The following is a 72,089-nucleotide window of genomic DNA, read 5'->3' on the forward strand; positions in this document are numbered from 1 at the left end:
TGTGGCAGCAAGGGAGATCCGTTCTAATCCCATGGTGTGATCTGGAGATGACCATCAATGCCTGATTTAGTGGCCAGGCAAAGGCACTGGGCAGATGGTGAGTTCATTTAACGCAGAGAGTAGTTTGCTGGAGATCTAGATGTGCAGCTGTGCTCTGCACCTGGGAGTAGCAGAGGGTTAGGACAATGTTTGGGTTTTTTAATTTACTTTTTATTATTATTGAACTTAAATGTAAGGTATTTATTTAATCCTCACCAGAGAATCACACCTTTCTCAATGTGGCTCATGTCAGGCTACACATTTTGATGATTTTTTAAAATCTTTTAACAGGGATTTTCAGAGCACAGGGAGAAGACAGCTCATTTTGCTTTCTTTGCATGTATTTTAACACATATTTCTCAACAGAACAGCAAACTCATTGTTCCCTGCTGTAAGTACTCACAGACCTTGTAACTGCACATCAGTTTCTGTGTAAGTTTGGGCTGAAACATATCCATCTGAGGTACAGAAGACTTTTTTTGCCAACCAGCAGTAAGAGAACTGTAACACGTGTAGCTGAGCAGCTCCACTTCCTCAAGCAGGAACAATGGACCCACCATCCATTGTCCTGGGCATTTTTTGTTGCAAAACAACATGGACTGCAAGTCAAATGAAACCTTTCTGGTAAGCAGAGCTAATAGTCAATTTTCAGACTAAGGGTACCCTTAGCCAAAATATATGCCTTACTTGAATCTCCTCCAGCAGCACAGTGACTGCTTAACGTGCTTTGCTGTGCTGCTGAGGAACCGATCAAAAGCCCATTGAATTTAGCGTCAGTGACTTCACTGGTTTCAGTGCCTTCAGACTAAGCCCTTGCTTGATACTGACTCATGTACCGGGCTGCTCACTGAGCTTCGCGCTGCATCAATACCACTGAACCCCTCAGTGTCTGACTATCCTAATTGCTTTATGGGAATTGCCTCTGGAAAGATTCATAATTAGCCTGAGAAGGGAAGCAGGGTACATGCTAGGGCAGCCTTCTCCAGCTGAGATAGTCTTGCAACTGCGACTGTTTGCCATCTTGTGGTGAACGATTTCTTAGCTCTCATTTAGTTTTCCCCTGCCACGCTGCACTGGTATTAAAGTATCAAGCAAGTTTTCCTCATATCATCCTCCTTCTCCTTCTTTTATGAAATCCCCATCTGTTCTCAGACCTTTGTTCTAGGGCTCTTTTTTGCCTCAGTGATTTAATAATGTCCTTTAACTCTTCCTCAAGTCCAAGCTTAATGAGATAGGCCTTCTGTTCATTCACCAGTGTTCACTAACAGGCCTTTCACCCAAGTGCATGGTCAGCAGTATGAAGTGCGGTGATGCATCTGTTACTGCCTCAGCGTAGGTTTATTTATACTGCTCCCAAAATAATTTTCCTCCCCAAATGTTATTTTCTTCTTGCACAAATCAGGGTGCTGTGCAAGGGTACTAAGGGTACCTGCCCTGATTTAGATGACTGAAAATGTAAAGGAAAAAAATCAAGGCCGCTCTCCTGAGTGAAGGAATCCTTGTAACATTTTGCTGGACTGCTTTCCTTTAATTGCTCCTCTGAACCTTTGCTTACTACATTGCTAGACCAGCCTTGGTCTTCTAGCAGTAGCGTAACAGAAATGTTTGCAGTCACAAGCTGACATTTTTATTATTACAGGCTTTTTAACAAGCTCCTGCCTAACTGTCAAGCCCAGACCCAAAGGTACATTGGAATGGTATTGCGTGCAGCTGGAGAGAATATGGATGCACATATGTAAGTGTGTGTGTACAGGAGTTTCCTTCATCTCTGAGCTGATGGAGTCAAGCAACCACTGTGGTATTTCTGAAATAACTTAGAGACTAACCTTTCTTCTGCATGGGCGGGAATAATCAGTAGATAAAAATATCAGCACAACCCAGCCCTCATATATTACAATCAGAAGAAAAGGAAGTCAATCTTCCACTTGTGTTTCCAAAGTTTGGACTGCAATTTAAGGCAGTGGTTATGTCCATACTGCTAAATAAAGCAGTCCTGAGGCCAAATAACATACACTGGCTGTGTACATGTGTCCGCACTTCATGGCACGTGGCCTTGGGTCTCCTAGGGCCACAGAGAACCACATGGGACCCATAAGACAAAATTATTGCTTAATTTCCTTTTTTTCCAGTTCAAAATGTCTGAAATACAAGGAAGTCTGTGTTGCAGCCCATCAGAAGAATTGAGTATAAAGATCTTTCTTATAGTAGAAAATAAGGGGTATGTTTTGCTTGCCTAGGTGGTGGCACGAGGGCATGTACAGGGGTCTGAACGCACAGAGCCTCCTGGGATTGGATTGGTGGTCTGCAGAGGGTGGAAGGATCCAAAGCTGACAGCGTCATGGCCACACTGTTGAAATGGCACTTGGCACAGCCTGTACCAGCAAACTGTGCCTGGCCATTATCGTGGAGACTGGAAGTCAGCACAAGCCAAAACTGCCAGGGCATGTATTAGCAGTGAAACAATCTGGACAATCCACATGTCCAGCATTCAAGCACTCCTTGCTAAGAAAAAAAAAAAGTGCCAAAGAATACTATTAAATAAACATATTAAGAATCCCCAGCATGTTTCCCACACCTGTATACACAGATGGCCTAAGCACACAATCACAGACACTGTCTCACTCTCCTTGGGCCACTGTTCACTACCCAGTGGCTAATGAAAGACAGAATATACTTTTCTGCAGCTTGGTTTGCCTTCACCTGAAAATATCCATCCAGCACTCCAGGTAAATAGACCTTGAGGGACCACAACTGGCTGGACTCATCCAGAGGAGCCACCACAGTTTTAAAGTCTCCAGAGTCTTTTCCACTCAGCAGAAAAAGTAGTTATAGAATGAATTCCTGTCCTACCACAGTTCCCCTGTGTATGGTTTTTGTGCTGCCCTTTTCTGCCCTGTTTTCACCTGTTCCTTATAGAATTTGTATTATGCCTCCCCTTCTCCCTGTTCTAGTTCTTCACTCTTTGGCAAATACAGTCTAAGACCAGTTATTTCATCTGATCCTTCAGCTGCAGACTGTTCAACAGGGTTTGCAGTTAAGCGGTGAAAAAACTTGCCCAGCGTTAATTACTAATCAAATGCAAAAATAAACAGCTAGAGTGGAGTTCATTCAACACAGTTGAAGCAAAGTTCCACAAGTAGGAGTAGAATAAAGCTGTGTGAAAAAGCAATAAAGCTGGAGGACTGATATGAAGAGAGATAAAAATCTATAATCAGAGAAGGAATTCAAAGCACTGTTTTAGAGACTACAATGCTAAACAATTAATTCCATTTCAAAGGGTGGAACATGAAGCAAGGTATCACCAATGGAGGCTGCAATTTTTATGTAATTCAAGAAGATCAGTGTTCTATTCAATGATGAAATGTATAAAGAAAGAAAGATATACACCTCCTAAACTAAGAAATTTAGCCATACACTAGGAGAATCTGTTACTTTATATTAAAGGACTAAACCTATGCAAAATGCCTGGTCACTCATAGGCACCCAGTCAACTTCTCCTGTGAATTTACACTAAGTTTAAATAAAGTACTTTGAGAAACATTTAATCCTATCTTTTCAAAAGGTGTTATCTCCTCAAAGAGGAGAGAGGTGAAATCTTTAGCTAACTGAAATTTGTGTCACTTCATTGCAATCTGTGGTGCTGTGCTGATCTATAACATCTCAAAATTTGGCATGAATGATTCTCCTTAGATCATTAGTTGTTTTTTCTTAAATAAATTCAATATACATATTAAAAACAAATGAACAAGAAACCCAACAACAAAAAAATCAGCTGTCAGCATCCTGGTACTGCAACTGACAACAGTGATTTATTTTGTTCACTAAGATTGATTACTGTCCCTGATGTATAAGCTTCCAAGGGCAGAGACCATCTCTTTTTTGCATAGTGGAAAGCCATCCACTGCAACAAAGTCCCAGTCTGCTCTCACTGTACTGATATCCCTTGCAGATCTGCATACAGAAAAGCGACCAGAAAGGAGAGGGAAAGTGTCGTGGTTTAACCTCAGTCGGCAACCGAGTACCACACAGCTGTTAGGTTTTCTAGGTAACAAGTCTAGGTAACAGAGGTCCAAAAAGACCAACTGACAGAAACTGCAGTAAAAAAAACCATTCTGCCTTCATTCCTTTAGCTCTCAGGTTAATTAAAAAGCATAATAGTGGCTCATTTGGTTTTTTGTGCTGCTTTTTTTTTCTTTCTAAGGGACACAATGAATTCTCCAACATTTGAAGTCTTAAAAATTACTTCGGATGTATTTCTTGAGAAAAGCAATCATTCAAACATAGGTTATCATTTTTTCTTAATTTAAACTGTATAAACTATGTTAAACATGCCAGACAGATCTCTTTCTGGCCCTCAAATGCGTGAATTTCTAAGTTCAGCAATATGGCCTGAAAAGCATTGTCAGTATCCATCTGGCTACCTGATGTGCACTGAAGAACAGCCCTAAATCTGCCTAATGAAAGGGAAAATCTCTGCCTAGCACCATTAGGATGAAAGGCTGCTGGTTCTGAAGGTGTTAACGTGTTATTCATACCTTCCTTTGCTCCAGTAACATTAAACAGTTAATCATGGTCCAAGGTTTGTGTGATGGGTCATAGGTCTGCTTTTACCATAGCAACCATGTTACAGAAATCCTTTCTGATATTATTGAGCATAGATGAAAAGCAAGCAAAACAGAAACATTAAAATACTTGGAATTCAACAGTGATTTTTTTTCCCAGTTTGGAAAAGCTCCTTTTTCTTTCATTTGCATCCAGTAAAGTCCTTCAGAGAGAATAATGCTTAAAAAGTGTCTGCATGGTACCAGAAGGTTTTTTTGTTAAAAATAAAATAGCATATTCTCATTTATAAGGAAACCTTTTTATGCTGCTTTGTAAGTAGGGGAGGCCTTCATAAGGCACAAAAAGCCTGAAGTCCATTTTAAGGCCCAATTAAATGACTTCAGTTTTTTAATAGTCTTTTAATGTACCTATGTCTTAGGTGCAAACGGTTTATTAATTATTGGATTTTGGCTCAGAAATAATGTTCAATAAGGTAATTCCTGTTCTTGAAACAAACACAAGAAAATACACATAAGAGAACATGCGATGGGTCCTATCTCACTGGGATGATCAGCACATGCCGTTGGCATGCACAGGCACAAACCGGTGACAGATGAGGCCCCCTCTTTCACTCTCCCTTGTGCTTTTTAAACTTGAGATGATACTTTCTGAGCATGAGTGCACAACCCCTTTAGGTCCTCCTTCTCCCAGGGCAAAGCCTCAGACCTCCCTGGGGTCTCACAGCATGCTGCTCATGGAGCTCAGCTGACTCCACACTTGCCTCTTCTCGCAATCCACAATGCAGAAACCAACAGAGACAGAAAGGAGGAGCTCACAGATGCAGACTGTTTACAATCTCAAAAGTGGTTATTGATCAGCTTATCCAGGGGGGAATCAGCTTGCTGCTTCCATGGGTACACTTATAGCTTCAGCATTCAGCAGAAGATCCCTCCACAGGATGAGGTGGAGGCACGTGAATGAAGACCGAGGGCTGTAAGACCCTGAGACCTGTGCTTCTTTTCCTAAAAAGTTATAGAAGATTTATAATACCCTGTCATCCTCCTATTAACCTAACTCCTAAAAAGACCCAGAAATAAGCATTTCTTTCTGTTCCATTCAGTGCTGAGTCTCTATTTATGATAATCTCTGACCTGAGAAGGTTCTGGGAACAACATTTTGGACTAAATGAAGTCAGTTCATTCAGCCCCTATGACTTCAGTTTCACAGTCCAAACTTAAAAGCTGAAAGCCACTTTTATAATTCTGTAGTCTGACTTATGCAAGCCATAAAATTTAATCAAGTGGTTCTTCTACAGAGCTTAAAACTTTTTTTTAATTACATATATTCTAGAAAGCTTTTCATGTAAAGACTTCAAGAGATACTGATTACATCATAGAGCTGTATAAATTCTTCCAGTGGTTAATTAACCTCTCTGAAAAAAAAACAAAAACCATGAAAAAAAAATCTGTATTTGTAGTTTGAATTTGATTAATTTTATCTTTTATGTGTTAAATATTCATACACCTCCCTACATTAGATTAGATTAAAATAATGCTCTACTGTCATGTACAGGTCACCCTATAAATTTGTCTTAACCTCCTTAATACCACAAAAGGGAGTAAAACCAAGGCCTCACTTCTGTTTATGATTCCACTACCTATAGATATCTTAGATTTGCTTTGTTACTCACCAGCTAATCACACAGCTAGTTGTCTGCTATGATCTACTTTTCTAAATCAGTATCTTATCAAAACTGTGCTTGATTTTTTTTATAAGCAAAGCTAGATCTTGTTATTGTTTATAAGATTCCTATTTTTCACCCTAACCACAAGCCAACAGGTAGAAGTATAGAAGGTAAAAAGCATCTTTTTTTTTTTTCCATTTTGTTTTTCTGGACAAAAATACTAACAACAATGGTAGCACAGAGCCTTTTTTAAACTACTGGGATATGCTAAGATTTTAAGGATAATTTTTCCAATTCTTCCCTACCCAAAAGAAAACAGACCGGGGAGAGAGTAATACAGATTGCTAGCAGAACCCTTCACTAAATACAGTCTGTTCTTAGCTCTTGATGAATTGCAAAACTTGTCATTAGCATAAACTAAGCCCAGGAGCTTATGGGCCAGCAGATGAGAATATCAATCAATTTAAAAATAAATATACAAGTGGCCATGTAAAGCTGAGAAATACCTCGCCAAGAGACCTTTGTCTTCTTTAACTGTCCAACTGCAGCTTGATAGATGCAAAGCTTAAAGTAGGAAACCTGCTCCTGATAAAACCAGATAGGGAAACTAAAGGGCAATGGGATCTGTTGTTACTAAATGAAGCTCAATACACCTACGCCACTTAGAGACTGCATGCTTCTCAGGAAAATCAGGTAGCAATGGTGCTCCTGGAAATCTTAAGTTGTAGTTACTTAAATGGCTTAAGCCAGTCACTGATGCTGAAAAGTAGTCCTGTAGTTCCTGTCCCTGCCCAGCCCTTGCCCTGACGTGAGCACTCCTTTCGCCATGCAGCCAGCCACATCACGGAGCTGATGCAGCTGAAAACAGGTTTTGGTGAAACTATTTTCCTATAGAATCTGCGAGCTGACTTGGCTGCTCCCTCAGCTGCACCAGTCCAGGGTGTTGGCACAAGGGTTATAAGTGCAGTATAAGCAGGCCATGAAGTCAAATCCATAGGGAAGGGAGATAATCTTATTTTGAACAGAGGAAAGAGGACTCTGGAGTCTTACGTGGATAATCCAAGAAAAATTATCTTCCACACAAGAAGAAACATGAGTTTCAAGGAAGAGGCGTCTTGTATGGACCCTTACATTCCCTCTATTCTTTCAGATTGTTTACAGTGAAGAAAAGAAGATTATGTGAAGGTAAGTAAACTGAATGTTCACAGAGCAAGAAAATACTGCCTTAGCCAGTAGTCCAAGAGATACAGAGAAAGTAAGCAAATTAGCTTTAAGGCTAATGCTATTTTTCCTTGCTCTAAGTCGAGTCCTTGCTGGATATAAGATGAGTCTTTCTGTGATGTATACAGGGTCTTTTTCAATTTCAGAAAGATTGAGTAGGAAGCTGCATTTTTGTACAGAGTAGAGAGAAGGTGTATTCTGAGAGAAGATACTGAATATATATGAGCAACTGTTGTAGAAACCCCTGATAAATTGACTGGGGACTTTTTCACCACTTATGCTTTCTGTGGCCATCACCCTAAATAGATGCATTGTTTATTCCTGAATCAATTGCATTTCAGCTCCATTTCATTCTAATCAGATAGTCAATAACCCCTGGATAGTATTTAGCATTTGGCAGCTGGGAAACCACTAGCTCTCTATTTTTTTCTTCTTAATTGCTGTTTGGAAACTTGTGTGTTCAGATTTCCTTAGTACAGCTCTGCAGACTTTTTTTTTTCTTCTTCTTTTCTTCTAATACAGCATGCAATTGCCACATCAATTGCAGTAGAAAGGGTTCATACAACAGTCTTATTTTTTAATCTTCCTAGAATTTGTGTAAATTGCAAAATCTGCTAGTCTGGCATCCTTTAATGTTTACTGTAACAAGAACAGATTAGGACAAAGTACCACAGGGATCTAGGTCCTGCAAGCTATCTTGCATGATGACAGACAGATATTTAAGAAGGATGGCTATAAATTTATTTTGAGTGCTGCTGCTAGGCACATGCATTGACAAATGGCAAAAGCTGAAACTAGGGATGTTGAAGGAATGATCCAGTAAAATACACAGTCTATGGGAAAAGCCAAAATTATTTATCTCCAGTTTTCAGCTTTTATGGTCCACTTTTGGTTTTAATTCACAGCAAGGCCCTTCTTTAAAGAATGAGGGATTAATTCTATAACCTTTGCTCACATGAGCAGTACTTACCCAAATGAGCGACCACGATGATGCTTGAGAGTCAGCACCTCTTATGCTGCCCCAGCAGCAGAGAAGTCTTAGAGAGCTGGTATCACTGAACAGATGGAGGTTGCATATTCATGCAGGGAAATCCCTGCAGAGCATACAGCCAATTCCCTGCTTTTGAGAGAAGAGGTAAGGCAAAAACACCACAGACAGCTGCTTACATCCCAGATTTGTAAGGCCAAAGGCTATGCATCCTCATAATACCACATAAGTAAACAACATTTTCAGATCCTTATTAAGCCTTCCCATACAACGAAAGTGTCCTGATTTGTATTAGAGGACCAGGCTTGTCATCTCAGTGCAACAAGTGGATTTCAGCAGTTATATCTCAGTAACACAAGGGAGGGGAGAATAAGCCCATGAGGACAGTTATTTTCCACGCAAGAGCTGAATCATATTCAACAGCCTGCCCGCTGGAGTAGGGCTGGAACTGGGCAGCCAAAGGCAAGTTGGAGCAGCAAAGAGGTCAATGCTGAGAGGACGTTTCTGGTCTGGACCAGAGGTGGGAGTCTGTCTTAGTCTCAGCCTGAGCCAGAAATTAGGGTTAGGGTTGAGCAGAAGACAGAACCTAGCAAAATGGGGGATAACTACCCCAGGGGGATGGGCAGCTGTGCACCTCAGCTGCCCAAGGTCTGCTCTCTCCATCTTACGCAATCACCTCTGCCCCTTTTGCAACCGAGCCTAAGACAGCCGCTTTCATGTCCCTTCAGCATAATGTCAGTCGCATGTGCTGCACAGCCTCTGAAATGTGTCCATCGTTCCCCTCAGACCACACAGGAAGGCTAAATAACTAAATTTTGTTGACATGGAGAGAAGACTGGAAACTGCTGAAAACAGAGCAGAAATCAGTCCAAGACCTGGGCTTTCACCATCATTTGAAACACAACAAGTTTTTGTTTTGCCTAGTTACAGCCTGGAACTCCAAGCAGAAGAAAAACTGTCACAGATCCCAGTCCAGCAGGGCAAATGTTCGGATACGGAAGGCTAAATGCGTCCAGACCCAGAACTCAGGGGTGTTTGCTTGCAGGGTTTGCATTATTATCATGAGGACAAGGGCATCAGCTGTCGCTTCACAGTCAAGGCTGAGTGCAGGTTTGCCTGTAAACTGAGGTTCAGCATTTGTACGCTGTACCCTGCCCCAAAGTGCAGCACTTACACTTGGAATTTAAAATCAATAGAGGCAGAGCCCAGCTGTCAAATTAATATCTTGCCTCAGCTTGTGTTGGAACATAAAACTCGGCTATCCTGTGACGACTCAATAAGTTTCAAAAGGCACTTGTAAAAAAAAATAATGAAGCCATCTCATCAGAGCATACCCCAAAACAGAGCTATATTGGAAGAGATCACTGGGGGGAAACAAGACCAAGGACTCTGCAAACAGCCATGGGCTCGTCTCCCTGCCCTCCACACTGTAGCTGTCCCCGCAGGGTGTCATTTCCCCACCAGGTGGTGTTCCCCTCAGCAGCCAGGCATGGTAGGCTGGGGTGTACAGACTCCCTCTGCAGCAATGACACAAGAGTTGCATACAAGCCATTTCATATATTGCTATCACTGATCACCCAGCAGTGTGTGAGAGCCCTTTACCCCACCATTTCCATCTCCATTTGACATCACAGCCTCAGAGCCCATGGGAAGACCAGCACTAATGCTATCTCATTACACCTTCCTTAAAGTGCCACCGGTTCTGCGATGAAGTGCTTGTAATGACATCCTCATTTTGAAGTTTTACAGACATCAGCTATAAACGCTATCAACTTCTCTCTGATCATAAAACATCCATCTTCATACAAGATAGCCAGTAAAACTTGGAATCTGATGTTGCAAAAAGAGTGCCTGTGAAAAATAACCAACAGACAGACAGACAGAGATGTTTTGCTACCCTAACCGTTTCCTGGTGGTACCAACACCTTAGTCGCATGCCCTAAGCTTGATTTTTATTTCAGGAATTTACCTGTTCAAGCACTTTTTTTTTTCCTTCCTCTGTGCAATATATATCCTTAATGTGTACATCGATGGAGATATTCACATGCTTATATTTAGCCAGTGTAAACAGCATGAAATAATCTATATTAGAAGAGTAGATGTGTACTGGTACCTATTCCCCAGATGCACTTAACTTCATCTATTTTAATTTTAAATTAAGCTGTATTTTCTTCAAAAGTAAAATTCTGGAGCTGGTTCAAAAAATTACTTTGGATGTAATAAAAAAGCATCATCACATTAGGTGTTACAGTTTAATCTTCATGCTGTCTAAAGCCCACCTGCCCACAGAGACTATATAGGAGTCTCTGAGTTGTTGTTTTACTTTCTGGCAGATTTCACTAAATGGAGAACCTCCTCCAGGGCACACATTTAGAAATCGACTAAACACTTCCAATTTGAATTCTCATTTTTCAGCTGGGTGAATAGTAGTCTAAGTATGAACTTGCAGCTTGCAAAGAAGAATGCAGCTGTCTGCAAAATGTCACATGGAAGGAAAAAGATTTTCCCCTTTTTGGACAGGAGAGGATGGGGTCCAGAGTCAGCTGTGGTGCATCAGTTGGCCAATGGAGTGGGGAAGAGAGACAGAATTTTCTAACAGTCCAGGTGAACTGAGAGGTTGTTGAAGGTTCTTAACATCTGCAATCCATTCACATGAAGCAGCCAGGTGGTTTGTTAGGTCTTTCCTAGGAGAAGAGCTATTTATTCCACTACAAAGCATCTCAGAGTGGGGCCAAGATTTGTCTGAGGCATGGAAACAGATTGGCAGAAGCTGCTCATCCCGTTATCCCTCGAGCTGTGCTTGCTCTGTCAGCATTCCTGGCATCTTATCTCCAGGGCTGTGTTGCTGTGGACCCCTAAAATCACATGTCCCCATCCACTACCATTTTTCTTTAAAAAGAACAAAATGGAAATGAGAACTTCTGTTATCTCTATGGCTAAAGTCTACACAGCAATGTATGTCATGGTTTAACCCCAGCCAGCACCTAAGCACCACACAGCCATTCGCTCACTCCCCCCCCCCGTGGGATGGGGGAGAGAATCGGAAGAGTGAAAGTGAGAAAACTCGTGGGTTGAGATAAGAACAGTTTAATAGGTAAAGCAAAAGCCGCGCACACAAGCAAAGCAAAACAAGGAATTCATTCACCACTTCCCATCGTCAGGCAGGTGTTCAGCCATCCCCAGGAAAGCAGGGCTCCATCATGCGTAACGGTTACTTGGGAAGACAAACGTCATCACTCCGAATGTCCCCCGCTTCCTTCTTCTTCCCCCAGCTTTATATGCTGAGCAAGACGTCATATGGTATACGTGTGATGGAGCCCTGCTTAGTTGGTGGCTGGGGTTAATCAGGACGACAGTCCTTTTTGGCACCCAACATAGGGCTTGAAGGGTTCGAGATAACAACGAATTTGATTGTAATGTGCTACATCAAATTCATAGCTGTTATTGCCATTTAGCTATTAATTGACAGGCTTCTGTGCTTGCCATGGGGCTTGCTTGCCTTACTGTTTATTAGAGTCTAGTGCTCGTTAGTGGCTGCTTTTTGCTTTCGCTGCTTGCTGTGCTGCTGTACTGCTGATCATCTTACTCTGCTGTGCCTGGGAACATTCTGATAACAGCAATGGTGATGCGCCTGGGCTGGCAGATGGCCAGGGCATCACTGCTGTTTCTGTGCTGCTGTACTGGACAGGCTGGAACCCCAGTGTGAAATCGAGATGAAGGCACTGTGACCTGTGGATGAGTCCATGCAGGAGCAGGACACCCCGAAGCATCTGTGGCTGTGGATAAGCCCATGCCAGAGCAGGTACATCTCGAAGTGTCTGTGGCTGTGGTTATGTCTATGCCGCAGCAGGTGTACCTCTGAAGGCATTGTGGCCCAAGGGTAAGTCCTGGAGAAGGTACACCTCAAAGCATCTGTGGCTGTGGATAAGGCCATGCTGCAGCAGGTACACCTTGAAGCATCACTGGCTGTGCATGAGGTCATGCTGGAGGACCTCAAAGCTTGTGGCCATGGATAAGCCCATAACAGAGCAGGTACATCCCTGGAGGGACTGCAGCCATGGGTAAGGCCGTGTTGGAGCAGGTTTGCTTCTGAAGGGACTGTGGCTGTGGGTAAGGCCACGCTGGAGCAGGTATATCTCTGAAGGCATTGTGGCCCATGGAGAAGGCCACACTGGAACAGGTGCCCCTCAAAGTGACGGTGGCTGTGGATAAGTCTATGCCACAGCAGGTATGCCTCTGGAGTGACTGTGGCTCATAGATAAGGTTCCACTTGGAGCAGTTACACCCCTAAGGGGCTGCAGTCTGTGGATAAGTCCAAGCTGGAGCAGGGGCAAGGGGAGGACTTCATTGCAATGTTAAACCCTATGGTCTGGTCCAAAGGGGCCAGGGGTGGAGATGTCTAGGCCAGTCAGTCTCACGTCTGTGCCTGGGAAGATCATGGAACAGATCCTCCTGGAAGCTATGCTAAGGCACATGGAGGACAGGGAGGTGATTCGAGACAGCCAGCATGGCTTCACCAAGGGCAAGTCCTGCCTGACTAACCTAGTGGCCTTCGATGATGGAGTGACTACATCAGTGGACACGGGAAGGCCTACAGATGTCCTCTATCTGGACCTCTGTAAGGCCTTTGACATGGTCCCCCACAACATCCTTCTCTCTAAACTGGAGAGGTAGGGATTTGATGGGTGGACTGTCCGGTGGGTGAGGAATTGGTTAAATGGTCACATCCAGAGGGTAGTGGTCAACGGCTCAATGTCCAGATGGAGGTTGATGATGAGTGACGTCCTGCAGGGGTCCATATTGGGACCAGTACTGTTTAATATCTTCATCAATGGCATAGTGGGATCGAGTGCACCCTCAGCAAGTTTGCAGATGACACCAAGCTGAGTGGTGCGGTCAACACGCCAGAGGGACGGGATGCCATCCAGAGGGACCTGGACAAGCTGGAGAAGTGGGCCTGTGTGAACCTCATGAAGTTTAACAAGGCCAAGGGAAAGGTCCTGCACCTGGGTCAGGGCAACCCCCAGTATCAATACAGGCTGGGGGATGAAGGGATTGATGTCGGAGTTTACCTTGTCCGGTGTCGACGGCAGAGCGGGAGTGCGAATCCGGAGTAATGATAGATCCCAATATGAGTATGGTCATTTTCCTTTATTCATACTTATAACAAGGCTTATATAGTTATCTACTATGGACACGCGCTACCTGCAGCTTGCAGACAGGTTACAGCCTTGTGTTCACGCGCATCTATGCTCTAGCAGATTGGCCCGTTCTTCCTGATCATGCGAAATGCCTTCATGGTCTTGATCTTGTTTTTCTCCTTCCAGCTGCACATTCCTTTCTCCGTTGTTTTCTGCTTAAGTGCCTTGTCATGCCAGGTGGTGCAGTGTTTGCTCATTAAAATCAAACTCAGGAATGTCCGTTAGTGAGATTCCCATCCCCACATCTCCCCCTTTTTGTTTTACTAGAAACACTGCTGAAACAGATCTTTCAATCATTTTTCGTATACATTGCAACAAACAGGGTACACAAACCAAAATGCATATAAATACTATTACACATATCCCTCCTAGCTTGGCTAGTCCTTTTAACCAGCCACGAGGAGGAGCTGTCTGATACCCGCAAGTCTGCAAATGCAGCAGCCAGGGGGTCTTTCTCCTCAGCCACTCCCCCATCATTCACCGGAACGGATGGGGTGGCTGGGCATGCGCTCACAACACCCTTCTCATTGGTAGCTGCCGGCTGGTCCCGCCGATCTCTGCCTCCTTCCCATCCCGGATGTTGTTCCACTTTTGTTGTTTATCACGTGGCGAGGTTCCTTCTTCTGCCCAGGGAAGGACGGTCAAGGTCACCAGCCATCTTTGTCAGCATACCCCTGCTACTGTTTAAAACATGGGTTGCTCATGGATCCTAGATCGTGCCCCTGCTGTATCAGCCACTCCTCCACAGATTGAGAGCAGCCCTGCCGAGAAGGACTTGGGGGTGCTGGTGGATGAAAAGCTGGACATGAGCCAGCAATGTGCGCTCGCAGCCCAGAAGGCCAATCGTATCCTGGGCTGCATCCAAAGCAGCGTGGCCAGCAGGTGGAGGGAGGCGATTCTGCCCCTCTACTCTGCTCTGGTGAGACCCCACCTGGAGTGCTGCATCCAGCTCTGGAGCCCTCAGCATAAGAAAGACACGGACCTGTTGAAGCGAGTCCAGAAGAGGGCCACGAAAATGGTCAGGGGGATGGAACACCTCTCCTATGAAGAAAGACTGAGAGAGTTGGGGTGGTTGAGCCTAGAGAAGAGAAGGCTTTGGAGAGACCTTATTGCAGCCGATCAGTACTTAAAGGGGGCTTATAAAAAAGATGGTGGCAAACTTTTTAGCAGGGCCTGTTGCGACAGGACAAGGGGGAATGGCTTTAAAGTAAAGGGAGGTAGATTTAGACTAGATATAAGGAAGAAGAAATTTTTTACGCTGAGGGTGGTGAAGCACTGGAAGAGGTTGCCCAGAGAGGTGGTGGATGCCCCATCCCTGGAAACATTCAAGGTCAGGCTGGACGGGGCTCTGAGCAGCCTGATGTAGTTGAAGATGTCCCTGCCCCTGGCAGGGGGGTTGGACTAGATGACCTTTAGAGATGCCTTCCAACCCAAACTATTCTATGATTCTGTGATTCTGTGATTCTATGATTCTATGATTGTAATGGAGATACATTTAAATTGTTGTAACCAGGGATTTGAGTTGCATGTTATAGGAATTACTGGAGGAACCACCTGAACCAATGGAGGACAAGGCTTACAAGAAGCAGCGCAAGTGCAGCAGTGACCTGACCTGAGCTGGCTTTGGTGCCCAGTAACTCCACACAACACACCACCTCTCCTGTCCTGAGGGACCACCATAAGAGATGGAGCCCAAAGTCATGGACTAAAGGAACTCAGTGGACATTTTGTGGACATTTGTGGACATTTTACAGACATTTCACAGGGGTGGTCCATAGACTAAGGGAATGATATCTCTGTATTGTATCAAAGGATGGGGGAGGGGGGGCAGTTAATGAGGATGTATTGGATAGTGTGGGACCTGAGCATGACCTAAATGTTACAGAATAAGGGGTGGAGAATGTGCTGGTTCTGGCTGGAATAGAGTTAATTTTCTTCACAGTAGCTAGTATGGGGCTGTGTTTTGTATTTGTGCTGAAAACAGTGTTGATAACACAGGGATGTTTTTGTTACTGCTGAGCAGTGCTGACACAGAGTCAAGGCCTTTTCTTCTTCTCACCCCACCCCACCAGCGAGCAGGCTGGGGGTGCATGAGAAGTTGGGAGGGGACACAGCTGGGACAGCTGACCCCAACTGACCAGAGGGATGATCCATACCATGTGACGTCAGGCTCAGCATATACAGCTGGGGGAAGAAGAAGGAAGCGGGGAACGTTTGGAGTGATGACGTTTGTTTTCCCAAGTAACCGTTGCACGTGATGGAGCCCTGCTTTCCTGGAGATGGCTGAACACCTGCGTGCCGATGAGAAGTGGTGAACGAATTCCTTGTTTTGCTTTGCTTGCATGCACAGCTTTTGCTTTACCTATTAAACTGTCTTTATCTCAACCCACGAGTTTTCTCACTTTTACTCTTCTGATTCTCTCCCCCATCCCACCGGGGGGGAGTGAGCGAGCGGCTGTGTCATGCTTAGTTACCGGCTGCGGTTAAACCACGTCAAGGACTTTAGAAGCATTTCAGATTTGCCTAGAGAAGAGGCCAAATTGCTGTTTATTGTGTCTCAAGCTGTCTACATCTCCCTGTGGCAATTAATCTTAAAAGACATGAATATTTCAATTTAGCCCAAGACTTTGATGAATATGCAAAAGGCCAGACCTGCCTTGTCATTTGTCTGGCTACAAACAGAGCTACAGACATGAGGAACTTTCAGTCTCATGCCTCCCTGCAGGGCATAGGTACAACCACCATGCATCTGTCTGAGTCTCACCCAGAAGCAGAGCTCTGCCCTTCCTACTGGCCAACAGAGATGAACACCCAGGAGATAGTAAGTTACCCCAGTTCCTAGTTAGGCCGCCATCAGGCAAGGCAATAAGATGTCCTTTCACATCTGTTCCCCTTTGCCTTCTACTCTGCCAGACCTCTTTCACTTGTGCAGAGTGGGCTTAAACCACTGTCAATCAACTTTGCTACATGCCCTGTACAATTAGGGGCTTCCACCATCAACAGCCTTCCACATCAACGTGACTATGATTTCAGTGCAACCCACATGTACTGCACTGTATAAATGAGATCACCTTCACTTCATGTGGACTGAGTCCAGCATTCAGTGTAAGTCCTAGAGCTGCTTCATATGAGCATCTCTCCCTACACCACACACTTGTTCCCACAAAGGAATGAGAGAGGGCTTATGGGCCAAATTAAGTTCCCAGCAAATTGTGCTGAGTCAGCCCAAAAGAGTATAACTGCTTTACAGTGCACAGAATGCACAATAGCGGCAAGAGGTCTGTTTTGGGATACCTGGCAACTGAGAAACTGAATATGGCAGTATTTCACACGCACAGCCTCTTTCTGATTCAGGTTACCTCCTGTTTCTCTTTCTAGCCACGTGGTTATGGAAAAGACCATTTATCTACTCCCATGGCTTCCACCAGGTAACACAAGGCAAGTCAAGCAACAGCCGAGGGCTGTAAGTTTCATCGTCTTACAAGATGGTAAAAATAACTGAGAAGTTGTTACAGCCTGAGTCAATCTGGCATAATACATCACAGACAGCAGGTGTCTGAAATATGTGGCACAGTATCTAAAATGCATGATAATAGTATAAAATATAAAAGGATATTACAAAATTGTACAGTTTAGATGACAGATAAAATATATAATTTGACACACCATATATTTTCATCTTTCCTCTCCAGGAAAATTGTAATCTGAACGCATTGCTTGTAAGAGATAGTTGAAATACTCTGCTGTAGAGTCATATGATCTACGGATAGCAAAGGGAGGGGAAGGGACAGGAAAAATAAAAAGAAATGAAGGCAGGATTTTGAGTTCACAAGTGAGAAAGTTTCCTTGTAGCAAACTGAGTTACTTCTTTTTTTTTCACTCTGATTAATGAGAGCTGTATCTGGCCCATATGTCTTTCTAACTGTTTATCAGATCCTTTGCACACTATTGGTACAATAGCTGGAGTGCAGCTACTAAGTGCACAGGTAAGTGCAGACTACTGTTTTTGCAGGTACATGAGCACAGAAAACTCAGAGAAGCCCAGGCTCTGGGGTACAAAGGACTAGAAGCACAGAAAGCTGTCTGGAATATGAACCCCATTTCATTCTTGATCTCTCAGCTGATGGTATCTGACTAATAAACTAAACAAATAAATCATTGATGTTTTATTATTTAGACCCTAAGCTTGAAAGTACTTGGGAAACCACATCAGGAATACATGTTGGAGAATGTGAAAAGGACTGGAAATCCAAAATCTTATGTTTGCCAAAACAAGAGCCACATCAGTGCATTCTCCAAGAAAGAAAACTTGTCATGCTTCAAAGGTCCTTTAAGAGAATCAGTCTTCAATGACATGGCACTAAGAGAGATCTTGTTCTGTACTGGAAACCCAGGCTTTGAAGAGGAGTTTGCATACAGTTAAAGATTAGAAACACAGACTATAAGAAACTGCAGTGTATCATTCTTCTTAAACATTTTTAGTTTCTGCCTCCACTTCCATCCCACACTGAAGTGACAAGCCTCTGAAAAGAGTGGCAGGGTCCTGTGACACATTTAAGTCACCTAAAGTCTCAGACGGGCATCGGACATGACAGCATAGTACCTCTGGGAAGCCGGAGCCATCACTTCAAGCAGTTTTCTGTTCTCTCAAAGCTTGATTGCAAAAATAAAATGAATGTGATAACATTTCCAAAAGTCTTTCCAAAAGAAATGCATGAGACGCATCTGTGAACTCATATAGGGTCATACTGAGTCCCTAAGACCCAGCCCATCTTGAAGGACAGCATACAGTTCCCTCATCCCAGAAACAGTGACAGGATAAAACAGTGGCTCAAGGGAACTATCTACTTTCTCTGTTTACTGGTGCTTACATTGGTACCTCCTCATTATATTGGCTTAGCTCTTTTGATAGATGTCTTTAGGAGTCATGCACTCTTCATCAAGCACCTATTCTGGGCAAAGCACAGGTGTTTGCCTTTCCTAAATATTGACCACGCCCATAGAGACAAAAAAAAAGAGCTATTATGACCTTTCTTTGGAGGTAAGAGCACGATATTCATGGTAGTGCCCAACAGGATGCTGTGAGGCTGCACTACCACTCCAAAAAAGCATGGGTGATGAATGTGCAGAGGAGAGAGAACCTACTCAGCTGGGACCCATCCCAGCTAATGTGCAGTACCTGGGTAAGGAGGATAGTCCTATGGGATCACTCCTTCTGCCTGCAGCCACTGGAGAGAGAGAGAGACACTTTTCATGGTGTGATCTACACCCTAGTCGTGTTGAATCTTCTCTGGAGATCCCTCTATTTTGCTTTGACTCTTGAGGTAGTTTGGGGCAAAAGAACTCCCAAAGGACATGCCTCGGCTAAGTCCTTAGAGTTAGGTGAAATTCATTTTCGCTGCACTCTTCTGTTTCAGAGGGGGCATCTGTCTTTGTTGGAATGTCTTTGCCTAATGGCTTAAATGTTACCATGGAAATAAAGTGTTATTTATTAACATTCATTAAGCACCAGCCTTCCTTTTTTCTATCATGGGTGAATGGGCAGAACAGAGTTTCTTCACACAATTTTCAATGGCTGAGGAGCAAAGAAGACTGATTTGATTCAAAACTAAAGCTCTCCCTGGGAAGCACCAGCACAGCAGGAGCTAGAGTTTGCAGGGGAACCTCAGCTCATCCATTTCCCTCATGCAGCCAGCCACCACCTAAGGGGGTCCCCACCAAAGTGACCATAGCCCTACCCAACTTTCACCACTTTAGCCATCAGAACTGACTCCTAGCACTGTTTCAGTTGCTGTAAGCCTTCCTTCACTATCTCCTTTCCCTACTGCATGCTGCAATAGCACAGGTGTGAGTGAGTTTCCTGAGGTGTCAACACACAACTTTGCTCCTCTGTAATTTTCTTCTCCATTTATACCAAGGAGATATTTGTATCTTAATAATCTGGGTGTTGTGATAGAATTCAACATTTAGAAGATGTTTTTGGCTCCTTGTGAGGGGAGTGTAACTGTTTGCATACCTAATGAGGAATTGTTGGCAAGGCTGTGAGAGAAAATGACCAGCAGAGCCTAAAAATGCAGTCAAGGCAGTGCAATAGATGCAGTAGAAGTGACCTACAGCAGGCAAGGTTAGAAGCAGTAAAGACAGAGAAGGCGAAGGGTGCTTAGAAAAGGGATAAAGAATGATGTCTCTTCTAAGCACTTCCCAGCCCTGCCAGAGGAGAAGATTAGCCGCTAATGAGGGGGTCAGGGAAGACCTTTGAATGTGGCCATTCAAGGAAATTTATCCATTTATATGTTTGATTGACCTCATAGTTACCGGGTGAATCCTTATGTGTGCTTGCTTCCCAAGCACGTACAAATCATCCCTATACTCATGCTACATAAACTGAACAGTACCAAAAGAGATCCTAAATCCCAGGTTAGTTTTCCAATTAAACATTATATATGAAAATGTAAATGCCAAATACAGGCAGTCATGCCAAAGTGCAGGGTTCCTGTGTGACAATAATATTGCCTTTCCTTTCTTTAAAAATACCCTTTTAAAATATATTTTCTTTTTATAACAGTCCCCAAGTAAGCAGAAGGCTGAGAGAGGCCAAAGCAAGCAGCATGTCCTCTTGTGAGATGAGCAGGCGAGGGGGTCTCAACCACAAACACTTCGAGCTCTCAGCAGAGAGCAGCCATTTTCCCTGCCTTCTGCCAGGTGAGCAACAGCACAGGCTTGTAAGACTGCAGAAACAGAGCATGGAGCCCACTCCGACATCCCCCTGTGCTCTCTTACTGTCCATGCAGCACTGAGACCACTAAGTCCCCAGTCCCCAGGCCACGCTCTGTTTTGGGAGCGGGACTGGCAGAATCAGGTAACGCTGACCTCTGCCTGGGCCAGAAGCTCGCAGCTGAGCATCAGCCCTTTCAGCTCAACGTACAATGCCATCTGCAGCAGGTTTCAGCATGGGCTGATTAATAACGTTATTGAGCCCATGTTTTCTTTCAAGCTCTGTCAAACCCACAAGCACAACCTACTCCCACTGCCAGGTTCTTTTTATATCTGTTTTTTTTTATTATTTTTATTTTTATTTCCCCAGACCTTTCTTTTCTAATAGAAGGTAGAGACGATTACACAGCATTTCTAGGCACATTTTGTTATTACAGGTAGGACATACACACACATGGACAGCCCTTACTTATTCATTCTCTGCTTGCCATGGCTTCTCACATCCTAGCTCCAGCGCACCCCAGCTCCACAGGAAACTCCAGCATGCCCTTTGTATGCAACCCCCACCTCCTACCTACCCCCCTTTCTGTCTCCACTCCTCCTTACACCTCGCACCCCCTTCCTTCATCCGTGAGTGTCCTTCATGCACACACAGCTCCCTTCCTCCCTACAGAACCCTTCACCCTCAGGTATCCTTTATACACTCTTCTTTCTTTAAAAAAACCTGTTGTAATACACCCCCACTTTCTTCTGCCGGTGTGCCTTTATTCTCTCATCCACCCCTGCTGGATTCTCCAGTGTCCCTTTTGTGTTGACTTCCTTCAGCCTAGATAACTGTGCATGATTCCCTTTTACTTTTCCTCTTTGCTCTTAACATGAGTTGCTGAGTACATGAGGGAGAAGAAGCTGAGACGCTCAGGAGGAAAACTGTGGGGAAAACAAGTCTTCCCAAGAGCACATGCTTTGCTGTTCCTTACAGGCATGCAGCTCTCTATGGAGAGTACTGTGAGGTGGAGGTGTCCTGCCTAGCAGGATGTCCAGCCACCTGCAAGGCAGAGAGGTGCGGGGAGAGCCAGCTTTGCTACGCTGCTGTGCTCTGGCTGGCAGTTCTGCTGCCTAAGGATAGATGCTGAAACACACTGCTCTCCTGTGCCTTCCCAGCCAACCTGGGCTGTGCTGTCTGGGGAAGACCTGCAGAGGGTATAACACAGGCAGCCTCTTGCATTTTCTTCCTGCACTTTCATAGCTACCAATAATGACCTGGAAATACCAACAATGAGCAGTTAAGCCACAGGTTTCCCACAGAAGAACTGAATGCCTTTCTCTCCATGTCTTTCACTATAGCTATTCAGCACAGCAATTGTTAGTATAGGCCAAGACAAACATGTTTGCTAAGCAGAACAGGAGGAAAACATAGAAATACCCATAAAGCATACACAGCAGGCAGCTGTCTGGCAGGAGGGATATGAAGGAGATGGGTATTTGCAGACAATGCAAAAGTTATTGTGACAGCTGCAGATTGCAAGCCTTCTATGACAAACTCAGAGCCCAGCCGAGACCTTAGGAAAAGGAGAGGAAAGGAAAGCCTTAGGAGAATTCTGCAAAGCCCAGAATAATCCTCGGCTGAAAGGTGCTGCAAAATATTTATGGTGCAGCTATAATGGGCTTAAAAACACAAGGACTTCATGGACATCGGCATGCAGATACAGCTAATTTCTACCTGTGCCCTGTGTCAATCAAAGAACAACACTGGCAAAACAGCAACTTTTCCTTTCCCTGCCTTGTCTGTCTTTCCTAATGGCAGGGCTGAACATCTCTGGGGTGGGAACTTTCCCACACCACGTGTAAGCAGGGCATCGAGCAGAGAACTTCTAACAGAGACATCCCCAGCTAGGTCACAGCTGGCCCTAGCAGACACAAGGGCCTACAACTTAGATGTGCAGTGCTCTCTTAGCTCAGAAAGGAACAAGTCGCTTTTGGTGCCTTAAGTTCAGGCTTCCATTTCTGCTGACGACTTATAATACCCATTGATATGCTGGCTGAGCTTGTCACAGTGAAAGCTGACAGTGACTACCAACACAGAGGGTATTGCACAACTCATGGGATATGGGGCACAGAGACTTGGGGGAGAGTTACCTTTTTTCTTTATTTCAACTTATTTTTACAAATGTCATAGGACTTTTGACTGCAAACCCTTCAACAGCTTTGCCAGCAAGAACTCCAAAGGCTGTACACAGATTACAGTTCAAATAGCGCAGAGGAGTCCTCTGCCCCTCCACTAGCTGTGTTAGATATATTGGATTAGCAGTTGCAATGGTTTGGCTTTTATACTAAAATCATATTTGGAGCAGATGCACTGAGTTTGATACATCTCTGAAAACAGTCCCACTTCACCACAGCAGTTTCAAGTCCTTGTAAGTGCATGGAAAACTCACCAGTGACAATCTTGTTTCCACCTGATGGCTTTATTTAGGCACCATCACAATTGCACTCACATCAACATCTTCAGCTTAGAGTAGACAACCCATGGATCGCTACAAATGCTCAGCTTGGAAGCAGCCAGACTGTTCAGTCACGTACAGCCCGCCGCGATCTGGAAATGAAGCAGAAACATGTTGCCCCCAGGAGCGCCAATCAGCAGCCATGCATTAAATCAGCTGCATCTCCAAAGTGCCTACAGGAGAGCATTTAGTTAGTCAGCAGCATATTCCTTATAATAATTAATGCCTACAATATCAACTTAGTCCTGGGAACTAACAGGCTGCAAAAACTCATCCAGATGACAAAGATGTCCAATCACCAGAGGCAGATGATTGCCGCTGTCCATTTCTTGTTTTGATATGTACCATTTATGGTCCTCACTGCTCAAACAAGGAGCCTCTGAAGTGCTCTCAGGCTCCAAAATGAAACGCTAACAAGCACACGGATGCGGTACGGCAGGAAGCTGGCACTCACTGCAGACCGTCAGGCTGGCTCTAATGAGCAGGGAAGCACATGCAGAGCAGCATCTTCTCTGCCCTGACACTCCCATGCTCAGTGCCCCAGGAAGCCTGTAGCTCTGGAAGGGAGGAAGGAAACACCACAGCATCCTGGAAACCTTCGGAGCAGCAGCAGTTGTTTGCTGGGAGCACCCTGTCTCATTGTGCTCATTAAGGGGCAGGTGCAATACAGTGCAGATGACAAAACTCAGATCCACCCCCAGTGCCTACAGCTTTGTTTTCAGAGACTCCTGCCCTCTGGTCCTGACTGCCTGTGCCCCTGAGCACTGTGTTTGCACCTCTCTGAGAAGTCGGTGAGAGACCAACCTTGCTATTTCTCTTAACTTCCTTGATTCCCTCTTCTCATTGCAAATCCCAGCTGAGAACTTCCCTTGTGTTCTCTACTACATCTTCATTCTTCTCTCCCTTCCAAAACCATTTATTCTTTTAATTCTGCCAGTACTTCGAGGGAGGAGGGCCTGGGCAGGGAGGAAGAATGTTCTATAAGATGAAGCTACATTAGGTCATACTGTTGTAACAAACAGTTCTCTGCACGGAGAGTGTCGTGATCCATATGTTAGTTGAAGAAGAAGAGTGGGAGAGGATCCGGGAGTGTTTTTTCTCCCTTCTGGTTTTATTTTCAGTTTCTAAGGAAGATATATGGTCCTGTAACTAAGGCAGCAGTGTCAACTGCAGGAGATCTGAATGCCATTCGTTGCTTTCTTAGGATTCTTCTGCAGCTGTTTTAGCTGTTTGTGAGCCTTGGACTGGAAATAACAAAGCAAATATGACAACCTTCCTATTTTTCAGTCTAAATCCATTAGTCCCATTCCAATCAGGGAGATCAGAACTGGAGCTGTAATCCAAAATAAGTACATACTTCATCCGCTGCAGACAAAGCATACTTTTGGGACTTTAAGTTCCATACAGGTGCTACTAGTAATTACTTCAAAGTAAAGATTTTTAACCAAATCCTGTGGTTAAGGATTTGAGATGAGAGAAGGTGCTAGAAATGGCAGTACACGGGGAGAAATTAACTTGTAAAATGAAGGCTTTTGTTATGCTGAGCTCCAGTTTCTGAGAAGATCATTTCTCAGTAAATCTGGCTGAATAATTGCTAGTAAATAATTTGGCTGATGGTCTTCTCTCTGTGCTTTGTAGAGACAGCCACTAGCAGATTGTGATTGCTTCAGAATGGTTTGTTATTCAAAATTATTTGATGACATTTTTGCAAGACTGCTTTTATCGGCAGCTCGCTATTTACAAGAGCATCATGCAGTTACACCATGATTAGTGGTAGTATTTCTATTCCCCAGTTACAGAAGTGTAAGCCTGAGTTATCCAATACAAATACTTCCAGAAAATTAATTTAAAATTCACTTTCCTCAGGTGCAAGAGCAAGAAGCTTCAAACCTGTTTTCTGTGAGTAAATATACAATTAAAACTCTACCTCGCTGCTCTTTGCTGACAATGATCCTGAAAGGGCTGTGCATGCAGCCTGTATCAATTCATTTAGGAAGTAAAAATAAAACAGAGAATTGCTGATGGTGGCATTGAAACAGCTCTAGTGTCTGCTATTCGCACCTTTCTTTTATGAAGGAAAGTGGACCTCCACAGTGAAAACCAGAAAGGGAGGTGTCAGCCCTCTGTATAGAGAGTTCCCAGTTACAATAGTAGAAAAACATTGCTCTGTTCAGACTCCAGCACTGTCATAAATTATCATCATTATTATTAAGGACAATCCTATTTTATAGGAGGAAGCGGAGACACCACAAGGTTAGGAGACCACGAGTGCACGACGTCTATGACAGAACTGCATGGGCAATGAACTTGGCTGAGAGCCGCTTCCTTCTCTTCGTAGTTCTACCTTTTGGGGCTGTTCAGCTCTGTAGGGCTTTTTCTGCCTCTTACCACATCTCTGCTGGCATCTTCAGTAATAAACCCACGTTCAGAAGGAAAAAACATAAACTGAGAGACATTCCAGGTTCTGATGTGATGAATAAGCCATGTTGGGGATGAGGGAAAAGGGGATCAGCTGTGTGTGCTACATGGATGAGGATAATGCCAGCAGGGAAGTGTTGTGTTCTTGAACTTCAGAAGGGTTATTATAGATAGTCAGAGGTAAGAAAAAGAAATTAAAACCTATAGAAAACACTTGACAGCAACTCTTTTAACATCACTGTTGATGGCTTCCAACCCTGCTAAAGTTCACTAATGCTGGAGAGTTATGGCCACCCAGTCTGGAATAAAAAAATATTCTCCCTTAAACAGACTTTGGACATATAATTTGTCTTTAACTTTCCTTTTCAAGGCAGCTCTATTTTCACATATTAAAATTATGCAGCTCTGAAATCATTAATATGTTCAGTTACAAGAGCTCTTTTCTAGGAACACTGTAATATTACATTATGTTATCAATCAGTATGGTTTTTTCATTCAGACTATTCTTCTTCCTCCGTGTCTTCTTGCTTTCATTTTCAGTTCCCAACTTTTATGCTACACCATGTTCATCTGCCAGGATACAGAAAAAGGAGAGACTGTCAGGCACAACATAGGCTATTCTTTGTATGAAGATTTGTGTTGTCCTCCAGCTGATTTTCTCTTGAGCTTTTAGTATTTTCATTGTCAGCCTGAAGGGTAAAAAATGTGTGTACCGCGAGTATATGTGTATGAAAGGAAGCTGGGGGTGAAGGGTAAAAGGGAGTCATTCTTTCCTTGTTACTGAAAGCATGCAGACAGATATGCGTATGACTGTATATTTAATTTTTCTAGTTACACAGGACGATAACACAGTCTGATGGAGTTAACACTGAAGTAAAGTAGCTGCAGCATCAGTGTGCATAGCTTTTCACCTTCCTCTTTCCCCCTTATCAATACAGTTAATGACATTTAGCCATCCAATAAAAAGTGGTTTGGGACCTATACTATGCTGATGCGTAATAGAAAGTTTCAGGTTCCAGTAAGGCTGATTCATTCCTCCCATCTGAGTAAAGGCTGGATGTTATACAAGTAAAGGTTGAATGTGATGGAACTGTTAGATGAAGCATGTCCTAGTCCTTTGAATGGAAAATGTATCACCGAAGCAGGCTCCATCGGGCCTTTAGGAGAGATTTCTCTCCCCAAATCTGAGCTATCTGAACATTATACATATCATCTAATCTCAAAGTTTTCCCTATAGTCAACGGATAAAGACGGGTGCCTCCAAATGGGCATCCATCTTCATGAAATGTCTAACAAAGAGAGGATGACTTGTGGTTGGTTAACTTCTCCCTCTCTGAGAGCCTAAAGATTACCTTAATAAAGTTACCTCAGATGCAGAGAGTGGAAGATAAGTAAGATGAATCCCACCTGAACTAGGAATTTCTTCCCAGCGGTGTTTGTTCTGAAATACTCTGTTCCCCTCTCCTGCTCAGAGTCCCACTCACCAAGTAAAGAGATTCAGGAACTTTTGACCCCTTTAGGTTTGCCAAGCCCAAACGGCCATAGGAGAGGAAACCAGGTTTCACTGTGCTAAATGAATTGTCAACAGAAGTTTAATGAAGCTACACTCCCAGACCCTATTACCGACAATTATGTTGGAGCCAGAAAGAGTCCAGTTTTCCAGCCAGGGTGAGATTTCAGTGTATTTATGGAATACTTCAGTGATACTTGGAGTGCATTTGATAGAAAAGTCATCAAAGGACAATAAACATGGACTCCAATAAACATTAACTCCAACATTATGTTTATGGAACCGTTTTGTAATAATTCTCAGTTACTTCAGTGTGCTTAACCGAATTTATTCATCTCATCTATTTAGGCATTAGGCTAGAGACTTTTTGATTCTGCTATTACCTATTTCCACTGGCTCCTTCCTAAAACTTGTAGGAATATGGAGGTGCTGTTATTGTGCAGTTGTATTTTGGAAACCCTTTCACCACCAAATGGGTCAAACACAGAGTTTTACATTTGGGGCATGGACGCTGACTGTCAGAGTTAAATTTTGTCACTGCACACAAATGTAGTGTCTCACTTTACGAGGATACATGTTAACCATTTTTGAAACACTGAAATATGAGAGTGGTGAGATCCCTTAAAGAGAGAGAAATGGTCCATTCTGTCTTCAGATTTGACCAACACATGGTAACTGAAAGGTTAATCTTACCCATTGAGCCATGAGGGGAAGGGAGGGTATTGACTAGTAGCTCAACAAGACAACACTGATTGCCCTGCATGCTGACTAAAACAGTCTTGGAAACAAAACAAGATGTGGCTGTGTAACTAAAGACTTTATAATGTATATTCACAAGCAGGGCAAATTAAGATTGCATAAGCATTTCTGATGCTGACATTTTCTGATTTCTCAGTACTTGACTTTGCAACTTTCCTATTGTTCCTTAATCGTAGGTCTCTATTTACTTATCTCTCTACATATAAGGGTGTTTTGTGACCATAAAGTCTCTCATCTCCCTTTCCCCACTCAAGAGTACAGAGGAAGAGAAGGAGAGAAGGTCCAATTCTTGTTCTGCAGATGGATGGTGGTTCATGCAGGCTGGGTGTCCAGCTCATACCGTGTGAAGTGGGACAGAACTGCTGCACCATGGATATCAGGCCAGTGCATTAAATTAGATGGACATTAAAGGGTAAAATAACAATGCTGAAGATGTAAGAAGTGCAATGACTGCAAAGTCCAAATAGGATGTCAGCTATAAAGCGCCCTTAATCTCACCTCTGTGACAGTTACCTCCAGCATGGAGTGCAGAGACTGTCAAGGAAAGCACCATGTGGACATCCCTCATCATATTTTTCCTTTTGTCACTGATACATGTCACACGCGGGTTCTGCATGACATGTTTCCAGCATAGACTGGTGACTGGTTGTAGTAATAAAAGTCTGCTCTGGAACAGAAACCAGACACAGTTTCCTCATATAACCTATTCCTGTCAGGGTGAAGAACACACTCCAAATATTCCTAAGAGAGATGCAGGCAACTGGCTCAGACAATGGACCCTACTTCTGTCTCTTTGCACTGCATGAAAAGGACTTTTCCTCCACAGATATATAGGGACTTTCCTAGTATTCACAGGGTTGCATGAAGCCTCCATCATCAGAACTGTAGTGTTCACCCCAACTCTTTCATTTAAAGGGCATGCCACTGAAGGTAGGGACAGAATGAAGGAGGGAAATAGCCTGGCACAAACTGGGAGGAGGTCGTGGGACCACAGAAGTCAGCCCTTCACTGTGGTCCCCAATTCAAATGCCAATCTGGACAGATATAAGTTGTCTTTCAGCCACACTTGCCTTGTTTCCCTGAGCTGTTCTGAGCTCAACAGATGGTGCAACTAAGGATCCAGGTAGACAAGCATATGAGGAAATATTAATTTCTTGCCTACTTGTGATCATAGATAATTCTGGGTCACATCTTCAAGTTTAGGGACATTAAAATGAGCACGACAGAGTGACAGAAACGTATGCAACCTTGTGTCCCAGATAGCTTGTCTTTTGGGGAGTTATGCTCTGCTTCTCTCTAATATAGAAAAATAAAACTCCATGAGGATCTCTGATGGGCACAAGAGATGACTTCTTAGCTTTGCACTTCACTGAGCATGAGCAACACAGGCAGCATTGCAGCTCCTAACACTATGCTGTTTACTTGTTTTATTATAATCACAGGAATATGTGAAAATCCAACCTTTTGTTGAGCTTGCAATTACACTTTCAAAACCAGCTACTGGTTAGCTACTAATCTATCCATCCACTCATCTGCAGGCAGAACTCTCAGCTGGCTAGAGCTTTGAAGTCCCTCTGATCCATATAACAGTACACCAAGCCAGCAAATGAGAAAAAAAAATGCCTCTAAAAAATGGTTACCTTCTGAATTTGGACCATTTGCTAGTGTGGTGTCAAGTTCCATCTTGGCTCCACATGGCAGGATTGTGCCACAGTACCAGGGGTTGCTACAAGTCAATTTTAAAATGATCAGATCTTCAAGCTGTGTGACATGCCAGCGACCATACCACCATCACTCCTCTGCTCTCCACCTGCAGAGCAGATCTCTGTTATGATGCAACTTTGTTGACCCATGTTGAAGACTTTTATACACCATAGTATGAGGTATGAAGCTCTTAGCATTATTGTCAGGTTTGTACCCCAGCTGTTCCTAAGAAGGATCACTCTTTGACCTCAAGAAATTACATTTAAAGCAAACTGGATCAGGCCCTGAGTTTTTATTCCTTCCTCAGTCTGTTCCACAAATATCAGCCATTGGAGTAGCATGACAGCAGCTGTATGAATAAGAAATTGATAGCACCACAACAAATTGAGGGCAAAAAGGCTATGATCTCTATTTGTCAGGATAGAAGTAAAGGCTTAGTTATTCCCTGCAAACACAGGAAGTAAAGCACAACTAAGATTTTCCTGGTCAGAATATGGAGACAGACTGACACTACAGAAAAAAAAAAAAAAAGAAAAAGGAAATGAGAGAAAGCAAAACAGAATTAGAAAGAAATACTGGTCAACACAAATACTCTTATGCTTTTCCCATGGTAAAAATGCTCATCAGAGAACACTTCTAAAACTTTCTAAACGACTGTGCAGTCTAAATCCATATTTCAGAAGAGACCTAGCTCTGAGAAGCCTATACTAACTATTTTCCTAACTGATTTAGACATCACCTGTGGTGAATACAGAATAGTCACTCTAATAGTTACAGATCCTATAGACTGGCTAAAGCTAGACAGGCTCAGGAGTCAGCTCGCCATCACTGAAGCTGACCTGAGTTCATCATGAGCTGCAATATTCAGAGTGAATAAAGACCTCGCAATCAGCTCAGGCAAAGCTCTGTGCTGCTCTGCTTATGCTGGGGAAAATGACCAACTGCTAGCTCAGATATGTGTTTCCAACATCCCTTTTGAGCAGGACTTCAGCTTGCAAACCTCTCAGATCAGGGAGGGAGGGATTCCTGAAACACAGCCATCTGAGGAGCTGTCTGCACAATGCAGCATATGGCAGGTCAGGTCCTGAAAGCAGCCTGGTCCACTGGTGAACTGCTGCCAGTTGGCTCATAAACCTGGCTTCCCATTGCTTTAGCAATTCAGCGGTTACTTGCTGCTCTGACTCAATTGCCACCAAATCAGGAATCCCTATTGCCCCCCTGTAGTATAGGCAGATGTGACCTTCTGCATCAGGAGGCTCTGTCCATTTGCATTACACCACCACTCTGGTCACTGAATGCGCTGCCTTTTGGGTACTCCTCCTTGGCACAGGGGCAGGTGTGTTTAGTTCCTATAAAAGGTCACATCTCCACTGACTTCATCTAAGCTGTGACTTTTCAGTAGGTCTCAAAGCAGCAAGCCTTCCTGTGCTACTGCAAACTCTGGAGCGGAGCAGACCTGCAACATTGTCCCACAGAGATGCAATTCCAGTTGCATTTGCTGAGCTGTTAAATAATCCATACGTATTCCCCGGCAGCTGGTTTAGGGGAAAGTTACTGCTTTCAAAAGGTTCCTTATTGCCTATGTTTTCTTATGTAGGTACAGATTTTCCAACTTTAGGCCTACTATATGTTCTCCAGTTTCTAAGGAGGTAACATACTTTGTTATCCATTAGGTAACTGCATTGACAAATTTCTTAGTGGTGTTGGTTTAGTGCATTCAGGAAACTCCTTTCCTTTTTTTAAATCAATGTCTTTTCTAGTTTACCTCCATGAAATGCCTTCACTAATTAAATTCACTGCTCTCCCTTGCATCTGCAGCCATGAAATATCTGTAGAATGTGACCACATTCTGTCCTTTACTCCAGGTTTGTTGGCAATTAGTGGAGTGATTCATGTTTATCTGGCTTTTAGCCTATTTCAGAAAATACTAAGACTAATGTATATCAGCCTACGGATCAGGCCACGATCTTGTCTCACCAGCCAAGTCGTCTAAGACTCACCTCTATATCTCTTTCCCACTTTCCCTCTCTTCTTTCTTCCAGACCTCAGTTTTCCCTCCCGAAGAGCCATGTTCAACTACTTCTCAAGTTAAGCTTTCTATAACTTTTTGAGTTCAGCTGGTTCTCTCCTGAAACTGTTGCTAGGCAAAGAAGGAAAAGGAGGAAGGTGTCTTGGCAGAAAACTCCACATATCTGAGTTATGTGGATTAGGAAGAAACTGATGCCTCGCATTCAACATCTGCAAAGGGTGAAACGAGGTGAATATGAGATATGTAATCCTTGTAATTCCTTTTGAAGGGTTTACTGTGTGGATCTGCTGTTCAATTACCTATAGGCCAGCAAGAAGATTATAAAGGGAAAGAATTTCCTCTGTGACATACAAAGGGACTTAAATCTGAAGTGCAAGTGAGAAGATTTTGCAGGCTGAGCACTATGTCTTTTCTTAAAGGAGGAAAGATGGACTTTTCCCCTATAGATCCGCAGGTTTTATTTTAATTCAGTCCCCTACATTTTTAAAGTCTTATATGAAGTGGGAAGTGGCCATCTCACTCCTACCCTATCTCCTCTTTCATGTGAATCATGCAGCATAAAGTTTTGTACATCCACTGCAAAGACAGATGTGTTATTATCATTTGCTCAGGGCTTGATCTCAGGAAAGGCTGGGATGGAATAGGAGAGCAAATTTTTTTTCTCATTCTTAGGGATTACCACCATCCCAGAGGAATATTGTGATCTCCCATCAGAGCAGGAGAAGATTCAAATTTTGGTAGATCCAAAGCTTGGGCATAAAATCAAAATCTTGGTCCCTTTATGGCACATAAACATAAAGCTTTCCTGCTTCATGTAGGAAGTACACTAGTTGTGACACCCGTAAATGGATAACTAGGACCACCAACCTGCCCCTTCCACAAACAACAATTATTCTGGCGGTGCAAGACCTCACTAAGTCTCTGGGAGTGTCCTCCCTCTCCTCCCTGCAGTCGCAGGGGTAGCAGGGAACATGTGCACATGTGAGCACTGGAATGGACTACAACAGCTGTCTGCTTTCATACCTTAATTTAGTACTTCCAGAGTAAAATTCATCCTTGTGGAGTAAACGAGAGGAGGATCTCAGCTTAGCTATAATAAGACCTTACCCGTAAGCAAGTTGTTTTTATCCAGAGTAGTAATAGGTAATCATGCCTGTGTGTCACAAGCCCTTGTAGTGTGGTGACTTGCTGTAATAGGGACAACATGTTTGCCTTTGTGGCAGAACCATATTTTTACTTTTTACACTCATACTACTGCAGCAGCCAAGGGAGCCAAGCTGTGGGACAAGACTCTAGTGACCCCCTAAATACAATTTAATGCTGAGATTATAAGCAGTATTCCCTGGTCTTCAGAGAGCTCTTTGCCCTTCCCAGAGTCCAAAGGCATTAGCCTGGACTTCCAGAGCAGCGTCCACAGCTGCGCTGCACACCGGCACTGGGAGGAGGAGGGCAGTGCTCCAGCCCTGTCTCTTCAGCTGACTCCAGCTCCTTTACACTCGTCTGCCTCTGGGTTTGTTTTAATAACTCAGATGTCTGAGCATCATTAAAATGGCTCTGACTGGAGCCTGTGATAAGATAGCAATCAGCATATGAACCAAAGTGACTCACTCCACAAATAATATTTGCCTGTACTGTTATGAGAATAATGAAGCCGCTACTGTAAGGCTCCCAGGAGCCAGGTGACAAGGAAAGAGTGGAGGAAGAGGAATTGATTGTGAGTCTTCCTAGAAAGGGGGATGGAAAGGGCCTTTGTAGGACTGCTAGCTTAATGTAGTAGCTTTCCTCTTGGGCAGTTTTGGATACTGATACACATTGCATGCTTCAAGCAAATGTTGCATGGGTTACAATTCCCCCAAAAGGAAAGTCAAAACCAGCATATGTTGGCACTGGCAGTGGGTGTGTCTGAGTTTTGTTGAAGCTTCTGATGCACACAAACATGCAAGGTGAATCACCATATTGTATATTATATTCTTAGAAGAGGCTGAATCTTGGCATAGCAGAGGGTCTGCATTTTGGAAGACAAAATGCAGAGAGCGCATGGCTCCAGTTTAAGGATGTTTCTTTAACAAGACAAAAAACTTTCTTATTCACAAATTCTCCAGCATTCTTAACTTTCTGTATTTCCAAATAACATGGCACATGGTGCTCACAGTTACTATGGGACTAATTGTAGCTTGCTTTGAACTGAAAATACTGCTGTTGACCCAGGGCACAATTCAACTGCATGGGAGCTGAGGGCAGGTCATATCAGCATATGCCTATGCAGAGCAGGGCTGAAATGCCAGGGCCAAGCTGGCCCAGCATTTGCCTGTACTGATTCTGGCTCTACAGGCTGCTCCTTTTCATGAATTCTAAATGTAAATGTAAGAAATGAGATCAAATAGCAGAGGCTTGCATTCCTGCTCTGCCTGCGAAGGGATGTCTCAGAACATCTTCATCTGAACTATGCAGATATAATTAGTCAATCAGTGATAGGAAGTGAAATCTTCCTTGTTAATAACCTGCAATGTTCCAGCGGAAGCTCTCTCAGGCTCCTAAGAAGCCACTTCTTCTAATCTTGCCACAAACTGCGATGAAAGTAGGGGTGTTTCCTTCCTTCTGACAGTCACCTACCTCCTCCCAGCATACTGTTAATGGATCCTTATCAATTTCTTAGGAGTTTCATAGGCAGAGTTCAGAAAAATATTATCCTGACAGAATTTCCCAACAGAAAACCCAATTTTTGTTTGTATAGATTTTTTTTACATATTCCTCCCCCATCCCTCTCAGCCTCCAACCCCACCATGATGATTACTGTTTTTAAATTTCTCTGCAGACAAGTATTTGAATGTGTGGACGTTTCCTGACAACCTCCAGTGCTGATGCTGCTGAGTCTGTGCCTGCTGATCCTGGTCTTTTTAGTATTTTGGGTGGGGTCCTCAGCCCTCTCTGGCTCCTTTGTCTTTTCTTAGAATCACGGTGCCAGGGGCACTGATGCTGCATGGTTCTTGCTTTTAACTGAGAGAGACAGTTACCTTTTGCACATTTCTGCCTCCAAGAGATAATTGATCTCAGCTACATACCTTCTTTTGTTCTCTTTCTTTCCCTACCAAAAATTGTAGTCCCTCTCTCTGTGCCTGCCCTCCCTCTCTCCCTGCTCTTGCCACTGGCTTCAGTTCATTCTGTCTCCTTGCTCCTTCTTACTTAGGAAAGGAGCTGCAGCAATAGCATCAAAAATATTCCACAGATACTCTAGGAGTAGCCTCATGTGTAAGCAACTGAGCTGCAGCTCAGGATATGTAGAGCCAGTTCCCTTTTCTGTGTGTGACCTTGGATAAATTAATTCTGCCCAGATCTAAAAAGGAAGCTAAGCACTTAAAGCGGGACATAGGAAGATTCTGCAATGCTCAAAACTGCCACTCGTCCAATGCTTCATGTTGAGAGGTTCCTCATTTTTCAATATTTAAATCCCCTTCTCACTCCAAGTCCTGCTTCTGACTATGGCCAGAGGTGACATGGTCTTGACAGGGCTTATGCTGATGCCCCACCAGGATCCAAAAGCTTGGCTGTCTTCCGTATGCCTGACCAAAGCAGCTGAATTCAAAGATGCACTGCAAAAAAATTTACCAGAACAGTCTTTGCGAAAGGAAAAGCAATTCACTTCCTTCCAGACGACAGCAGGGAAGCTCTGCGGTGAACACTCACCAGGCAAGGGCAGTCTGTGTGAATGGCGTCAGAGCCACCTCTCCCTAGCTCTAGGGCAATACCCAAAACACAGACCAAGGGAGCGTCTAAGCTCTCTGCAGCCTGTTTATCGAAGCTGATCCTTCTGGCATGAATAAATAAAAGATTCACTGGGCCAGAAAAGGAGGTAACGAGGAGGCTGCCTTTCCAGCTCATGGTTTGCATGGGAGGGGAGAATCCTGTGTTTAAGTCCCTCTTCCAAGGACAGTTTCTAAGTTTCTGGTTGTGATAAACCCATGGAACTAGTATGAAGTGCAGCTGGGACAGTCCTCCATAAGTATCCTGACAACTAGGCTATAAGCTCCACAGAGGAGAGGACAATAAAGATGCTTGTTTGTTCTCCATGTTCCTTTATCGGCTGCCTCACTTGGCTCCTTGCTGAGGCTGGCAGTTGTCTTCACTCTCATCCAGTGACTTTGTGCTCCTCTGTGGTGGGTTAACCTTGGCCAGCAGCCAGATGCCCAGCCAGCCGCTCTCTCACTCCTCCTTTCCACAGGCTGCATGAAAATACCTGCTCCACCGTGGTCCTCTCCATGGTTTGCAAGGGAATCTCTGCTCTGGCACCTGGAGCACCAGAGCCTCCAACAGCCCCAGCCTTGTGGAGCCGTTAACACCTTCACATAGAGCTAACAAGCATGGTGTGGGCACAGGTTCTGGGCCCCACACTTTAAAATAGGAATTAAAATTCTCCTCTCTATTTAGTGGTACCACTTTAAATAACTTAGTATTGTGGTTTGACCCGGCAGGCAGCTAAACACCACACAGCCGTTCGCTCACTCCCCTCCCCGCCAGTGGGATGGGGGAGAGAATCAGAAAAAAAAAGTAAAATTCGTGGGTTGAGATAAAGACAGTTTAATAGGACAGAAAAGGAAGGGAAAATAATAGTAATAATAATGATAAAAGAATATACAAAATAAGCGATGCACAATGCAATTGCTCACCACCCGCCGACCGATGCCCAGCCAGTCCCCGAGCAGCGGTCACTGCCCCCCAGCCAGCTCCCCCCCGTTTATATACTGAGCATGACGTTACATGGTATGGAATGTCCCTTTGGCCAGTTGGGGTCAGCTGTCCTGGCTGTGCCCCCTCCCAGCTTCTCGCTGGCAGGGCGTGAGAAGCTGACAAGTCCTTGGCTAGTGTAAGCACTGCTTAGCAACAACTAAAACATCCGTGTGTTATAAACGTTATTCTCATCCTAAATCCAAACCACAGCACTGTACCAGCTACTAGGAAGGAAATTAACTCTATCCAATCTGAAACCAGGACACTTAGTTACTTCATGCAAAGTGTTTTGGTAGGAATTGCCTCCTACTATGTGCATGGATAATATCTAGCTTTGTGAATCTGTGAATTATGTTGGAGTCCTAAACTGCACTGTAATATAAATAGTAAGAATGACTAAGTAAATTCACCTCATTTTCTTCCCCACCTGTTGTTCACAAGCAACTTCAGAGATAAGATCACTGGAGCAAACAAAGAAATGTGCATGCATGTCAGAAGAGCATGACATAGCAATGTATGACATCTGTCCAACTAAAAGCAGCATTTAGTTGAAATTTTGCATACTCTTAGCAAACTGACCAGAGAATGGTGCAGACTAAGGATTATTTACAGAAATTATTCACCTGCAAAGAAACCAAGAAAAAAAAAGTGCTCTCTGTGGGCAGTTCAGGAACAGGGAAAAAAAAATCAAATCCTAGGTGCTGTTCATCTAATGAATTATTCACCATGAATTAACTAAACACCAGTTTGTATTTATACAGCATTGAGTAACACAAAGTGATGTGCAAGCATTATCTTTGTCTACAAATAAGGCTGGATGGGTTAAATTAAATCAGAGCTCAGAGATATGAACAAAATGCATAAGCTGACCCGCATTAAGTTGTAATTGTTTCTAAAAAAATACAATTTTCTTATTTTTCATTTTAAAGCTATACGCTGAATGCTTCTGAAAATTACATCAATATACCGTTTTTCTGCCCATCTCCAGTGCAGATGTAAAGGGAAGTTATTGATGCAGAGTTTCTGCATCCTTTGTAGGCTGTTATTAGAGTTCCCTCTGCTGCTGACTGTGCAGCTCTACTTGTACTGCTCAGGTCCTGGGTACTAACAGAGGGAGGTTCAACAGTATGTATTACTGAAGTGAATAATACCTCAATTACAGACTGCTGGTCTCCAGAGATAGCACAGGAGAGGCAGGAATAAAAATCCTGAGACTCTGCTTCTGGACTTGTGGGTCATAGTTCTGATATTTCAAGTGAGAAAGAAATATGAGTAATGGCACATTATCATTTATCATATTTGCTCGTCTAACAGTCATGTAGTTTTATTCCACAGACTTTGCCCTCAAAAATTCTTTTGCAGCCACTAGACACATTCCTGAAAGTACAGTACGACACTCGCCAGCACCTTGGCAAAGTAGTTATGGTACGCAGCTGCAAGATGAGAACGGCCCTTACACACGCAACCATATTTTGCAATGTATGCCAGAGCCTGTACCTCATTTCTTTTTTAAAGGAGCTAGGAGTTAGAAAATACTAGAAGCAGAACTGTCCTGTCCCTTTTCTTTTAAGCTCTCGGGTGGGGTAGAGGATGCTTCTCAGGTCCATTTCGCTTTTGCTTGGCCTCACTGAATTTTGTAGCAGATCCTGACACTGTCTCAAGGTGGTGACCAACCTCTGCCTCAGCATGCTCATCAGCATGGCATCCACAGTGGAAACAACCAGAGGGACCAGCAGGACATTGGGTTCCTGCGAGCTTGTGTCTCAGCCTGAGGCCAGCAAGCACCTGAGTTCCTGCTCTGCCCAGCACCGTCAGGACTCCATGGCCATGGCCTCTGCCCAAACAAAGAAAGCAAAGCAAACTCTGCCCGCCAGCACTTATAAATGAATTGTGTAAGAGAGGGAAAACAAGAGAAAAGGGAGGTGACTTACTGATGACAAAACAGAAATTGATCCCAGAGTAACACTCTTAAGACCCTCTGTGACATGCTGGCCCCAAAGGAGTCCTTTTAATTTGTGATCAAGATAGAAAGTTCTCCCAGGAAAGAGAATCTGGATGACTGATCCTCCAGGATCAACTCAAATGTTGAGTTATTTCACTTTCACTAGCTTCCAGAAAAAAAAAAAAAGGGGGGGGGGGGGGGGGGTAGAGACATGGCCCTGAAAGAAACCAACAATATTTTCTTGAGAGATTTCATGGGAAAAAAATGCCCTTCCTACTTCCATGCAGTCCCAGCTACATAAAATTCAGCCAGTTCCTGAATGCAGGGAAATACTTTCCAACCCAACTGTCTGTCACTCCTCCTCACTCTTCAGCATTTTCTTGGTCTCATCCTTAGTTGTCCCTGAGATGTTACATTTGTTTTATTTTTATAATCGCTAAATTCTACCCACAGTCTCAGAGTATAAGAAGTCCTTGATTGCACCTGAGTGCAAATGAGGCATGGGCACAGATTGAGCCTATCCCAGGAGAAAAAGGATGAAATGGGAACAGGGATTCAGAGCTGAAAGTCTCAGCTGCCACAAGCCTTGAGGCACCGTATTGAGACTCTGGAGAGCATAAGCCAGCTTCTGGTTTTTGCTTGGTGTGCAACTGAATGGAGGATCAGAGGATGGTGTCCACTTGAACAAACACAGGCCTCTGCGGCTGAGCTAACAACCAGACATAGGTGCTCCCAGAGTGCCATCCTTCTCAGCCTAAAGAAGGAATATGAAATAAATCAGGTGAAGCAGGCCTAAAGGTGTCTAGTTCTTCGCATTGAAACTATAACACAGCAACTCATGCAGATGTAGGTTTCTACACAGCAGAGGCACCTAGAACTGGTATGCAAAATCCAGCACCTAGGCTGTCATGGCACCAGAGCTAGGCATCCATCCTCATTATGCACTGGTACCAGGTGGTACAAATACTACCCCCTCTCCATTCCGGGGGACTTGCTGCTCAGTGAGACTGTGGAGGTGTTCCCAGATGGTGACCCATCTGGAAGAAGGTGGGATAAAGCATGTGGCATTGCCCTGAACTGGGGGGGAGGGGGGAGGCATAGGAAGCACCTTAAGCACCTGCTTTGAAGTAAGTGACCCGAGTTTGGTCCTGGGGGATTCACTCAGATTATACAGGAAGCCCCTGGCAGAGACAGATGAAAACTCCTCCAGTCCCACAGAATAATCATCTCCCATTAGTCAACATGAGAAAAACTACTTCTTTCCTGCCATTGTTTAGTGTAGACACTGAACATTTTAGGATAAAGTTTTTTTAATATGTTCAGTACTCAGTACCGGTAAACAGAGGAAGAAGAGTAAATTCCAGGCAGGGTCAGTTGGTGCTTTGGTAGTAAGTAATTGTAGAAATGAACCAAAATAAGCATCTAAACCTGCATACCACAGAAATGTTTGAAAGGTGGATCTGTATCTTGTCATTTGAATATCAGATGACAACATGGATATCTAAAGGGTTACTGGTAGCATCCACCGGAGATAGTCCATGGCAAAAAACAAAGACTGACAGCCCATTCGCATTATGAGTTTCATTGAGTTAATCGGATTCCTTACAATGAGACAAATGCTAGTGCATCCACAAAGAGGAACATTGCTGTCCTGCAGGCAGCTTTAAGGAGGATTTGGTTATGTGTTTCAATGAGACATTTGAAATTGCACTCATCGGTTTTCAGAAATCTTACTCATTTAAATTGTCACAGCTCAGTAGCCCTGGGATTTAAGAGGAGAAAAGGGTAAGACTCATCAGCAAAAACTCCTTACTAATTTATCAGAGAGCAGAAAGAGAGCAAATTTTTAGTGAAAGAAATAAAAAAGAGGAACCTGACTGTTTTTTCTGTCTTAGCTACTGGATGCCAAGCAAAAAGACACATCAATGTGGCTGCTGCTAACCTTGGCAGGCTGACAGAAAGAAGCCAGATTATCTGCTGTTGACTTTTTGTGTTGGTGAAATCAGGGGAAGACAGGGTTATGTAAAGTGGAAAAGGGTAGCTTGAAGGAGAGTCAAACTGTCTTTAATCCAGGTTGTTCTGGACAGCTGTAGCCCAGCTCCTGCACTGGAGCTCTTCTGAAGGGTGAATGATGGTTTGGGAGCAAATCTCTCTAAACAGCCTACTGTATAGATATTTTTTTCTTGTCTCTGTGGCTTCAGCCCTGTGTTAAGAGACAAACTCAGTCGTGTGGACATTGCTGTCTCTGGCAGGCAAGCAATTGTACATCTCCCCAGCTCTCTGTAGATGGGGTCTCCCTCCTGCACTAGCTGTCAGCCCTTTCTCAGGCAGCTACACCCCACCTTGTCCCTCCTGCACTTGAATCTGAGAGACCTTCTCACATTCTTTTTTCCAGACGCATGGGTCTGGTAAACATCACTAGCACAGCCCAACCCCAGGCTCTGCTATTTGAACGTGCTTCTCAAGTGATAAGACTCAAATTATAGTCTTAGGAGAAACTTCAGGAGTATGTCAACTTGGGAATAATTTTCTTCTTACTTTCCTTTGTCTGTAAGGTTATGGGAGGTGACAAAAACCAGCAGTCTCTTCTCTGGATGGAAGGCAGGAGAGAAGAGAGGTGAGATGAATGAGAAAAAAAATTCTCTGCTGCAAGTGTCTTAAGAATTCAGCAGGCGAAGAACAACCCTATAGTGCACCATGTGAGATCACCTGTGCCCAAACCTCTGGGACATATCACAAGTACATATGAAAAGAGGAAAGGATCTTTCCCAGACTCAGGGAATTGCCATTGCATCACTGACCACGATCATAAAGGATAGAGAAATATTGGGCAGTGAATGAAAGCTAACAGAGCCATCTCTGTCTAGTTTCCAGTAGGCAAGAGTTAGCTACTACCTGGAAACAGGCACCTTTTTGACAGCATAAGGAGAAAATAGGCAGAAGGCGAGTTAGCCCTGCCAGAGCAGGCTGTAGAGAGCAGACTAGCAGGTGTCAGGGAAGGAACTGGTACTGCTGCAGCCCTGCTACACCAGTCCTGCAGATAAACAGGAGCTGTCTTCTGGTTTTCTCAGAAGATACAATCTAACACATTGTAAAAGCACTAAATGTGCTTACAAGGAGGAAGGTTGGGAGCAGAATGCAAATGCCTAATACCAGTGAGACGGGTGAGTATCAAGCTGCAGGAGTGCCCCTGCACAGCAGCACAGCTCCTGGTCAGCACCCACCCCATGAGCACTGGCAGAAATTACCCCTAGCCATGCTGCTGGGAAGGAATGCCGAGGAAGGGATCCGTATGAATAGGAGAGCACCTTCTATTCCTGTTATTCATATTCTCATTCCTCTGGATCTGGTGTGCTGCTATCGGAACCCATAAATGGGACCCAATGGTGAGCCACCTCCAGGTTCCTGCCCTTCACACTTCTGCCAGTCCCACAGACCATGAGAAATCACAGCCATGTCCAAAGAGGGTGGTTCTTTAATTCCAGATTGAAAAGGTTGCAGTTTTTTGGTGCTCCGAAAGCCTCTGATTTAGTTTCCAGTCACTAGCATTTTTAGGAATGAAAAACAAGTTATGGAGTCTCTGCCTGCTTCACAGGCTTTGTACTCTGCTGCTCACTGGTTTACATGCTATTGCCCATCCCCCAAACATGTTACCTCGCAGGTAGACTGACTGTCTAGACTGAGCATGACCAACATAATCTGTGAGAATGGTTTCATGCTGGCACAGTCTTAACCATAAAGATGTTTAAAATTCATATAAGCCTTTACAGCTTTGCCAGAAAGAAACGAGGCAAAATATCTACAGGGATAATCACCAGTGAAATCACCAAGCAGGTATTAGTAAGAATGTATAAGGGACTAAAAAAGGTGGAAGATACGGGGAGGAAACAGGGCATGTCTCCAAGTCTTGGGAAATACCTGTCCCTGTAGTGTTCTTTTGCAGCTTTTCTCGGCTGCAAGCAGTAAGACTTTCCTTCTGTGTCACTTGCCTGTTAAGCAAGGAGCTAATACCCTTCATAAATGAATAGAAAAATAAGGAAAGAAAAAGCAAGGCCACCTACATTCATGACTAAACCTTCTTATTTAAATTCAAACTCCTCTTCCCTTTGTGTGAAGTGAAAAATCAGCGGTCCTGATTCGTGACTTCATTACCTCGGACGTGTGGCGGTGGCTGTGCTCCACAACATGAAGGCAGGTGACAATTGCCTTGCTCTGAGCCAGGCTGATTAGGGTATTCATTTCCCTGGCTATTTCTAACCAGCCCTGCAGTCTGGGTAGCGTTACTGCAACACCGGTAACGTCAGTGAGTCTGATTCTCTGCTGTGTAGTCCAAGGCATATATATCAGTATCAGGAGTGGAGTTCAGTCTTTGAGATGTTGAGGGAGATAGATTGGTGGAGCCACACCTTACCATCCCTGAGGCAAAGGCAGCAGATGGAGGCTCCGCGAGAAGCAGAGGATCCCCTGCCCGCTTGCCACCAGGCAGAAGGAGGGGACCTAAGCGACGGGGGGGAATGGAAACAGGTCTCTGCTCAGGGTGCCAGGCGAACCCCCGCCCAGCCTCCCTCACCTTCCCGGTTGCCCTTACAGAACAGATATGGGGCCCTGGAACTTGAGGGCCAGGCAAATGAGGATGTAGAGGAAGGTCCATCCAGGATGTTGCCTAGGGTGAGGCAGTCAGCCCCACGCATTATGACTGCCTCTGCTAAGAAAAAAAGGAGGGTAATTGTCATAGGCGATTCCCTTCTGAGGGGAACAGAGGGCCCGATATGCCGACCGGACCCGTCCCACAGGGAAGTCTGCTGCCTCCCTGGGGCCCGGGTCAGAGACATCACTAGGAAACTCCCTGGTCTGGTACGGCCTTCCGACTACTACCCGCTGTTGGTTATACAGGCTGGCAGTGATGAGGTTGCAGAGAGAAGTCCTGCAGCGATCAAAAGGGACTTCAGGGCACTGGGGTGACTGGTTGCAGGATCAGGAGCACAAGTAGTGTTTTCCTCTATCCCTACAGTGGCAGGGAAAGATACTGAAAGGAGCAGGAAAACACACCTGATCAACACATGGCTCAGGGGCTGGTGCCGTCGGCGGAATTTTGGCTTTTTTTGATCACGGGGAGGTTTACATGGCACCGGGCCTGCTGGCAACAGATGGAGTTCAGCTATCTCACAGGGGGAAAAGGATCATTGCTCATGAATTGACAGGGCTCTTTGAGAGGGCTTTAAACTAGGTTCGAAGGGGGAAGGGGATAAAACCAGGCTCACTAGAGATGAGCCTAGGGGTGGCATGCCAATGCTGGGGGCGAAATCGATAGCCCAGCTCAAGTGCATCTACACCAATGCACGCAGCATGGGCGGCAAACAGGAGGAGCTGGAAGCCATTGTGCAGCGGGAGAGATATGACTTAGTCGCCATCACAGAAACATGGTGGGGTGACTCTCACGATTGGAGTGCTGCAATGGATGGCTATAGACTCTTCAGAAGGGACAGGCGAGGAAGGAGAGGTGGTGGGGTGGCCCTGTATGTTAGGGAGTGTTTCGATTGTCTAGAGCTCAACGATTGTGATGATGATACAGTTGAGTGTTTATGGGTAAGGACGAGGGGGAAGGCCAACGAGGCAGATATCCTGCTGGGAGTCTGTTATAGACCACCCAACCAGGATGAAGGGGAGGATGAAGCGTTCTACAAGTGGCTGGCAGAAGTCTCTCAATCGCTAGCCCTTGTTCTCGTGGGGGACTTCAACTTCCCGGACGTCTGCTGGAAATACAACACGGCAGAGAGGAAGCAGTCTAGGACGTTCCTGGAGTGTGTGGAAGACAACTTCCTGACACAGCTGGTAAGTGACCCTACCAGGGGAGGTGCCTCACTCGACCTGCTGTTTACAAACAGAGAAGGACTGGTTGGAGATGTGGTGGTCGGAGGCTGCCTTGGGCTTAGCGACCATGAAATGGTAGAATTCTCCATTCTTGGTGAAGTAAGGAGGGGGGCCAGCAAAACCGCAACCATGGACTTCCGGAGGGCGGACTTTGGCCTGTTCAGGACGTTGGTTGAGAGAGTCCCTTGGGAGACAGTCCTGAAGGGCAAAGGGGTCCAGGACGGCTGGACGATCTTCAAGGAGGAAGTCTTAAAGGCGCAGGAGCAGGCTGTCCCCGTATGCCATAAGAAGAATGGGCGGGGAAGACGACTGGCCTGGCTGAACGGGGAGCTTTTGCTGGGACTCAGGAAAAAAAGGAGAGTTTACCGCTTGTGGAAGAAGGGGCAGGCGACTCAAGAAGAGTACAGGGATCTCGTTAGGTCGTGCAGAGAAGAAATGAGAAAGGCAAAAGCCCAGCTAGAACGCAATCTGGCCGCTGTCGTTAAAGACAACAAAAAAAGTTTTTACAGATATATTAATGACAAGAAGAGAGCCAAGGAGAATCTCCATCCTTTATTGGATGCAGGGGGGAACATTGTCACCGAGGATGAGGAAAAGGCTGAGGTACTCAATGCCTTCTTTGCCTTGGTCTTTAACAGGCAGACCAGTTATCCTCAGGGTACTCGGCCCCCCGAGCTGGAAGACAGGGACGGCGAGCAGGATGAACCCCCCATAATCCAAGAGAAAGCAGTCAACGACCTGCTACGCCACCTGGACGCTCACAAGTCTATGGGGCCAGATGGGATCCACCCGAGAGTGCTGAGGGAGCTGGCAGAGGTGCTCGCCAAGCTACTCTCCATCATTTATCAGCAGTCCTGGTTAATGGGGGAGGTCCCGGATGACTGGAGGCTTGCCAATGTGACGCCCATCTACAAGAAGGGCCGGAAGGAGGATCCGGGGAACTACAGGCCTGTCAGCCTGACCTCGGTGCCGGGGAAGATTATGGAGTGGTTCATCTTGAGGGCGCTCACAAGGCATGAGTGGGACAACCAGGGGATCCAGCCTAGCCAGCACGGATTCATGAGAGGCAGGTCCTGCTTGACCAACCTGATCTCCTTCTATGACCAGGTGACCTGCCTAGTGGATGAGGGAAAGGCTGTGGATGTGGTCTACCTGGACTTCAGTAAAGCCTTTGACACTGTCTCCCACAGCATTCTCCTCGAGAAGCTGGCGGCTCACGGCTTAGACAGGTGTACTCTGCGCTGGGTAAAAAACTGGCTGGACGGCCGGGCCCAGAGAGTTGTGGTGAATGGAGCTAAATCCGGTTGGCGGCTGGTCACGAGCGGTGTTCCCCAGGGCTCAGTACCGGGGCCGGTCTTGTTCAATATCTTTATTGATGATCTGGATGAGGGGATCAAGTGCACCCTCAGTAAGTTTGCAGGCAACACCAAGTTGGGCGGGAGTGTTGATCTGCTCGAGGGTAGGAAGGCTCTGCAGAGGGACCTGGACAGGCTGGATCGATGGGCCCAGGCCAACTGTATGAGGTTCAACAAGGCCAAGTGGTGGGTCCTGCACTTGGATCACAACAACCCCATGCAGCGCTACAGGCTTGGGGAAGAGTGGCTGGAGAGCTGCCCAGCAGAGAAGGACCTGGGGGTGCTGGTTGACAGCCGGCTGAACATGAGCCGGCAGTGTGCCCAGGCGGCCAAGAAGGCCAATGGCATCCTGGCCTGTATCAGAAATAGTGTGGCCAGCAGGAGTAGGGAAGTGATCGTGCCCCTGTACTCGGCACTGGTGAGGCCGCACCTCAAATACTGTGTTCAGTTTTGGGCCCCTCACTACAAGAAGGATGTTGAGGTGCTGGAGCGTGTCCAGAGAAGGGCAACAAGGCTGGTGAGGGGTCTGGAGAACAAGTCTTATGAGGAGCAGCTGAGGGAACTGGGGTTGTTTAGCCTGGAGAAAAGGAGGCTGAGGGGAGACCTCATCGCTCTCTACAACTACCTGAAAGGAGGTTGTAGTGAGGTGGGTGTCGGTCTCTTCTCCCAAGTAACAAGCGATAGGACGAAAGGAAATGGCCTCAAGTTGCGCCGGGGGAGATTTAGATTGGACATGAGGAAAAATTTTTTTACCGAAAGAGTGGTTAAACATTGGAAGAGGCTGCCCAGGGAAGTGGTGGAGTCCCCATCCCTGGAAGTATTTAAAAGACGAGTAAATGTGGCACTTAGGGACATGGTTTAGTGGGCATGGTGGTGTTGGGTCGACGGTTGGACTCGATGATCTTAGAGGTCTCTTCCAACCTTAATGATTCTATGATTCTATGTTACTGAAGGTGTACAATGCAGTAAAATACATGATGGTTCACCGGTTTACAGCTGCAGTAACGTATTAGTGTAACAGACTCCAGGTATTCTTTAGCGATCTTTAAGTCTTTCTGATGCTACTGAATGTGGCAGGTAAAATAATGTGCCAATATATTGTTTTTGTGTAACATGCAGAAGTTTACCCTCACCACCCCCATTACATTTGATGGCAAACTATTTACTGGTCTTTTACTTACTTCTGATTTTTTCGTGAGCATGAATAACTGAAATTTTACAAAGTTTAGCATGAATTACTATTACTATTATTACAAATTGCTGGCAGTATTTTAACTCATAACTGAGAATTAGTATTTAGTTTGGAATGCAGGACTTGAAAGTTGAATTGTCTGGGTTATTGCAAATTGCCTGCATTGTCTTTGAGCACCTCATTTCCCCAGCTGTAAAATGGAGAGCTGCCTTATCTCACACAGAGATTTTGAAGCTAAATACTCAGTAAAGATTGTGAGGTGTTCTCAAAGACTCCAGAACTAGGGTCTGTATAATTAACTAAACCAGATAGATGAGTGCCTCACTGGCTGCAGCTTGTTTGCATAAATTATTCAGGGAATACTTTATGAAAAACTAATACAATCCGGATTGTTTCATGAACAATTCATGCACAGGAAAAAGAGGTTAAATTAAACAGTTTATTCATATGTAATAACTGATTCGGAAAGCTTTAGTAACTTTTATGAGCCTTCACCAATGAAGAAATCAGGGGTGAAAGAAGGTGCTGAGAGCCGCAACAGGAATTGACACCAGAGACAATAAGAGAATTGAGAAACCCCCAGCTTGCAGGTCAGCAGACAGATCATCTGGATATCTGGGTTCTGTTTTTGAGCCTCCAACTTTTGATTTATAAAATAACTCAAAGTTTTTCCAGAAGTATCAAATCTGCAAAATGAAACCTCCCCAACCTTTCCCCAATCATACCTCTGACTCACAAGTATCACAACAATAGCTCTTCTGAAAGACAGTTATAAACATTTGCCCTGGCCATGCTAGGAAATGAGCTTCTCTGCTAACATTGGCAGTCCCAGGGTTTGGCTGCCTGAATGGTGCCTGACAGTGTGCAAGTTCATAATCGTGAGCTTAGGAGTTTGTTTATTAATTTTATTAGCTTCCGGCTCCCAAAAGAACACCATGAAGTTTTCTGAAAAAAAGCCAAGGTCATTATAGTGGCTCAGTAATGCAAGCAAGGTAGGGAAACTTAAAAGATACTGTATTCTGTGTGTTACTGTGGACCAGCTCTAACCAAAACTGAGATGAGCTCTGGTTCTGCCATTTGGAAAGCAAACTCAGCCTCTGAGTTTATGCTGAAGTAATGCTTTCCGAGCACCTCTCTAACCTTCTACAGATGTTTCCACAGACCATGGAAATGTTTCTATTCAGATGAGATTCTATAAGATCATTTCTTTTTATGCAGCATACGTTGTTTAACAGTCCTTTCTGCTGTTTCTTTTCAAAGTCACTTCTGTTCTCCCTGTCCTCATAAACAATTTTCTCAGTGTCCTCTCATCAGACCTAATCTCCTATAAGCAGATTGTTCTTCCTCTCAAATTCACAGTTATTGATGGGCACGCATCTACCACTTCCCAAGCAAGACACTCGGGGACCAACTTTCATTTACAGAAGGGCTTCTTTTTATCCTGCTCTGATAAGCAAAAAAGGACAGGTGTTTCTATCTGTTTCAGGGTAAGGAGACATTATTGGCAGTAAGATGCAGGTTCTCAGTTGAAATGAAATGGACCCTGTTAGATTATTTTCACTACAAGATTGCGTAGGGGCCTCAATCAGAGACTGCAGCAGCGTTCACACAGGTAATGAAAAGATTTTACAAGTGTATGGTCTTGTAATTAGACTCTCATGACTGGATGTTTATGTCTGCACTGAATCCCAGTGAAGTGAGGTAAAAACACATGCCCACCCAGCTCCAGTGATTAAACCAAAGTTGAAGTTGAGAATGAGTTAAAAATGTCATTTGAAAGAATAAATGGGCACGGAGGATCTGGGAAAGAAATACCACAGCATCAGGAGAAGAATATTTTCAGGTTGTATTCAGATCTGAACATTACAGTCTAAATTGAGTAAAAATTTCTGATAGCCCTCCATATTAGCCAAGCAAATATTTTTTTAAGTTATATAAGAAAATAGGATTTATTTGACTAGGCTATTGAAGTATAGAGGGGATTTATGAATTAAATATTATTTTTAATAATATCAATATTTCAAGAAAGGCAAGGAAACCATCAGCAGGAATCAGTATGTTTGTCAGACATTGAGTTAGAAACATAAAGGCCTCCACTGAAGGAATAGCTAACATTTGCTAATTTGTCTTTAATTACTGCTGCTGAAATATCTTTTTCTTTTGGCCTTGATGTCTTGCAGTCATGTTTAAATAGGGCTTTGACAATGCAAAATCTTCTGCGGCGATTAAAAAAAATCCCCTCATTCAATAAAATGCTGCAGTAAAAGATCACCTTTTCTGCCAATTTCAGAAAGCTGTATAGGTCCTTTTGTGAAAATATCTCAGCACCTGAAGGTTTTCGGTGCATTATCCCCATAATTTCTTTGAAAGTCAGGAAAGCACTGTAATTTCCATTTCACAGGTGAAGACAGAGAAGTGAAAACAGGACTCATGGCCATCTGGTCTCTCCCTCACATGAAATGAGATACAGCAAAGGCAGATTACCAGACCTGAGAATTAAAAAAGAGCTGCCTAGAGTGAAGGCCAGACGTAGACCAGATGCAGTCAGTGCAAGTGAAGAGATCTAGAGAACTTCCTTTGGGAACAAAATCAGATATTTAGGTGATGAATTCAAACAAGTGACACAAAACACCGTACACCAGCTTAACCCTGGAAATACCTACTCAACATCCACTTTCAGGACTACAAAAAGTATCTCTAGAGTGCCTAATGCATTGAGAAAGAAATTCAGAGCAGAAAACAACCACACCTCTGTATCTGTACCCTGTATCCACCTACAGACCAGTTACAAGAGCAAGCCCTGGGAAGCAGGGTATGTGTGGGATCAGATCCCACGAAGGTAAGAAATCCAGGTGTCCCACGCTTTGCCAGCACCTAGGCTGGAGAGCAGAGGCAGCTGTCCAGAAAGGATGGGATTGCTCAGAGGAGGACTTTGGGATCATTCATCCAAAACAATACTCCTCGTGTAGCTTTTCACCCCAGGAAGAGGAAGAAATTCAGACAGGCTTTGTGCCCAGCGTTTCATACTGACTACTGAGTGCAGATTAGGAGCTACCTGACTCTCCTCAGAGAATGTCTATGCACGTAAATGCCCCTCATCTTCTTCAAATTTTCAGGATCTTGCCCAGGATTATAAAGGAGGTTCGTAAAAGAGCATAGGTTGGAAGTGGAGTTATCCAAGCCCCAAATCACCCTCCTTCATATATAAGACCTGCCTTTTCCTACATATATAAACAGGTTCCAAATGTCAGACACATAGCAGGTTTGGGCTAAAGTATTTCTAAGCTAGATAGGGACTTATCTAGTTCACATCAATTTTAATGGAAATCATGTGCCTGAATACACCAGGACTTCGGAAAGTTTTGCCCTGATTTTTCCCTAGTGTTAGACTAGCCATTCTTAACTGAGGATGGAAAAAAACAAAATGAGCAAACTATTCTAACCTGGAGTCCTTGATCTGATATATATACATGAAGATCTCATACATCCTTCTTCCTCCGTGACATATTTCTTCTTCTCTCCCCCCTCCCCCTTTTTAAATATACCTACTTTGTTCATATTCTGGGCCAGCTGGTGGACTTTTAACGCAATAAGAATGAGAAATCTGATAATGCCTTGAGTGATTGATTTTTTGCTGAAATGGAAGTGGATTTGTTAGTGGAACTTGAGATCAATATTGTATTTATTTATTCATTTCTGTCTTTGGTTGAGTGTAATCTTATAGTCCTTGGCACTTAGACATAGACCATTTGTTAAGAAGGCTGTTGAAGATGTTACAGTGGGATTTATTATGCACTTTTACAGATTTATTTCCTGTTAGATAATTTCATGGATGTTTCATGTACTGCATATTGGATAATAATATAAAAGGACACCATGCTTGTAAAATTGAACGGAGTCTTTATTAGTAGAATAATTTACAGAGACATTGCAGCTGCAGTTGGCAATCTCACCCTGAATATCCTCACTGACTTCCCAACACCTTTTCAAAATTGTCCTCCTGGCTCTTTCCTCCACGTTTCATGCATTGCCCACTCACCTCTTCCTCCTTTATGTACTAATCATTGGTTTCCTGGGGACAAGAGAAACCACTGCTTACATCAGTGGTCCAAGGCTATGAGTGATGTGGACTGATAACAAATAGTAAACGAAAAACAGGGGCAGTGAGGTAATTAAAGGTAGAGGGCCAGATGGAGTCAGTTATAGCTCTCTCTCACCCTGGCACAAATCAAAACATGCACAGAAACAACACAAGCCTATGGCAGAGGAAAAAATACATGCAGGAGCAGCACTCCTTTCAGCTGGACTTACTCCTTCCCCTACTCCCTCTGACCCCTCTCCCCTCCTCTTTTCTGAGGGTATGTGGCAGCTGGGGCTAAGGGCAGCACAGCTGTGTCTGCCAACTCTCTGCTGACAGAATGATGGTAAAAAGGTAAAAGGGTTATATCTAGTCAGTGGAAAGTCACCTTGCTCTGCTCACATGGGAACTTTAGGAGATCTCAGAGGCCCACTGTCTCCTCCTTGTCACCTCATGACTGATTATAAGCCAGAAGCAGCAATGCCAACAGGACTGTATCAGGGTCAGCACCACGGCTGAGAACAAGTCTGGCACATCCTAGAAGTACATTTAGGGCAAAAAGAGTGGATGACTTCAGTACAGGATGAATGCTGTTCTCCATACCCCAAGTGAAAGTAGCAATTTAGAGTCAGTCAAATTGTTTTTCCCCCTGCCTGACACAATTTCAGAAAGAGTAAGAGTATAGGTAAGAGGCTCCCCTTATGGGCTGCTGGCAGTATATTCTTGCTTTGCCACATCTGAATGACTACACGGTGCATGAAGCAGAGGGATCCTGGTGCTGGGAGCCACTGCACTGTGGGGGGATTCTCCCAGCACCCTGCCCTGAGCCTTTCCTGGGTCCCTGGGGCTTTCTTCCAGTGCTATTCACTTGCCAGCACAGGGAGCAGAAATGTCCAAATGACTTGGAGTCGCTGTCCATACTGTATTTATTGCTAAGCATATTGCCAGAGGCTTTGGAGCAAGCCCTAATTAGCTTCAAAATGGAGCCCACTTCTTCTCTTCTAGAACTTCAGTGAAGATTAGAGTCTTAAGCCAGATATGAATGATCACATACTGCCCCCAGGAGCCGTCTGAGCACCATGGCACAGCACACAGGGTGGGCTTCTCAGCAGAGTCCAGGCTGGCAGCCAGATCCTCTACTGACATCAAACTCTTTGGAGTTCAGTGAGTTTTATACCTTAGTGAAGTTCTAAAAGTAGACTTTTAGATAACTGTGGTGTATTGGACTATGCCTGTAAAATTGCAACCCAAATCTGACGCTTCCACATATCAGTATGGCTTGGATTTTTCAATGATGTCTAGTTCATATCACAGAGCATGGAAAGCATGAAACGTGCTTTTACTGAGGGAAGAGCATGGATGGAGAAGGGACATGTGCCTAATGCAGTCTGTAAAGTGCACACTAGGGGAGTGTGGTACATCCAAGGAGCACATTGGTGTTGGAAAGAGCCCACTGGTGTACCCAGACAGTGCCTGTCCACATCCATGCCTCTGCTAGGTCCTCCTTTGTGAAAGTGAGCAAATGGCAAGCTGCCCCCAGCAAGAGGGGCTGGGGCTCACTTGGGAGACCTGCTAGCAGAGGCCCTGAGGACACACAGCTGCAACAAGCAGCTCATGTGAGGGAAACTTGGGTGTTCAAGTGGTTAGATGAGGGAATAGGGTCTGCAGGGAAAATCTTCAGTGACTGGGGGCTTATAAAGGGGGCTTCTAAAAAAGTTGGCGGCAGACTTTTCAGCAGGGCCTGTTGCGACAGGACAAGGGGGAATGGCTTTAAACTAAAGGGAGGTAGATTTAGACTAGATATAAGGAAGGAATTTTTTACGCTGAGGGTGGTGAAACACTGGAGGAGGTTGCCCAGAGAGGTGGTGGATGCCCCATCCCTGGAAATATTCAAGGTCAGGTTGGACGGGGCTCTGAGCAGCCTGATGTAGTTGAAGATGTCCCTGCCCCTGGCAGGGGGGTTGGACTAGATGGCCTTTAGAGATGCCTTCCAACCCAAACTGTTCTATGATTCTATGACTGTGAAGGAGGAGCTGATGGTGACGTCTTAGATCAGTCCTACCACCTGGGCTATTTGCCTCCATTGATACAACCTGCCTCTGGCCTAAATTCTATGTATTTCGGAGCATCAGGAAAAATCCCCTGTCTTCTCCATTCATATCTCCTTCTCCTAGCCGTCTGACCACTGTAGCTGCCAGCACTGTCGCTGAAGGGTCACAGTATTGCTCCATCCTGCACACCCCGACTTCTCCCCAAGCCTTACAGAGCTCCCAGTGTCACTTCATTACAGCTGGCTTCATCCTGGGTGGTGAGGTGCTACTGCTGCTCCCCACAGCAGCAATGTTTGGCAGGATCCAGCCCTGTATTGCTTTCATCAGAGTGCAAATTGCTTTCCACTTTCTCTCAGTAATTCTTCAGACGTTCTCCCCACCCTCCACAGTGTGACTCTTTTCTTTTTCCTGGCACACATACAGCGAGGTAGGCACACAACAGATAAACCAAAAGCTAATAGCAAGGCATGTAAAACACAATAGATGTGCTGGGAATCTATATATCAACACCGATGGGCATCCTTATGTGCGCTGCATAGCTAAGCACCTCTGAAAGAGGCTGGACTGGGACTACATTGCACAGACAATAATGGATTACTAGCTACAACCCCCAAACTAACTAAATAAAGGAGACAGGCTTCTGGGTTTGTTCATTATTCTTATAATCCTAAGTTAACAAAAACTCAGGGCTGTGGTGGGGATAAGACATTCTCCCACTGCCCCCTCCTACCTCCCAGTTACAGTTTTGGATTAGTGCAATGAGCTGCCTAGGGTGGTTTGGCCAGGACCCAGGCTCCAAAGTCACTCATCCCTGACAACTGCTGAAGTCTGAACTGCAGCAGCTGGGAAATCTTGGAGCTGGGCTGGCAGCCTGCCTGGAAAGCAGAGGCAATTTCTATGTCTATATCCCGCTCCTATGAGAGTTGGGGGTTTTGCCTTCTGTCCTCCCTCACTGCCATGTGCCCACAAGCAAGGGAAGCAAGAAGGACTGAGGGAAAAGAATAGGTGAAACAAGTGACTCTGTGGAAAGCCACCATGAGTGGTAAGATATCTGCATCCTACAATGGTGTACAATAGTACATGGACACAGAAAGACACGGACTGAACAGCCCCTCGATATTCAATCAAGAGGAAACTGGGAAACCAAGAAGGAAAAAACCAAGAATCTTACTGGAAAAGCACAGTGTGTGCATGTGTGTGTCTCGGCACTGTATTTGTAGCTAAATGTAAAGTGGCAGCTACTCTTAAAGACAATCCAGATTTTACATTCAGATATTGTTGGAACAGCTACATCACTCAAAGGTATTACCTCTTAAAACCTCACACTTTTCTACAAAGTTGGCAAAGGTTTTTTAATTATATTTCCTCACTACGCTCAGCAACAGAGTTTCCAGGGAAGGGAGCTCCCAAGTCATTCAACATGGTCACTGCCACTTCAGTTTTCAGCTCTTCCCCATTTTGACCAAGACCGGTCTTCCCTCGAGCTCAGACAGTCTGGTTTTTGCCGTGCAGTGGCTTGAAATATACTTTAATGAGGGAAGAGATGATTCTCCTTAATGAGCTGCTGAGTAGCCCTTTCAGAAAGTCCCAGCTTTACAGAGAAAGACAGTGACACCATTGAAAAGGGACTATTACTGGTTTGGTTATTTTCCTTTTATTGTCCAGTTCTGTTACTCTTGATGTGATCTGTCAGTTAATTGGTGTACCAGTAATGAAGAAAGTTCTGTCATACTGAGTGCAGAAAAGTCAGACAGGAAAACAATGCCCATCTTTTCAGACCTATACACGGTGCCCTTTGCATTAAAACAAACAGAAAACGCTTTGAGTGTGGCTTCAAGATAAATGTTAGGACAAACAGACCGGTGATACAGAAGCTGAATATAATGAGCCAGACTGACCTCAGCTCTAACTTCTCTAGTTTTATTGGGAACTACAGGTGCTCTGCACCTCCAACAGTCTCCAATACCTTAATACCTTGAGCACCCAGCATTTTGGTAGATCATGTTAGGAGCTTAAATTAAAGAAGAACGGTAGTGTAAATATATCTCTGTGATAGTGTGGGTACCATAACCATCCTGGAAAAGTTTCTTTTTATAATCTGACAGCATATTGACTGAGTAATTGTGGAGCAGAACTTGTCAACAGGGAAGGGGCTTATCCTAATTACACAGCTTATGTGTTTCTTCTTATAGGCCCATTATTGCCATACTCTTTGACAGGCTCACAATCACAAATTTATTCTACCTTCACAGCAAAACCGCTGTGAAACAAGGATGTCGTATTCTACAAAGGGGCTGAGGCTGGGGTGGAGGCAGGTTCCAGCCTCCCCTGTAGCCCCTGTTTTATCCTTCTCTATCTAAGTGCTGGCACCTGCTAGCCCTTCACAGTACTGGAACTTCACAAAATAGGTTCTTCCCTGAGGGCAAGGGACTAAGGTCTCCCTCTGCCTGCAGATGGGCCAGCACCCATTACAGTCTCCAACACATGGTGAAAGAGAACAGACATTTTGGAAGATAGGTAGGTAGGTCAAACTCAGGACAAAATAGGTCAGCAGGGAACTGAGATACAAGGCAGACTGAGTAACTTATCTGGACGAATCACATGGGAATCCACACTCTACATAGCACAGCAAAACATTGAGGGAAGCTCCTTCCTCGTCTTCTCTCCACTAGTGTGCATATGCATTTCCAGGCAAGGTTTTGCTGTGAGTAGAAATGTTCCAATGGTGATTGGTAACAGCAGTTTTCCACTAAATAACTTTATCATGAAATCCAAGATGGCCAGCCAATGCACTTTCGCCTTTTCTCTGCAGAGGTTATAATACACACAGGTAATGCTAACTCTCCAGGCTTTGTTTTCTCCTCTCCTGCCACATGGCACAGCTTTTATTTGTCATGCCAAGATCTGATATCTCCATGGCACTCTCCAAGCAGCACTTTCCTTCCATAGTAACTGGCGCTGCAGCCAGGCCTTGCTCTGTCATTTCCATTGAGATGTGCACTGAACTGTCCCTCTGGAGGACCACAACCACTCTTTCTGGCTTATATCATGAGGGAAAACATTCCCCTTTTCTTTCCCTTCACGTGCAAATTGGCAGCACTTAAGAAAACCAAAAAAGACAGATTATACCAGTGGAGGGCATCCAGCTTTGAACTCCTGGCTCCCTTTACTGTTTGCAGCAGTCATTGATTAGCTTGGTAGTCTCAGTCACATCACTCCTGGCCATAACATCAAGGACAACACCCTATGGAAGTAGCAGACAGTCACTGCTTCTGAAAATAAGGCCACTCATTTCTTCAGACCCGAGTTTCACCTTCAGATAGTAACACCTACAGGTCACACAAGGGACTAGCAAGACTTCATCAGCACTTGTAACAGCACTTGGAAGAGCCCTGGATGAAAGGGGCTACAGCAGCCATATGCTTATCCAGGAACAAGGACAGTGAGGAAGAGGGGAAGGCAACTCAGAAATTTCTTTTGCTAATATAATGCCAAAACACAAAATAATACCCATGAATGGACTGTACCAGGGGCTTCTATCTGACAAGCCAAATGAAATATGACAAGCTCCGAAGCAGTATGGCAAGCTTTATCAGGGAGGAAATGAGTGGAGTGTGTATCTGGCTGTCACCAGGAGAGGAAGAAGGTGCCAAGCCCATATCTGCTCCCAGCACAAAGAACCGATGAGCTGCCCTGAATGACAATAGCTCTCATCAGAGAAGGATACAAAGTGCCTGAGAAGTGATAAAAAAGCAGCCAAGCTTTTCATTATCCTAAGTGCATCCCCTCGTTATATTTTCTTTTAAAAACATCTTTTGACCAATTTTAATGCAGATGAGAAGTTGCCAGATTGACAGCCCTGGAGACTAAAGACCTTCCTCATTATCTGTAGCCTAGACAAGGGCAATAAAGCATCCCTCAAGCTCTCGCTGCTCTGGCAACGTGCCTTCTGGCCAGCAGGATATGGAGTGGAGGGAAGGGAGCTCTTTCTGAACACACACTCAGCTCTTGACCCCTGCGTGGAGCTACCTGCTAGCTAGCTCGGATTGTAGCCTGTAAGATGTGTGGAACAAGAATGTACGGAGGATAATATTTTAATTTTATATTACAATAATATAAGTCCTCAAGCAACCGGCAGTACGTGGTGGACTGCATTTCACAAACACAGTGCCAAGAGAAGAAGCACTGTATAAGCCGACATCTCTCAATGAGCTGGATTCTTACCATCAGACTAGGAGAAGTTTAGGGGGAAAACCAGATCCCTGCCCTGCCTGGGGTAACATGTTGCCAAGCAGCTGGTGGGTAACATCTTGACCCTGAATGGAGCAGAACCCACCGGCCCCGTGTGCACTCCAGAGGAGGAGCTGACTGTATGCAAGGCAGAGATTTTCCCTTTGCAGAAACAGAGCGGTACCTTTCCTTTGAGGCACTGCCTTACCTTCCTCTAGCCCCTGCTGAGCTTTGAACCCGCATGGAAATGAGAGACAGTTTGCCCATTTTCTTTCAGCGGGGGAATCCAGCAGGAGCTGGGAAGTGGTGCTTGGTACCAAGACACCTCCCATCAGCCCTGATCAGAGAGGTCACACCATTGTGCAAGGCAGAAGCTCCCAGCTCCTGTTGAGATAAGAACCATACTCCCTGTGCAACAGTGCTTCTGTCTCATATCAAGTGCTGAAAAAGACCTTTTTTTTCTTCTTTCTTGCTATTAATATAATAATCAAATTTCCGGTTCAAAGACCTGCATATTCACGTTGGAATAATCAGGGCGCTGAATTCAATGGGCCTTTCTCTGCTAAAAAATTACACTGTTTTTGCAGGACTTACTTGTAGAGAGGAGGGGAAGGAAAGATTGCCTGCATTAGAATCACTAAGCCACAACTTTCTGTGGCAGTAATGTGTATTATTATTCTATCTGTTGCCATAGACATTATTAATGCTATTATAGTAGCAGCTATTATTATAGTTAATATAATAGTATTATAGTAATGCTATTATATAGTATGGTAGTATTATAGTAATAATTAATATTATAGTAGAAGCAATTGCTGCGGTCCTAGTCATCTTTGTTCATCATAGCTGGCTGTATCTGCACCTGTGTATTCAAAGACAATGCCTAGCTCAAAAAGTAAACTGTTTTAAAAATAATAAACAATGGTCGGAGTAGGCTTAAAGTACTGTCTACTTTCTCACAAGATGGTGAATTGAAAAAAGCCTTCAAAATGAGCATGAGGTGGAGACAGTGACGTAAATCAGATCATAAGATGCTGTTTGCATCACTTCCCCTCTAAATGCTGTACAAACACCAGGTCTTGTTGTGTAACTTGCTTCAACATGACTTGGAGACCTTGCTTTTCAGAGAGAGGCCTTGATCTCAATGGAATAGCATGATCCATTCTTCCCCTGTAGGAGTTTTGTCTTGCCTGCTCTGAGCCTCTTATTGTGAGTCCCAGGAGTTTTTGATGCCTGTCTCCAAGAGTGTCAAGTAAAGGGTTAACCTGGAATTTTCTCTGGGAAGAGTTTTTCAACAGGAAGTACAGTTTCCACCAAACTGAATTATTTTCGTGGTCATCATTCTTTTTATGGTCATCTACTACAGGTTTATGAACAAAATATGTTTCCCCAGATCAGGAGATACTTCAGAAGTTTTTCAGTTCAGTGAGTTTACACGAAATGTTTTGTCTGCTTCAATTCAGAGCTAAAGTACATTCTGTCTATCATCCCAGATACCTCTTTGCTTTCTCTCCTTTCCTGGCTCAGCCAGGTGGCAGCTGTAATGTATTTAATGCTGTTCAGCTGAAGGCTCAGGTGCAGATAGCTGAGCAGTTGCAGCTTTCTTCATGCTTACATGTGCAAGGCAGGCTCCTCTACAGTAGGACAATGTTGGAAGCCAGCATTGCTGCAGACCATAATTTAGGTATGCTTATTCTCAAACTCTTTTTTTCCATCCCAAGCATATGAGCAATTACTTTGAAATGTTACAGATTATTTTAAAAGCTAATATTCTGGAGTATGCAGATCTAATATGGTTCATCAAGTCTTATGTATGTAATCTATTGCTGGGTAAGCTGTTTTAACTGCAGCATCCATAGCTAGGAGGTGCTGAGCTCTGCAGCAGTGCTTCCAGGTATGGGAAGGAATAGGCTTGACTTGACCAGCCTTGCCTCTGGCCTGGGGCACCAGAGGAGGCTCCAGTGACTCCAAAAGCTCGCAGATGCTGTTAGGGCAGCAGCCAGGGAGCACTGAGATGCACAGCTCCCCCCACCTGTCACGCTTTCTGACTTTGCACAAATGTACAAGCTACACCTTAAACAGATTGGTGGAGTTTGTTGTTGTTGTTGTTTTTATTTGGCTGGTTAAACATTTTTGGACCCGGTCTGTAATCTGTGAATATTGTGAGAAAGGAAGCATAGCCAAGGTTTAAAAGACTGTAGCAGGAACCAAGGATCCTGCCTGAACTCTGAAGTTTAACTTTGCCACTACTTGAGTCTCTGTACTTTGTGCTTATCACATTTTTCTTTACACCTTCAAAGCTAGCTATCATTTCTTCCATATGCAGAAAAATTGTAATTATTCTCTTTGGGAGAAGACAGATGGGATCTCAACGTTTTTTGGTAGTGTTGGTAGTCCGTTGACTCAGCAAACCAGATTTCACTTCTATTTAAACTGCTTTAAATCTAGTTTTCAAGCAGTATAAATTAGAGCGAGTTGTCTATGTCTGCATCCAGAAGCTACATAATTGCTCTTTATGTTCAGCACAAACCGCTCAGAAAGCGACATTCTGAAGGAAAAGTTTCTCTGACAAATTCTTCTTACACCATCAAGAATTTGTAAAAGGAGTTGCTTTCAAGGTGGTGAATTTTTCTAGGAAAAATAGCTCCTAAGGTTTAGGGTTTTTTTAGGGTGATACCTGATTTTCTTTTTCCTACTCCCTAGTCACAAACTGTTACCAAGTCTTCAAACTTCTGTAAAATGTGTTTTGTCCCCTGGAGGTACAAGGAGCATTTTTGATGGGGGATGGGGGGTGTTTTGGTTTTTAATATCCTGTACTTTTATACAAATCAGGCCTTCCAGCTACCTTTTTTTACAGATAAATGTCTCCTCATTAGTTTTTCAGCCCACGTATGCTTTGTATGCTATGCTATATAGTTGCATTTGATAAGATTGCAAGAAAGATGCTATTTTCTGATATGGAGGTAGTTTATCTCCCTCGCTAGTTGTCATGGCATTTTTAAAAGTTCTAACAAAACATTTGGCTTCCCCATAAGATCTCAGAGGGCTGGGGCAAGATAAAACAGGTTACATTTAATTAACCTGCTAAAATGTTACTGAATTCTATGGGTGTAAATACTGGTACATTACCAGATATTACATAATTCTTTACATAAAGCAAAAATGAAGTATAAAGTCTTCATGGCACCACTAGTATTAACCTAGGATAAGTATATAACTTCTGGTCATTTTGACTGGGTTTCTATGTCTCACCTGGAGACTTTGAGCCTGAAGGCTGCATCCTGAGAGTCAGAATAAGCCCTGGGTTGTACAAATAGATAAAGTTTCGTTAGGGAATGGTTACTTAATTGTCATCCCCGAGGAAGCCTCCTGGGAACCTCTGAAAACTGTAGTCCTTGTTAGCATCTCATTATCCAGCATCTTGCTTTTATTCATTTTGCTTTGCCATGGCTTTAATACAAACCATGACAGGATGCACTTTGGGAGGGCTATTTAAAGCTTGCTAGGGACATACGTCCAGGCACTGAGTCAGATGCTCAGCTGGTACGCTACGGTGTGCCTCCATCAGCATTGGCATGAGCAAGCCCATTCACGCAGAGCAAAGGCATGGTCCTGTAAATGATATAGCAAATCCAGATGTGATTTCTGCCTGTCCTTTGAAATTTTGTGACTATGCTTCCTCTTTTTTTGTCTCTTCTAGTTCTGCTATGTTCTGAGTCATCTCCTTCAGCAGCCTCCCTCGTTCTCATTTATTGACTCCATTTGCTTGTACTCGTGATTTTCCTTTTTAAACCTCTTCTCTAAGCAGCTTGTGCTAATGCACTGTCCAAGCTGCTTTGCTATCTGCCCAATTACACGTGCTTGGTCTTTTGAGATTTATGGCATTTTGTGTGTTTATAATGGCAGATGCCAAGTGAGCCCTTTCATTTACTGCGATGAAAACGTAATTGTTTTAAATTTCTCCTCTGAACTGGCTGCACATTTTCAACTCATTGCTTGTTTCAAGACATCCTGTGCTTGATAGCTCTGCTCTTAGCCTCACTCAGTCCAAGGTCTGCTTTTCCAAGCTGCTCCTTTTGTGGATTATGTATGAATAGGACCCAGACAGAAATCTGTCCTACCGAAGCACCCCTAAAAACTCCCAGCATTGGAAACACACTCCCATTTCTCTTCGCTCAGCTAGAGAAGAGTATCTCTGAGATTTTTTTTTTTTTCTCTCTCCTAATTAAATGGAAACATTTCTGGTTCATTTATCAGCTGTTGTAAATCAACATCACTGAAGTTAGTGGGGCTGTACTGATTTACGCTCATTGGGAATTTGGCACATGAGCCAAGCTTAGTAGCTTCTCCATGAAATGCTCTTTCATTGTAACTCTCTCTAGCTGTGCCTTTCTTGATGATAGAAAATTTGGACCTACTATTGTTCTAACAACAGAACAGCATCTTTTTTCTGTGCTTTTTGTCTAGTGTCATCATTTAGCAGTATAGCTAAGTATAAAATATTGCTGTCAAATAATCTCACACTTCAGTCTGAAAGCTTTTTATGTTGACTTTGCAATGCTATAACTCATCTTACAAGTTGCAAGGTTATGGAAAATAAGGTGTCCAAGGCCAGAGTCTCCTAGACTCATCCTCCTTGCAGTGTCCCTGTGGTGCAAATACCTGGGGGTTTGGCTGCCACAAGAAAATGTTCTTCTCCCTGTGTACATAAAGTTTGCACTGGGGCAGAGTCAGTCTGATCTCGACACTGGGTGCACTGGTGAGCCACAAAGATTCAGGGTTGCAGGCGATCACTGATTCATACTGTCTTCAAAGCATGAGAAGTCCTTCTAGCTCCTGGCACCAGGGACACCTTGGCTGAGTCCCGTCTCTGTCCTGGGGCATATGCATGGTTCCTTCCAGGGTATACGTATGGTCTGATAAAGTGAACGTTCGAATCCAAGACCAATGGCAGGAAAGTCCTGGATGGGAAAGGTGAGAGAAAGCAGTTTTGAGCAGTCTGAACTAACTCCTACGGATCCCTTCTTGGCTGTAGACTTGGCCTGGCTTTGCCCGCACACGCAGACAAAATCCTGCTGTTCTGACTCACGGCTGTGTTACTATAGATTTATGACAGTAAAATTCAAATCTGATTCGTTTTTCGCCTGCTTTTCTGACATACAGAAAGTGCTTCAGTTCTCTTTCCCCATCCCACCTCAGCTTGTATTACCTCTTTCCACATATGTTGTTGTTTTCCCTTGTGAGAAACAGCAACTAAAATACTTCTCTACTTTTTCTTCTTCTTCTTTGCTATTTAGTAGACACTCAGCTAGGCTGTTTCCTTGGGGTATTTCTTTCTTAGGAAACAGAAATCAGTCATTTATTGACTTACTCATCCAAGCTGTTCAGTTTTCTTTCCTTCCCCCACCCCTCTCTCCAGTCTGAGTTTTTAGCTGAGGAAGCAGTGTTCATAGCTAGGCAATGCCTCTGCCTCTGCAAGGATTTCTGTTAAGTTTGTCATAACAACCTCACCTTCCACCCCTTGCCTGCTGGCCTGTTTATTGTCCCCTGACTGGATGAAAAGGCACTGAGAGAAGACTTCTGTCTGCATATTCCCTAGGGGTGACCCCTGTATTTTTACAGGTTTCAGAGCGTTGTAAGCTGCATGCATCTTCCCAGACCAGATTCCAGCCCCGAGATGTGTAACTGCTGTATATATAGACCAAAAATGCAGCCCCGGCCTGAAGAGCTTCCAAAGTCAATGTAAGACAAGTAAGAGAAATGAAAGGGAAGGAGACAAGTGGACCAGAGTAAAAAGTGTTACAGGCAGCAGCAAGTCCCAGAAAACCTTTCTGAATTTGAAATCTTTTCTCGGTTTCAGAGCCAAGGGAAGCTTGCAAGAGTGCTGTGATGGAAAGCCAAAAAAAGATAACTGTGGAGGGTTATCTCTTCTCACACATGTGGGGAGCAGAGGGCAAAAACATGAAGATGTTCAGTGGAGCAATTAAAAGACAAGCATTGAGAGCTGCCACTCAGGGCCAGCCAGATGTATGGGAATTTGTATGTTGTATCTCTTCTGCAGATGGAAACTTTTACTAGCAGGAGGCTGTTGGTCACTTTTCCCTATCACTTCTGCCAGTTGCATACTTTTTGCTTTTATCTGGAAAGCAGGTGAAAATTTTACTGCAGATTAAAGGTCTGGAATGACATTTTGCTACCTGCTGTATGTTGTTAGCAATCGTATTTACTTTGTTTGAACTGGTAACATTGCACAATGAGAAATCACAGAGAGCCAGCACTGTTGCTATTGCCTGAGTTGTGGCACAACAGTGCTCTCTAACAGGCAAGATCTGTTGCCAGGGTATGCTAGTTAGTTCTGCTTAAAGATTTGTTTGGGCATCTGTTGCAATTTTGCAGGACCACAGTGATCCTTCATTCCTGGTCCATGTGCAAACTAATGATCTGTGCTGCAGTTTGTCTTTTAATTAACTTCCAGAGGGGCTGCTCACTGAGATGCAGATTATGAACTGAATTACTCACAAAGGCAGAGAATTAAGGAGGTGCATGCTAGCCTCCAGTGGCAGGATACAGTGAGCACTGTGCCACTGAGTCTGAGAAACTGGAAAAGATCTTACACGGATGATCTTGCAAACAGGGTGAAGTTTGCCAACCATTACTCTACCCCACTATCAAAGGTGCCAGAAGCCAAGCAGATACCGGAGGGGAAGGATTACTTTGGACTTTCTTGTGTAGTGACTTATGCTGGCACTGCTGTCTATCATTAGGTACAGGGTACAAGGCTACGTGGACTGAGTTCTACCACTCTAAGCCTTCTCAAAATGATCTCCTTTTTCCTAGATATTCAAGCTGTTAAGCATTTGGAGAGAATTACAAATTACATACAGCCATTTTACTTTGGAAGTAGACACTGTCCTTCTGTGTAAAGGCATGCTGTGACCGAGGGATGTGCAAAGGCCAGCAGGCAGTACGTGGCTGGGCAGTCTGCCTGCTGCCAAGCTACAGGCAGACCTAGCTGTAAGCATCTCCCCAGCAAAGCAAAACACTTGAAGCAGATTGGTCCAGAAACTTCTCAGAATTATGCCAGGTCAGCGTGGACCTCTTGGACCCAGTGATAACCCAACCCAGGTTTGGAAGAGTATGTGCACATGTGGTAGGATAGACACTCTGAATGTAGCTCAGGCTCTTCACCACGGCTCTCAGTTTTTCCAGGATGAAAGAGGCGGCTTTGGGAACACTGCCAGGCTGCTCTGACCCTGCTTGTCCCCATAGCCCCTTAGGCTGCCGAGTCAGATGAGATCAATTCCCACCAGGTCCCTTCCTAGTCACCAAATATATCTGACAGCTCCTGTTTATAACTGATCAGCATGCCCCTCCTGGAGGGAGCATGGTGATGTCTTTCCTTGCGACACATCATGGCTGAGGTGAGGGGAACAGTACAGGCCAGGATGAGCTAACAAGGCCCCAAAAATCAGCTCAGTTATAGAATAAATATCATTCAACTTGCAAGAAACAGACAGGTGATTTACTGACCTGACATAGGAGGATCCAGGAGCTACCATCGCTGTTCTGATCCTAGTACTGTGCTGATGGGAGCAGAAATATGCAGAAAGTATTTTCCCTCTGGGAAACCACCACCCTCACTTGAGGAATTTACTGCTCCATCTTTGCTGCTGGGGATCCCGGGATGGGCTCTGTGGGTGAGCTTCAGCCTGCTTTAACCACCTGAGTGTGAGATATGCAGGCTTACATAGGTCTGTGGTTTTCCCTCTACAGCCAAGATGGTAGGGAGATGGTGGCATTTCCAAAGAGAAGCTTACCTGAGGCAAGTGGGATGAGTCGTTCTTTGAAGGTGCCCATCTCTATTGACTGTGCGGGAGCCTTAGACCCCCAGCCTAGACTGAGCACCTCACTGAAGTTAGGGGAGATGAAACCCTAGGTCAGACCAGTAGTTTCTACAAAGAAGGTGAAAAATATTTGTTCCTCAATGTACTTTTAATCTCCTAAATTACATACTCACTTCACCAGAAGGAGGTGTCAATCTGAGCTTGATAGAAAAAACAGGGATGTTTGCTAAGTCTTAAGCTCATTGTAGCTTTTTAGCTTCCCACCAGCTCCCTATTGGAAAGGATGCCACCTGCCATCAAATGAAGGTAGCTCTTACTCCAAATTTTAACTAAGAGAAATTGGAGCAGAAGACAGACCTGAGCTAGACAAATAGAAGGAGAGAAAGGTGAGGAAGGGGAAAAAGGAAAAAGAGGAAAAGAGGACACAGGAAGTGATAGACCGGAGAATGAGGTACAACAGTACTTGGGGGATAGTTCAGATTCTAGGGAAAATGTAAGCTCCTGTATTTTGGGGGAAAGACTCCTCACTGGTGAAACAACAAGGCCAGGAGAAAGGATGGACTTCAGAAAGACAAGATGGTGTTTTTCAAACGTATCCTGGAACGTTAGTAGCCCCAGGCTGCTGCTTAAACCTGAAGGGAGCAGTCCTGGACTTCTGCTGCTGCATATCCTCTTCATTAGCAAGACACTATATTTAGGTCTCTCCTGACAGGTGGGTGGACCAGAGATTGGCAAGCAAGTTACAGTGAAATCAGAAATGACTAAACTGTTCTTGTCACACAAGGTGAACTTGAGCTCAACCTTTGGGGGAATTCAAGAAAATCGTTGCCTTTTTTTTTAACTTTTCATGCAGTCCTAATGAAGAAGATAGTGCTGTGGGTGATGCCACTGTTTTAAAATATGCACACAAAACAGCACAAGCCTCTGTTGCTTTACTTGGGAACCAAATCACATTAGTAGCAGTTCTTACAGTTACATCCTCAGAGCAGCAGGGACAGAGCAGGACCTTAGCATGTACAAGGCATTGCTTTCAATAACTCTTGCTCTTTTTCACCAGAAAAAGAAATGTTAATTTAGAAGGGCAAAAGTCTTCTAGGCTTACACAGAACTAGGTTTTGTCCATGCATCTTTGAACTTCCATATGTGATAGAGAAGATTTAGTCCAACCAGCTGAATACTACTCATATCCCTAGGAAAAAGAAGTCTTTCCTTTCCTTTATCCCTCTGCCAGATTGCTACTACAAGCCTGCTTGTTTGTTTTTTTAATTTATGAGGTAAGATAGAATTTAAATAGTAGAAATCAAAATTATGTTGAGCTACCAAATTAATTTGGAAGATATGACTACGTTGTCTGAGACCGTGAGAAAACCTGATGTTCCTTACTAATACAATGATGCCCTGCAGATGCCGTGAGACAGGTTTAAAACACACAAAAGGATGTTTCTCCCAAAGTGTGTGGTACAACTGTGGAACTCATTGCCACAGAACGCTTGTGGAGGTCAAAGGTATAAAAGGGCTGGATAAAGGGTAGATGATTACACAGAAGGCCGATACCCCAAACAGCTATTAAAGTTAATGCTCCGGATGCTCTGGATCTGCAGCACAGGAGATGAAGGTCTATCCTAAAGACTAAAGAATTTATGCCTGCCCCTTTTTTGGTTTTCTTTTTTTCTTTTTTATCGTCTTGTTTTGTTTTTTGTTGAGCATCCACGTTATTGATTTCTTCCAGAGACAGGATGTGGGTCTCAATGGTCCTTTGGTCAGTGTTTGGACAGTTATTCTTGTGCTTTTGTACTTTTGCCTATGTCAGCAGAGCAATGCTCCTGTCAGCCCAACTAATGTTATTTAAGGAGGTGATAGGGCTACACAAAAACAGTTACAGAGACAGGTGTAGCGTGGGCAGACCCTTAGGAAAGGTTACTCTGTATTCATGGGAAAAAGCCTTCTTCCTTGATGCCACATTGAAAAGAATAATGAGTTAGTTCTTTATGCATTTCAGGTAATGAGCATCGTTGTGAGACTTATGAGAAGGTACAGTAGTTGCAAATTGAATACTTTATAAATGTAAACAAACCAAATCCCAGGTGAAAGGCATTGGCTGGTTTTTAGCTCCTGGGAGCAAAGAAGAAAGTGTTTATCAATGAGAGGTACGTGTGGTTCTTCACACTTAGGAAATATGCATTAAATTTGCAAAGAACGGAGATAAAGCCAAACACCTTGATTAATCCTATCATGCATTGCTTGAATGCAAACTTCATTATAAAATGGAAATGGAAAGTATTTTACTTTCTTTTCTGACCCATGCTGAATGCATATAGCGGTTGCTGTTCAAAACCGGCATGGATCCTATATGATACTCAGGAACTGTTTTTTCCCAGTCTTTAAGCTGAACGGGATGAGTTGAATTTAGCTGTAGATGAATGGAAAGAGAACTCAGATTTTCATCTATATATTAATTTTATGGACAGTTTAACCCACTCAAGGTTGAGCTCATCAACAGATACTCAGGAGCACTTACCTCTCTAGGCAATGGAGCGCAGTCACTGAGGCAAATACCTAGGGGAGCTCTGGATTTACTGCTTGAGTCAGGACAACCCACAGTGGCCTCCACCTTACAGACTAATGAGGCAGGGACAAGATGATTATTTGCTTTTCAGGCTCTGTGGTTTGCCTGAGAGAGGGCATTCCTAAGCAAATATTTCCCAATGGGAGTATTTCCAATATCATTAAAAATAATGCTCCTGGATATAGTATGAAAAACCGGAGAAAACATTAGGTTTACAGAATGAAGATCTCATCCCCTCCGAGATTAAATGATGTAAGCAGGAGGTCATAGGCTAGGTCATAGGCTTTATGCTGAATCCCTGCCTAAGGGTGAGTTTTACCCATTGCTACACAAATATCGTTAGCCTGTTGAAAATCTGCCAGAAATGTTTTTCGGTAGTTGCTGAGCCTTGATCATGAGGGTAAAGGGAGAAGATATCCTTACTGACCTTTTCCATTTCTTGTTTCTATCATTCTGTGAACAAAATTGCTTATTTTGCTTTAGGAACTTAAGTAAAAAGCTCTCTCTTTTGGCTTTTTTTTTTAATGTCCTTAGCAATTAAGATCATTTCTTTTTCTTTCTTCTTCTGCCTAGAATTAAGTCAGTTTGATAAGAAAACCACAGGCCAGTGGTACAAAATGCATAGATTTTAATAGGAGATCACACAGGGAAAATATCCTGGTTTTATTGAATTTAGAAATGAGTACCTTTAAAATAAAAGAATGCTTTAAAACCTTGGCAGTTCAAAAGACAAAGGCAAACAAATCAATAAGGAGACATAGTTTGTATGTTATTTTGGAATATCTTTTCTTGCAACAGAAGATATAAAAGCAAATATTGATTTACCCTGGTTGGATTTTGATGGTTACAAGGATCCATCAAGGAACTATCAAAAGTTTGAAAGTCACGTACAACACGAGTAGTAATTAACTACTGGGTTAGAGAATATGCTGCCTCTGCAAAAAAAGTAAAAGAAATAAAAAGAAAGAAGCTAAACAATGGAGAAGACATGCAGTCTGCTGTCCTCACCTTAGTCTGAAGCATGCTTGACTGTCTTACTGGATATCGCATGCCCAATGCATCCCTGAAAACAAGCCCCAGCTCTTCCCTCCTGACAGGCAGACTCGCTAAGTACCCTTCTTTGCTCGGTCACTGAGCAGAGGCACTGACCTGGCATTAGGACACAACTTCTGTCTTGCTAGAGATGGCATCTTCTGCGGTAATGCAAAAACAAAGTCCTGACTACTCGTTTCATTCCCATTGAACCTTTAAACAACCTGGCTCCCATGTTTGAGTGTACATGGAAATACTCTGTTTAACTGATGAATACACGACAAAGTAGCACCCACTTCTGAACATCTTTCCCTTCTCTTCATGAATACATCAGACTCAAAAGTCTAGCCCCAAGTAGACTTTTGACCCCACAAGGGGAAAAAAGTGCCAGACTCTGCTTCTCATTAGGAACGTCCCTCCTGCCACTGATTTTAGATGGAAGGCTTGCTGTGTAAGACAGCGATGGATGGCAGATGGCTACATAGAAACTGTGACACCCATTTTAGACAGGGTTTCCTAGCCAAATTCCAGGATACTTCATCACATTGTCTGCAGTCTCAGCTAAATTTCATAGGCTATTTCTTTGACTTCCCTAAACAGTCATGCAGCTCCCCTCAGCAAGGAGGAGTAGCCCGAAAGGGCTTGCACTGCAGACCTGAGTGAAATAAGTGAGTTACAAGCTTCCAACTCCAAGGTTAACACTGATGACATGAGTCAGGAAATAAATTTATGAGTAATATGAGTAAAGAAATATATTTAACTACAAATCACAAATGTAGGTTAAATCATAATCACAGAAAAATCCCTCCAAAAACCCTGCATTTGGGCATTCTTTTTATTTGTCTTCCACAGATGCAAATTTTAGGATTTGGTATTTCCAAGCTTTTATCAGCATCATATAGCTAAAATTTTTTTTTAAAATGAAAGGTGAGGAAATCAGGCCATAACACGATTCCAGCTGCTTGAGCTCTGAGGAAGACAGCCGATCACAAGATTTGGATGAGCACACTGGACTAAAACCAGTAGTTAGAAATCAGTGTAGCCCTATTCAAACCAAAGATATTTCACTATTGCAGAATCAGCCAAACATCTGGCTAGTTATTGCTAATAATAATAAAGTTAGGTCCACCCTAGGTATCAAGACCTGTTCTGTCTCCTGTGTATTTCCATGAGGTCTGCAGTTTGCTCTATGGAGTGACCCAACCACCTCCTACCAAGTGAGGACTCACACCAAGCTTGTCTCAATTGGAGGCATTTCCATGTGTACTGCTGAAAGTAGAACAGATATATATAACTGGTTTTGGGTTTTGGGTTTTGGGGTTTTTTTTAATATTTATCATATAACTACTAAATGAAAGGAATGCATTTTCCTTTTTTTTGCAAAATAAAAGAGCTGAGCAGAAATATGAACGTATGCAAACGACGAGAGGAGAGGGACTCGGAGCAGGCGCTGCCCTGCTGTTGTGCAATAGGCAAGGGACACCTTAAGAGCCATCCTATATGCAAGGTTGGCTCCAGCACTTACAATCCTACATCATGCTACAGCACTTCATCTCCTGCTGCATTATACAAAAAGAAACCAGTACACCAGCCGGTGACATAGCAAGCAGACTGCTATGGGTACAGTTCTGCAAGGGCAAGAGTTGACAGATACAGCACCACATTTGCTCTGAGAGATCCATGGTAGATGAATATTTTCTCCCCCCGCCCCCCATCTCCATGGGTTAACTCACATCTTGGCAGTGAAGTGACTTACTTTCAAGTCGCATTCTGTGCCAAAAGATCAGCAGATCATAGAAAGTGCCCAACCATGGGACCTTCCCTTCTCTACAGCACATAACTCCTAGGGGGCTCACTACCACCTTCCTCGGGCAGGTTGGCACAATTAACTTGTCCCTGCTTTTGCCAAGCCCTGCCACCACCTACGCACATCATCTCCCACACTGACTCAGACACAGTTTACAACCTTTTTGCTGCCCTGAAACCCCCTCCCTGCCCCTGTGGTTACTGTCGCACTGCTTGCCCTGTCAACCATTCCCTGCTCCCCATCGTGTTCCTCTACCTGTCCATGAAGTGCTACCACCGCTTCCACCCTCTAACCCTTCCTGATCTCCCAATCTGCCCCGCCTTCGGATCAGCCTGGAAGGAAGCAAATATGCCTCTGAAGGATGAGCTGTTGATTCTCAGAATAAACTGTTTACCTCACTTATATTTCATGTCATTTAAGGTAACAAAAACATACATGCCCCACATGGAACAAGGCCGGGAAGAAAAGAGATGGTGACAGCTGTAGGGGTGTTCCTACATTAAGTCAAAATACACACCAAAGTCCAGCATCTTCAAGTAATGAGACATGAAGATAACAGGCCATCTCTCAAGCCTGCTGGCCCTACAAGACCCTATATACTGACAGACTCCTTTGGCTTGTAAACTTGAGACAATATGACAAGATAATTGGGAAGGGAGCAGACACATGTCACACTGAATTAACCAAGTGTGACCGTTATTTTTCTACCATGGCAGAGTGCTTTTAAGGAAAAACTTTCCTGATTCTCGGCAGTGATGGCTCAAGCACAGCAACAAATAGAGCTTGCTTCGGTCTTCTGTCACACTCATTGCTGCTCCAGAGAAGTGGGGAGCAGAGACCTGGCAAATGGTTTTTCAACTACTGTAGTGGGTCATTCTGAAAGTATCAAGTGGTGATGAAATTTACATCATATTTACACCTCAATAAGCTGAGGTCTTCTGACTGCCGGAAAAAATCCTTCTTTAGCTGAGGGGTCAAACTGAGGTTCCCATCACAGATCGTTCATGATACTTTATCACTGCAGAAGGGTTCGTACAGCCTTCCTTTTGGCCTTAGCCAGAATTCTGGCTTGAACATCCTTTGACTACCTGCTTACTCCCATCCCCAGCTCAGATAAAGTATCGCCCTTTAATTCCTGCCTTAAAATTCAGCATAGTGTTGCAGGGACCTGCCACGTTACTGCTGCACTCCCTGCCAGAACTAGTCACAACCAACAGTGGAAAAGTGGGAACTGTCAAAAGTTCCACTGTCAATGGTGGTCCTGGCTCAGGAAGCCCAGGACAGCTCTGTCCTGGTTTCGGCTGGGATAGAGTTAATTTTCTTCCTAGCAGCTGGTACAGTGCTGTGTTTTGGATTTAGTACCAGAATAATGTTGATAACACACGGATGTTTTAGTTGTTGCTAAGCAGTGCTTACACTAGTCAAGGACTTCTCAGCTTCCCATGCCCTGCCAGCGAGAAGCTGGGAGGGGGCACAGCCAGGACAGCTGACCCAAACTGGCCAAAGGGACATTCCATACCATGTGACGTCATGCTCAGTATATAAACGGGGGGGAGTTGGCCGGGGCGTGGCGACCGCTGCTCAGGAACTGGCTGGGCATCGGTCGGTGGGTGGTGAGCAATTGCATTGTGCATCACTTATTTTGTATATTCTTTTATCATTATTATTGTTGTTGTTGTTGTTTTCCCTTCCTTTTTTGTCCTATTAAACTGCCTTTATCTCAACCCACAATTTTACTGTTTTCCCCCGATTGTCTCCCCCATCCCACTCCGGGGGGGGGGAAGGGGGTGAGCGAACGGCTGTGTGGTGCTTAGCTGCCTGACAGGTTAAACCACAACAAGCTCTTAGCCGGGAGGGTGTCCCAGAATGGACCCTTTTGCCTGTGCATCGTTCCCCTGCAGGTTTCCCACGTGCCCATTATGGGCTGGCACGTGGGATAGAGGGACTTTGCTGTGATTCTGGGGAGGCATTTTAAGTTTGCAGCTGCCTTTCTCCCAGGAAAAAAATCTGTTTTCTCTTGCCCAACGGACTATTTATTTCCCTGTGTTCCCCCAAAAGCACTGCACCAAAATCACATGAAAATTCA

This window comes from Aptenodytes patagonicus, chromosome 3, assembly GCF_965638725.1.
Source record: "Aptenodytes patagonicus chromosome 3, bAptPat1.pri.cur, whole genome shotgun sequence".
In the NCBI taxonomy this organism is placed as follows: Eukaryota; Metazoa; Chordata; class Aves; order Sphenisciformes; family Spheniscidae; genus Aptenodytes; species Aptenodytes patagonicus.